Source organism: Rana temporaria, chromosome 10 (genome assembly GCF_905171775.1).
Source record: "Rana temporaria chromosome 10, aRanTem1.1, whole genome shotgun sequence".
Classification (NCBI taxonomy): Eukaryota; Metazoa; Chordata; class Amphibia; order Anura; family Ranidae; genus Rana; species Rana temporaria.
This window is the reverse complement of record NC_053498.1, coordinates 131442897-131514985: the sequence shown is the minus strand read 5'-3', so window position 1 is coordinate 131514985 and position 72089 is coordinate 131442897. Positions and strand designations below refer to the sequence as shown.

General features: G+C 45.2%; 1 protein-coding gene across 1 annotated transcript; it reads left to right on the top strand.

The window, feature by feature from the left end:
- The first annotated feature begins 22753 nt into the window (after positions 1-22753).
- CLDN19 (claudin 19) lies at positions 22754-65182 on the top strand. The gene is made up of 5 exons (XM_040326283.1): positions 22754-23281; positions 46799-46963; positions 53202-53286; positions 55760-55909; positions 64109-65182. Exons 1-5 carry the CDS (start codon positions 23059-23061, stop codon positions 64149-64151), a joined length of 666 nt encoding a protein of 221 aa, XP_040182217.1. The 5' UTR covers positions 22754-23058; the 3' UTR covers positions 64152-65182.
- Positions 65183-72089: the final 6907 nt, after the last annotated feature.

Sequence of the window (72089 nt, the reverse complement as noted above, 5' to 3'; positions counted from 1 at the left end):
TATTTAACCATCGGTTAAAAAAAAGCCAACTTGCTTTAAATTTAAACCGATGGATTACTAACCGATAGGTCAAAACCGATCGTTAGTAGGCACAACCATTGGTTAAAAATACACGCATGCTCAGAATCAAGTCAAATCATGCTTGGAAGCATTGAACTTCGTTTTTTTCAGCACGTCGTTGTGTTTTACGTCACCGCGTTCTGACACGATCGGTTATTTAACCAATGGTGTGTGGGCGCGACGGCCCATCAGTCAGCTTCATTGGTTAACCGATGACAACGGTCCTTCAGACCGCTTTCATCGGATGGACTGATCGTGTGTACGAGGCTTCAGAGGAGAATGAAAACTCCCCCTACAAGATTTAACCAGTGCTTGGCTGGACACTGATAGAAGTCACAAGGCTGCAATATATTGTTGATTAGAAAAGGTATTTAGCAGTTTATATTTACTAAAATCATTGCATTTCCATGTTCTATGTACTGTGGGAGCCCAGATATAGTGAATGCAGAGTCCTGGGTGTAGTAACACTTTAAGGGCCTGTGTCAATGGGCTTCTGTTCACGTCAGAAGAGGTTTTCAATATCATACAAATCTATAGGAAAGTAAAGATAATAAAGTGTAGCGCTGAGTGTTAGAAGAGATGAGAGGACCCCACTCTATAGCATATAAAATGCTAAATTATAAAGCATGAAAACCAAAATGTGTAAATCACTGTACACATAATAAAATATCATGTGTGTGTACGCAACATGAATTCATGTAACACTAATGATCATAGTGGTAAACAACACAAAAAAAGTAAGTGTAGATAACCAAGAGTGACAAAAAAAGACCCACTGAGCCCATCGCTAAATGGAATATATAAACAAAGTCCAAAGTGAATTCCGTGACATCCGTCACCGTGAAATCATCAATAAGTTATTCATTATTTCTTCACACCGATTTGTGACATTTAACCTGGACACTTATTGATGATTTCACGGCGACGGATGTCACGGAATTCACTTTGGACTTTGTTTATATATTCCATTTAGCGATTATTTGATTAATTTCTTTTATTGCAGTGGGTCTTTTTTTGTCACTCTTGGTTATTTACACTTACTTTTTTTGTGTTGTTTACCACTATGATCATTAGTGTTACATGAATTCATGTTGCGTAGACACACACACACACACACACACACATGGGGCCAGATTCAGAGAGAGATACGATGGTGTATCTCCTGATACACCGTCGTATCTCAGAGTTAGGCTGGTCGTATCTATGCGCCTGATTCATAGAATCAGTTACGCATAGATATGCCTAAGATCCGACAGGTGTAACTGTGTTACACCGTCGGATCTTACCTGCAATTTAAAAATGGCGCGAGGGGCGTTCTCGCTGATTTACGTTGAGAAATATGTAAATCAGCGAGATACGCAAATTCACGAACGTACGCGGACCCGACACAGTGTTGTTATGATGTTTCCGTATCGGTTTTCCCGGCGTATACTTACCCCTGCTTCTATGAGGCGCAGCCAATGTTAAGTATAGCCGTCGTTCCCGCGTCGATTTTGAATATTTTTACGTCATTTGCGTACGCCGATTCAGAAACCCGAGCGCCGCAAGTTACGCTCACGCCGAAACCACTGACGTCCTAGCGACGTCAGTGGGAGCAATGCACGCCGGGAAATTTCGCAGACGGCGCATGCTCATTTAAAATCGGCGCGGGGACGCGCCTGATTTAAATAGTATATATATATACTCGCCAGCACACCAGGAATCATAACGTCCAAAGATTTAATGCATATCTATTATGTCAAAAAGAGCAACGTTTCGAGGCCACGCAGGACCTCTTCGTCAGGCAAAAAGATACAAATACAATAAAGCAAACAAATATATAAGAAGCTGTCACCAATGAAAATCTTTGAAAAATAAAACCCACCCACCCCAAACACCTCCTCCCTCTACCCACCCATCCAATCAGGAGTCTACATTAGGTATGTTATGCAAGCACCTATTAGTGATCAGTTAATCACAAACAGGCATGAGCAAAGAGTCACATGGGGTACATACCCCCAGCTGTGTTCACGATCAAAACAGTGATCGCATAGCTGCTCAGTTGTACATTGCCAGAAAAAATGTATAAATCCCCTACCTGCAAAAGGAGCTATCCATGTACCCCTCCGCTGTGTCATCGATCATAATCCCGATCGCACAGCTGATACCACGTGTGTTGTCCTGTGGTATCCCTCAGCCAGTGTCAGTCTGCAAAATTGTGGTCAGCGTCGTTGTGCGGCCGCCGTCGCCATAGAAACAATGACGTAGGCGCGTCATACGTCGGCTCAGCCAAACAGCTTCGACCAATGTGACAGTGAGGCTTGGAAAGCAAGCCTACGTCACATGTTACAAGGGGCCAACGAGAGCGCAGTTTAACAGTTCAGGTCTATGTGACAGCGAGGCTTGAAAAGCAAGTCCCTGTCGCATGGTAGCAGGGGTCAAGGAGAGCGCAGCCTGACAATTCAGGCTAATGTGACAGCGCGACTTGTAAAACAAGCCGCTGTGATATGGTTCAATGGGAGGTACTAGAGAGGAAGCGTGCTATATTCACCCAGGATAAGATAATAAGTGAAGAAAAGAAGAAACTTTTTTAAAAAAAGGTAAAATGACTAATAATAAGCACCAATACAGAACCAAACACCTACATAGATAGACAAAAAAGAAGAAAAAAAAGGAGAAAAAGAATAAAGAAAAAAAGAAAAAAAGTAAAATTAAACAATATTAACCCTTTCACGCCGAGCGTACGCATATATGCGTCCTCGGCTTTCAGGGGTTGTACCGGGATGATGCCTGCAGCCGCAGGCATCATCCCGGTACCGTTGTTTAGAGCGGGCGATCGGCTTTCCAAACATAACAACCGATGCGGCTAAAAGCCGCTCGGTTGTTATGCCGGAGGAGCGGGAGGGGACATCCCCCCCCTCCCGCCGCCTCTCGCCGCTCTGACCGGGCCTCCCGTCCCACCGGGAGACCCGATCCACGATCCGGCGCCTCCAGCGTCTCGGCGCGCTCTGAAACAAAGCCGTAAACGGCTTTGATTCAGTGTGCGCATTGAAACCACGGAAGCGGCGTCATGACGTCACTTCCGGGTTTCTCGGCTGCCAATGGCGCCGGATTTAAAAGAGTACACAGTATTCAGAATCGCCGTTTTCGGCGATCTGAATACTTTGAAGTGCAAAGGAGGGCTCGGAGGTCTTTTAGACCCCGATCCCTCCATAAAGAGTACCTGTCACGACCTATTGCTGTCACAAGGGATGTTTACATTCCTTGTGACAGCAATAAAAGTGATCAAAATGTAAAAAAAAAAAAAAAAAAAATGTAATATTAGAAAAAATAAATAAATAAATAAGAAAACAAAAAAAAAAATGTTTTAAAGCGCCCCCCTCCCCGCGAGCTTGCGCAGCAAAGAAAGCGCATACGGAAGTCGCGCCCGCATATGAAAACGGTGTTCAAATAACACATGTGAGGTATCGCCGCGATCGTAAGAGCGAGAGCAATAATTATAGCACTAGGCCTACTCTGTAACTCTAACCTGGTAACCGTAAAAAAAGTTTAAAGCGTCGCCTATGGAGATTTTTAGTTACCGTAGTTTGTCGCCATTCCACGAGTGCGTGCAATTATAAAGCGTGTCATGCTTGGTATCTATTTACTCGGCATAACATCATCTTTCACATTATGCAAAAAAATTGGGCTAATTTTACTTTTTCATTTTTTTAAAATTCATGAAAGTAAATTTTTCCCAAAAAGTTGTGTTTAAAACACCGCCGCACAAATACCGTATGACATAAAATATTGCAACAATCGCCATTTTATTCTCTAGATTCTCTGCTAAAAATATATATATAATGTTTGGGGGTTCTAAGTAATTTTCTAGCCAAAAATATGGATTTTAACTTGTAAACACCAAATGTCATACATAGGCATAGGCATGAAAGGGATAAACAACTAAAAAAATATAAGAAATGAAGAATATAAATAAAAATAAAAATAGATGTAAATTAACATAAATAAACATAAATAGAAAAAAATAAAAATAAATATAAAAAATGAAAATAAATATAAAAAATAAAAATAAATAAATGCAAATAAAAATAAAAATAAAAATAGAAAGATACAAATAAAAATAAAGATAAATAAAAATAAATATAAAACAAAAATAAAACAAAAATAAAACAAAACAAGGCAGAAATCAAAAAACAAAACAAAGTGAAATTACTGAAACAGAAGAAAAGAAAAGAAAAAGCAAAAGAAAATACCAAAAAACAAAATGGTAAGAAAGCACCAGGGTGAACAGACTATTAAAAAAGTGTAAGATATGACATGTAGACACAATACAGAGGGCTAACGGTCCGGGTGAGAACACCAACAGACAAATGGTCACTCAAAAACGAGCCATATCGATGTACAACCTATATCAAACCTGCCTAAAGGTCTAAGTTGATAGGGTCATCGTCCATACATAGTCAAATGTAAAAATGTCTACAATGTCAACCATGAAAAAAGAAAACAAAATACAGTTAAAAGAAGCCCACGGGGGCTTGAAAAAAACCGATGGTATAAAAAATACCATATGGGATGTCATTTCTAATATACAATGGCAAGATAAGATCAGAGAATAACTTTAAATAAATACGATGGCGCAAGAATAATATGCGATTGAAGAAGAACACTAGATAGATAAGCCCAATCAAAGGCCATAAGGCATTGCATAGGGGAGCTTAATGGAAGTCACAGCGATCAATCAGCGATCATCTATAAAGCACGTCAGTGACAAATTCGCGTTCAACCCACCAGGTTGCACTGTCCCTAATGTGTGTATCCAATAGGCCTCGCGGCAAAGTAGTGCTCGATTCCGATCACCACCCCTATAGGGTGCTTTAACGTGTTCAATAACCATACCCCGGAGTTCGTGGATCTGGTGTTTGACTGTCACGAAATGTAAAGCCACAGGTTTGTTGAAGTCTACCTGTTCCCCCTTGGCGGTCTTAGTTAGGGCTACCCTAATGTCGCTCCTATGTTTTTGGAAACGCTTCTTAAATGGGCCTATAGTCTTTCCAACATATACCAATGTACAGGGACATTTTAGAATATAGACACAGAAGTCGGTGTTGCAGTTTAAATATTCGCGTATAGGATAGCGACCTCCCATATGTGGATGTGAAAAATATTCACCACAAATAAGGGAGTTGCATATATTACAGTTATAGCATCTAAAACATCCGGTTTTGAGGGATATCTTAGTTGCCGTCTTCGCGTACTTGTGTCGTGGGTCAGCCTGTACTAGATGGTCTCGTAGCGTTTTTCCGCGTTTGTACGCCATCATTGGTTTGGTCTTGATTGTAGGACTCAAAGATCTATCTGACTGCAATATTTTCAAATTGCGTTCCGTGGCGCATTTGATTGTGCCTGACTCTTGGTTGTACGTGTGAACTAGCATAGGGCACGAACTAGCCCTAGAACTTTTGCTACTACCAGTTAATGCCTTATCTAGAGCTTGATCCAGAATTGGTCTGGGATAACCACGTTCGAGAAATTTCTGGTACATGATATCAAGTTCTTTCTTTTTATCTTGCTCATCTGAGCAGATCCGTAAGACCCGTACAAACTGTGAGATCGGCAAATTGTGGCGTAAATGCGTTGGATGTGCACTCAGAAACACTCTGCTACACTTTCAGAGTGCACATCCAACGCATTTACGCCACAATTTGCCGATCTCACAGTTTGTACGTGTCTTACGGATCTGCTCAGATGAGCAAGATAAAAAGAAAGAACTTGATATCATGTACCAGAAATTTCTCGAACGTGGTTATCCCAGACCAATTCTGGATCAAGCTCTAGATAAGGCATTAACTGGTAGTAGCAAAAGTTCTAGGGCTAGTTCGTGCCCTATGCTAGTTCACACGTACAACCAAGAGTTAGGCACAATCAAATGCGCCACGGAACGCAATTTGAAAATATTGCAGTCAGATAGATCTTTGAGTCCTACAATCAAGACCAAACCAATGATGGCGTACAAACGCGGAAAAACGCTACGAGACCATCTAGTACAGGCTGACCCACGACACAAGTACGCGAAGACGGCAACTAAGATATCCCTCAAAACCGGATGTTTTAGATGCTATAACTGTAATATATGCAACTCCCTTATTTGTGGTGAATATTTTTCACATCCACATATGGGAGGTCGCTATCCTATACGCGAATATTTAAACTGCAACACCGACTTCTGTGTCTATATTCTAAAATGTCCCTGTACATTGGTATATGTTGGAAAGACTATAGGCCCATTTAAGAAGCGTTTCCAAAAACATAGGAGCGACATTAGGGTAGCCCTAACTAAGACCGCCAAGGGGGAACAGGTAGACTTCAACAAACCTGTGGCTTTACATTTCGTGACAGTCAAACACCAGATCCACGAACTCCGGGGTATGGTTATTGAACACGTTAAAGCACCCTATAGGGGTGGTGATCGGAACCGAGCACTACTTTGCCGCGAGGCCTATTGGATACACACATTAGGGACAGTGCAACCTGGTGGGTTGAACGCGAATTTGTCACTGACGTGCTTTATAGATGATCGCTGATTGATCGCTGTGACTTCCATTAAGCTCCCCTATGCAATGCCTTATGGCCTTTGATTGGGCTTATCTATCTAGTGTTCTTCTTCAATCGCATATTATTCTTGCGCCATCGTATTTATTTAAATTTATTCTCTGATCTTATCTTGCCATTGTATATTAGAAATGACATCCCATATGGTATTTTTTATACCATCGGTTTTTTTCAAGCCCCCGTGGGCTTCTTTTAACTGTATTTTGTTTTCTTTTTTCATGGTTGACATTGTAGACATTTTTACATTTGACTATGTATGGACGATGACCCTATCAACTTAGACCTTTAGGCAGGTTTGATATAGGTTGTACATCGATATGGCTCGTTTTTGAGTGACCATTTGTCTGTTGGTGTTCTCACCCGGACCGTTAGCCCTCTGTATTGTGTCTACATGTCATATCTTACACTTTTTTAATAGTCTGTTCACCCTGGTGCTTTCTTACCTTTTTGTTTTTTGGTATTTTCTTTTGCTTTTTCTTTTCTTCTGTTTCAGTAATTTCACTTTGTTTTGTTTTTTGATTTCTGCCTTGTTTTGTTTTATTTTTGTTTTATATTTATTTTTATTTATCTTTAATTTTATTTGTATCTTTCTATTTTTATTTTTATTTTTATTTGCATTTATTTATTTTTATTTTTTTTATATTTATTTTCATTTTTTATATTTATTTTTATTTTTATTTATATTTATTTATATTTATTTTTATTTTTTTCTATTTATGTTTATTTATGTTAATTTACATCTATTTTTATTTTTATTTATATTCTTTATTTCTTATATTTTTTTAGTTGTTTATTATTGTTTAATTTTACTTTTTTTCTTTATTCTTTTTCTCCTTTTTTTCTTCTTTTTTGTCTATCTATGTAGGTGTTTGGTTCTGTATTGGTGCTTATTATTAGTCATTTTACCTTTTTTTAAAAAAGTTTCTTCTTTTCTTCACTTATTATCTTATCCTGGGTGAATATAGCACGCTTCCTCTCTAGTACCTCCCATTGAACCATATCACAGCGGCTTGTTTTACAAGTCGCGCTGTCACATTAGCCTGAATTGTCAGGCTGCGCTCTCCTTGACCCCTGCTACCATGCGACAGGGACTTGCTTTTCAAGCCTCGCTGTCACATAGACCTGAACTGTTAAACTGCGCTCTCGTTGGCCCCTTGTAACATGTGACGTAGGCTTGCTTTCCAAGCCTCACTGTCACATTGGTCGAAGCTGATTGGCTGAGCCGACGTATGACGCGCCTACGTCATTGTTTCTATGGCGACGGCGGCCGCACAACGACGCTGACCACAATTTTGCAGACGGACACTGGCTGAGGGATACCACAGGACAGCACACGTGGTATCAGCTGTGCGATCGGGATTATGATCGATGACACAGCGGAGGGGTACATGGATAGCTCCTTTTGCAGGTAGGGGATTTATACATTTTTTCTGGCAATGTACAACTGAGCAGCTATGCGATCACTGTTTTGATCGTGAACACAGCTGGGGGTATGTACCCCATGTGACTCTTTGCTCATGCCTGTTTGTGATTAACTGATCACTAATAGGTGCTTGCATAACATACCTAATGTAGACTCCTGATTGGATGGGTGGGTAGAGGGAGGAGGTGTTTGGGGTGGGTGGGTTTTATTTTTCAAAGATTTTCATTGGTGACAGCTTCTTATATATTTGTTTGCTTTATTGTATTTGTATCTTTTTGCCTGACGAAGAGGTCCTGCGTGGCCTCGAAACTTTGCTCTTTTTGACATAATAGATATGCATTAAATCTTTGGACGTTATGATTCCTGGTGTGCTGGCGAGTATATATATATATGATTTGCTTTCCGGTTCCCAGCCGGTGATCGTTTCAGCACCCTTTTACTACTTGGCCATTTTGCCGGAAGGTGTGCAATCGGAATATTTTTGAGATGATTTAAATAGTACACTCCCCCTAGCCGCGGAATTTGAATTCCGCCGGGGGTTTTACGATCCGCCGCCGCAAGTTTGGAGGTAAGTGGTTTGTGAATTACCCACTTGCCTCTCAAACTTGCGGCAGCGGATCTTAAATCACATAGATCACGCGGATCTAAAGATCTGCTGATCTATGTGAATCTAGCCCATGCTATTTTAGTATGTGTACAGTGATTTGCACATATCACAATTGGTTTTCATGCTTTATAATTTAGCATTTTATATGCTATAGAGTGGGGTCATCTCATCTCTTCTAACACTCAGCGCTACACTTTATTATCTTTGCACTGTTACCATTTTTGTCTTATTGTTGTGTTAGCAGCTTTTACAATTACCATTTTTTGGTGCAATATTTTGTATATTTATAGGAAAGTAAAACTCACATTAAGCAGGTCATATGCACCTGTCAGTGAATTCTGAATGATCTCACAAGCTTCCCAAACTGATGACAGCGATACACAAGTCCACAGCCTGACGACATGGGCCCTTTCTTTCTTCATTTAATGAATAAACACAACCATAGCTACCAACTGATTTTGAGGGACTGTCCCTCATTCAGGAAAGAAGTCCCTCTTTCTTCCTCATTTGTCCCTCATTTTGGTCTGATCTATATAGTTGTATATACATTGCACTACTGACCTACCAAAACATGTTTCCCAGAGCTAAACCTTTCGTCCAATTTCTAAATTGCTGCATTTGTACATTTAAAAACGCCAGTATAAATGAATAGAAGTGGTAAAAAAGCACTTGTGGGTTTAAAACTATTTTTTAGTACACTTCTCCTTTAAGGGGCGTGCCAGGGGGCGTGTCCTATGCCTGCATACTTTTGCTAATAGGTGTCCCTCATTCCCATCTCAGAAAGTTGGGAGGTATGCACAACTGCTTTTAATATCAGGTAAATATCAGAGAAACTCAAGTTAATTGGGAACCCCAACAGTAGGGAACCCTCCCAGAACAGTATGGTTTGGAGCCAGAGGAAGATTTACAAAGCTAGTAGGTGATTGAATTCAATAGTACGCAGGAAACACTGGAATTTTTTTTTTTTTTTGGAAGACTTGCCCTTTTAGCTGGGGGAAAAATCAAATTCCCTCTAATGCCATTCGTCACACCTAGTTTCCGTACTAACGAGCCCATTTATAACACCTCTTGCTTTACATTTAAATTGCAAACTCGTTGACCATTTCATTAAGTGCCATGTCACAGGGCAGCTGAAGTCGTTGCATCAGAGTAGCTCTAGGCTGCATTAATACCTGACTAGAAAGTACAATTATACAGTACTGGGAGGTTAAATTGACGGCTACCAACACCTACTCAGAAGAAGGGTTGGAGATGATTCTTCGTTACAGATTTGGGTATTTAAACCGAGGAACAAAAATGTAATATGTTGCAATTTGCAAGTCCTTAGATGTGGTGGCTGCATTTGTTTTGTTTTGAATTTCCGATCGTCTGTACGAGGCATAAGAGTGAAGAGAGTGGAATATGGACACAGGTAGAAAGAACGTTATGGAACGAGGTGGAGGGGACGGAGTATACGGGAAGCGCGGCTCAGGGGATTTCCAGTTAGGGTGATGGGTGTCTCATGGGGCCATTTGGCTCCTGTTGGTTAAGGTCGGATAGTGATATTAAATCTATGGATCCCAGACCTTGCCATGTGTATTTGTGGGAATGCTAGACAATTGCTCGTCGACAAAAAAATGGATGGATGACATATTGGACCTAGAGCAATGGCTAACTATAACGGCTAACTGACACGGCTCTTAAATCTAAATTGTCTAAGGCCCCGTACACACGACCGAGTTTCTCGGCAGAATTCAGCCAGAAACTCGGTCAGAGCTGGATTCTGGCGAGAAACTCGGTCGTGTGTATACTTTTCAGCGAGGAACCCGTCGAGGAACTCGTCGGGCCGAAAAGAGAAAACATGTTCTCTATTTCCTCGTTGTTCAATGAGGAAAGTCGGCCCGCCGAGCTCCTCGGCGGCTTCCACACTGAACTCGACGAGGAACTCGATGTGTTTGGCACGTCAAGTTCCTCGGTCGTGTGTACGGGGCCTAACACTGTTAAAAGGATGAAGTTGATTGTATCCAGATTCCCTCAGAAGGCCTGTGTTGACTTTCCACAACTATAATTGCTGCTGAAATACAAGCACCATAAGGATACTAGGTTATACCTTAGTTTTACATGACTAAGCCCCAGAAAGTTCACCGTATCAAAAAAAAAATATATATTAATTAGGGTTGTCCCGATACTAGTATCGGTATCGGGACCGATACCAAGCATTTGTGCGAGTACTTGTACTCGCACAAATGCTCCCGATACTTGGCCCGATATTTGGTCGGTGGCGAGTGGACTCTGGGCGGAGAGGATGGGCGGCATCAGTAGGCGGATCAGGCCATCTCAGTGGGAGAAGTGGGCAAACGGATTCAGTAGATGGGGAGGGCGGGTCTGGCGTCAGTAGGTGTATCGGGCGGAGTGGGCGGGGGGCCTCAGGGGGCAGAGCGGTCGCCGTCATATTGGCACACCCTGCACTTGGCCACAGTAAGCCAGCAGCTGACATCTTGTTATACCCAGCCCATGTAGTTCGGGCTGGGTGTAACAAGATGTCTGCTGATACTTACTGATGCAGGGTGTACCAAGATGGGCGCTGCAGCATAGCATTTCCGCACCTGTCAGTGCCAGCAGTGCCCATAAGTGTCGTCCATCAGTGCCAGACACCTATCAGTGCCCATAACTGCTGGCCTGTCAGTGCCCATAGGTACCACCTATCAGTGCCCATCAGTCAGTGCCATTTATCAGTCCCCATCAGTCAGTGCCACCTATCAGTGCCCATCAGTCAGTGCCACCTATCAGTGCCCATTAGTCAAACAGTCACATGGCATTAAAAAAAAAAGTATCGGCAATCTGTATCGGTGAGTACATGAAAAAAAGTATTGGTACTTGTACTCAGCCCTAAAAGCGGTATCGGGACAACCCTAATATTATTACTGAGTTTCTGGAGCCAAGGCACGTGGTTTACCTCTTCATTATATCCTCCAGCATGTGTCTATACCCAAAACTCCTAAATATTTGGCACTACGCATTGCCCTGTAGGGGAGAGGTGGAGCAGTGTGAATAGAAAAAAAGCATTCCTTAAACAAACCTGTGCTTTGCCTATATAGGCAAAAGTTCAACTTATTTGCATGCCTTAGTAAAGGGAAACGCCATGCATGGCTTAAAGTCGCTCTACTCAGAGCTTACACAGCATGGGTGCTGACTGTCAGAATACAATAGCTGACATTGCATATTTGTCCATCAACACTGTTTAGCCCGGATATGGAAATTCAGCGATTTCTCTCATTCAATTTACAGGGCGGAACAAGAATAATCTCAATGGTATGAGCTGCTCAAAAGTCAGAATATCAGCAGCTTTCAAAAAAATGAGTGGCCACCATAGCAAACTGCTTGAGATGGGGGCACTCATGCGGGTACCCCTAGCCCAGTTCCCTACTCACAGGCTATGATTGACAACCAATGGCTTCCCACTGCTGTGTCTGAGCTGTTGGAGCAGGGACAGAGTCGAATCTGGAACACCTTTTGGCTGCAGAGTATGATAAGATGGAACCCCTCTTTGTCCTTCGCCTTGATGAGGATGGCGCAAGACCCATAACCCTCCCCAACATCCTTCTTCTCTTTATTCATTCCCCCCTCATTTAATTCTTTCCCACTATCGCTTGGTGCCCTGTTGATCCTTTCTTACTTCTCAGTCATTTCTACTCCACTTTCTGATATGCATATTATGGCTAATACTAGATACAAGGGTTGCACCAATACCGATATTGGTATCAGTGCTGATACTAAGCATTTGAACGAGTATCATTACTTGTGCAAATACATCGATACCTGAAACCAATACTATCAGGCTTGGTTCTTTTAGGCCGCGTACACACGGTCGAACATGTCCGCTGAAACTGGTCCGTGGACCAGTTTCCGTGGACATGTCCGACCGTGTGTACGGCCTAGCGAACAGGTTTCCAGCGGACAAACGTTTCTTAGCAAGCTAAGGAACTTGTCCGCTGGAAACATGTCCGTCGGACATGTCCGATGATTAGTACACCTAAATCGGACATGCCCGCTGGTTATGACGTGTAACCAGCGTCCCGAAATCCCGCGCATGCGTCGAATTGATTCGACGCATGCGTGGAAGCATTGCACTTCCGTGTTTGAGAATGTCGGTGTCTTCTACGTCACCGCGTTCTCTGTCCGCGGGGATTTTGGTATGATGGTGTGTACACACATCAGACCAAAAGCTCCCAGGAGACATGTCCGATGAAAACGGTCCGCGGACCGTTTTCATCTGACATGTCTCCTCGTGTCTACGGGGCCTTAGCTGTCAGCGGGATTCCCCCTCTAACAGCTGAAATGTAAAAAAAAGCCGGAAATTATAGCTTGATAAGAAACGTAGCCGCCTCGTCCTTAACAACCAATGACTCATTCAGCAGTCAGTGGGGTTCCCCTGTTGACAGCTGAAGTGTTAAAGAAGTCCAGCAATTGGAGCTGTAAAACAAAAAAAAAGCAGAGGGCTGAAATCTGCTGTCTGCCAACGTCACAGAGCTGGTCCAGGCTCGGGCAAGATCGAGACAGACAATGAAGTCGGGATCCACATGCCTGAACCATAGCCCTGCTAAGCCTCTCAGCGAGCCAATGAGAGCCTGATCTGGATGCTCCCACCCCCTCCACAGCCCAGCACTCCAGTGAGCGAGGAGGGGGCAGAGCAGAGAGCTGGTCGGAGAGCTGTGAGAACCGAGTGATCTGTGGCGTTGGATCGCTCGGTTCTCAGTTAGAGGCGCTGGGGACAAATGCAACATCGGACCGATGCTACATCCACCTAGGTAAGTATGATCCAAAAAAATAATACTCCCATACAATCCCATACAAGAAGGAGGAGACAAAGGGGAAGCCGCTGTGAAGCACCACACCAGGAGGAGGAGAAGCTGCCCGGAGGAAGCTCTGCCCTTGGACCTAGATAGGGTAAGTGCAGGGCTGGTGATTGACCGACCTGGGGGGCCGCCACTGTAAACAAATAATGTGATCGTTGAGTATCTTTGACTGCTTCATGTTTTTTTTCCTACTGGCTAAAACAACAAATTTAGATTGACCCAAAAGATTTAAAAGTTCCTGTTTTTTTTTATTATTTAGGGATCAATGGCAGAGGAAAATAAAGAAAACGGTCGTGTGTACGAGGCCTGAGCATTTAGTCTAAACAGTCTATTATTTAAAAAAAAAAAAAGAAAAAAAAAAAAGAAAAAAAAAAAAAAACACAATAGACTTATAAGTAGTAGACCCCTTCACATGTTTCCTATTTTGTGTTTTGTATGGTGTTTTTGTTCGACTCCTCATTTCTTTCCTAATTGCATTGACCGGTGACTTTTTGCTTGACTGGTCCTATCTCATAGTAATGAAGTGGAATGTAAACCCTCCCATGATCACCAGTCGGAGTTCAGTAATCCGCGATAGCAAAACCAATGGAGCAAAAAGTGCCTGGACCCCCGCTGACAACATGTGAGAGCTGGAGGATGGGGTTCCCCATGGTGGGATTAATCCAACTTAATGGAAAACGTAATGACAAATATGAAAATATTATATATGATGAGAAACATACTTAAAGCAGATGCCCCCCCACCCACCCAAAAAATAAATAAATAATAATTGTGCAGTTCTGTGTCAAAATCACAATTTTTTATTATAGTTATGCTGGTCACAATTGTGTTAGACATTTTTCAGTTTAGGAAGGTTAATTTTTCTAATAGTTAGTGAGTCAGATCGACATTTGTTTTCGACTACAGTGACAAAAAAATTTGAACAATGGGATGACATTTTTTTAATTTATTTTTTACTAGTTTCTAACAGTGTATGTGATGTTTATTTAGAAAATAATTAATTTTAAAATTGAATGTTTAAAGAAAACAACATTTTGAAATGCTTTTGAATACCATTTTGCAAGTGCAGTTTGCATATTGCGGGTGAATTTTCCGTTTTCCAATAAACGCTTTTAATCCATTGAAGTCTATGGAACCAAAAATATGAAAAAAGTCCCTGGCCCTTTCCATAAAATGCACAGAGGTGAACTACATCCATAGGAAACCACGTTAAATGGACTGTAGTATGTTTAAAGCGGTGGTTCACCCTAATTTACAAGTTCTGCTTGTTAAAAACGTCTGCCATGGTACACAATGTGTTCGTTTATTTAATTTTTTTAATCGGCCTCCTTACCTTAAATGAGGCCCTTTTGTGAGCTGTCACTCACTATTCCCCGCGGGAGTGGGCGTGGTTTTCGAATATCCCCCATCAGCGCTCCCTCCTGGGAGCGTCTCCTGAGAATTCCAGGAGACGCGCTGTGTCGAAATCCCGCGATATCTCGCGGGTCACGTGACGTCTTCCGGGTCATGTGACTTCGCCAGCGTGTCAGGATTCGCCGCATCCCGGAAGAAGAACGAGCAGGGCTTCACAGTGCCCACAGTAAAGATGGTAACGTCCATCTTAGGATTTTATAAAAGATCGTTTTATCGCGATTACCACTGCAGCGGGCTGAAAGACTGGGACAGATGAGCTTTTACCTACACAAGGTAAGAGCGCCAGAAAACTTAAAAAAAAAAAAATTAAACCCGCGGAACCCCCGCTTTAAGCAAAACTGAAAACGCACAAAAAAATGCATACGTGTGAACCATTAGCCTAACATCAATAGTATGTAAGCTCTTGGGAGAGAGCGAGAGAGAGAGAGAGAGAGAATAAGGATCTGGCTGCACTGTCACAAGGGTTGTAGAGCAATGTTTCTCAACTCCAGTCCTCAAGTACCCCCAACAGGTCATGTTTTCAGGCTTTTAAGTTTTTTTGCACAGGTGATTTGATCAGTTTCATTGCCTTAGTAATTACCACAGTCTTTTTATCTGCAGGAAATCCTGCAAACATGACCTGTTGAGTGAACTTGAGGAATAGAGTTGACAAACAATTGGTCTAGAACAGGGGTGTCAAACTCAATTTCATCGTGGGCCGCATCAGCATTATGATCGGTCTCAAAAGGGCTAGTTGTATCTGTAAGATTAGATGTCCAGTGCATCACCTCCCCTTACATTAGATGTCAAGAGCCACCCCACTATCTGAAGTTGAGTCCCCCACTCTCCCTTACATCACAGTGCACCACCCTTACCCTAAAAGGGGTTTTCCAGCCATTCTTTAAGTTTATTAAAAGTCAGCAGCTACAAAAAGTGTAGCTGCTGGCTTTTAATAAACTGACACTTACCTGCTCCGCGCCTCCATTCTTACTGTGGGCACCCGGAAGTGACAGCTTTCGGCTTCACGGCCGGGCACCCGGTGCGCATGCGCGAGCGGCGCGGCGCCGTCCAATTGGACAGGCGCTCGCCTACAGGGAGGGGCTGTGAAAAGGCGATTAAGCTAATCGCCTTTCCAGCCCCTCGGCGGAAGGAGGAAGTGGGACAGGAAGTCCCCTTCTCCTGAAGTCCCCACTCCCCCCCCCCAAAAAATTACATGCCAAATGTGGCATGTAAGGGGGCGAGGAGTGGGTTAAGCGGAGGTCCATTTTTAGGTGGAACTCCTCTTTAAGCTGCTTCTGGGAAGAAACTGGATGCATTGCTTGAAAGCAGAAAGTAAGGGTCTGAAGAAGGACAAGAGGAGGGCGAGGGCCACATGAAATGGCCCGGATTTGGCCCGCGGGCCTTGTGTTTGACATCTGTGGTCTAGAGGTACCTGAACATAAGACTGGCTGGAAAGATTTTCAAGCCCTCTGGTAGGTAAATAATTTACTCTATATGCAATTCAGCACTGCATTCAGTTGATTGTGAACAATTTACTGCCCTATCCAATTTGTCAAATATGAAGAAAGACAGAAAAGTCATTTGAAAGCTTCTAAGTTTTTAAAGCATTGCATAAAGACTGGAAAGAATGCCAGTTGCGCCTTTCCCTGCGACACAATGGCACACACATTACATCCCCGGTTTGGTCACACTTTGTTTCTCCTAAGCACAAGCATGTAATTCTTTTGTTGTGATTTCATTTTGCAAATGCATACACTGTTTAATAAATCAATAATAAATCTTCCTCAATGAGGGCTTTGTTGTGGGTCCCTGACGTGATTGAGCTCAGACCCACACACACACTGTCATGAACCCACTGAGCCGGAGAAAACAAAGGCCGTCTCTACGCTACACAACCAAGGGTCACGCTGGTGGTATAGCAATCATTGCACCCACCGCCGAGACTTATTTATAAGCCCTCCGATTATGCTTAGGCTGTAAAAGAATAAGAGTGCCCATCTAACACGCATTGGGGCCCCAAGGGCTCCTACAGACAAGATCTGGGTGCAGAACAGCTCAGCAGCCCACCTGCACTCCAAACACTGTCCTGCCTACCCAGACCCGTTGTAAGGAGCAACAGCGGGGCCTGATCTGATTGTGTTTTGTTGGACCTGGTCCATAGACTTGCACTAAGAGATAAGAACCCGGTCACGGCACAGCACTACTGAGTAGGTAAAAGTACCTGCATATGTAATGAAACAATATGGCTGCATGTACAGATACACTGAGGCCCAGATTCACGTAGATTGGCGCATCTCTGCATCGGCGTAACGTATCCGATTTACGTTACGCCGCCGCAACTTAGACGGGCAAGTGCTGTATTCTCAAAGCACTTGCTCCGTAAGTTGCGGCGGCGTAACGTAAATCGGCCGGCGTAAGCGCGCCTAATTCAAATTTGGATCAGGGGGGCGTGTTTTATGTAAATGTACTGTGACCCGACGTGATTGACATTTTTCACGAACGGCGCATGCGCCGTCCGTGGAAATCTCCTAGTGTGCATTGCTCCTAATACGCCGCAAGGACGTATTGGTTTTGACGTGGACGTAAATTACTTCCAGCCCCATTCACGGACGAGTTACGCAAACGATGCAAAATTTCCAAATTTCGACACGGGAACGACGGCCATAACATTAACATTGTTACGCCGCACTTACGCCACCATATAGCAGGGGCAACTATACGCCGGGAAAAGCCTAATGTAAACATCGTAACTTTACCGCGTCAGCCGCTCGTACGTTCGGGAATTCGCGTATCTAGCTAATTTGCATACTCAACGCGGAATTCGACAGAAGCGCCACCTAGCGGTCCAAAAAAAATGCAGTTTAGATCCGACGGCGTAAGAGACTTACGCCTGTCGGATCTAATGGATATCTATGCGGAACTGATTCTAAGAATCAGGCGCATAGATACGACGGCGCGACTCAGAGATACGACGGCGTATCTGGAGATACGCCGTCGTATCTCTTTTGAGAATCTGGGCCTGAGAGTCAAGACTTTTCATCCATCATTGACACTTGATTTCCCAAATGCTCTTTTGGCTGAACAGGCACAAATTCTCACAGGCATGCTCCAAAATCTTATGAAAAGCCTTTCCAGAGGAATGGAGGCTGTAGGGGATAGCTCCATATTATAGTGGAACTTTAGGCTAGGAAAAAAAATGAGCGGACAGGCAGGATTTTTAATGCAGAAGAGACATACATAGTCGGATTCAGGTATACTTACGACGGCGTATTAGTAGATACGCAGTCGTAAGTCCGAATCTGCGCCGTCGTATCTTTAAGCGTATTCTCAAACTGAGATACGCCTAACTGTTGCTAAGATACGACCGGCGTAAGGCTCCTATGCCATCGTATCTTAGCTGCATATTTACGCTGGCCGCTAGGGGCGTGTACGTGGATTTACGCCGAGAACATGTAAATGAGCTAGATACGCCTATTCACGAACATACGTACGCCCGTCGCAGTAAGATACGACGTTTACGTAAGGCGTAAAGATAAACCAGCTAAAAGATGGCGCAGCCAATGTTAAGTATGGACGTCGGAACAGCCGTCGAATTTCACGTCGTAGTTTGCGCAAGTCGTACGTGAATGGGGCTGGGCGTAGGTTACGTTCACGTCGAAAGCATTGACTATTTGCGACGTGATTTTGAGCATGCGCACTGGGATACGTCCACGGACGGCGCATGCGCCGTTCGTTAGGCACGTCATTTACGCGGGGGCACGATTCATTACCATACAACACGCCCACTACCAGCCTACTTTGAATTACGCGGGCTTACGCCGGCCCATTTACGCTACGCCGACGTAACTTAGGGAGCAAGTGCTTTGTGAATACAGTACTTGCCTCACTATGTTACGTCGGCGTAGTGCAAATGGGATGCGCTACGCCGAACTAAAGAAGCGCCGCTCTACCTAAATCCGGCTAACTATGTTTTCCAGTATAATCTTGCATTTTACGCCTGATGAGTGGCTGTAAGCCATGAAACACGTAGAGTTTCCAACTTTGGGTGCCAAGACAAATCTGCCCAAATGATGAATTTTCAACCTTGTAAATTATTATGTACTGGCCCTTATATATGATGTATGACCAAGTCTATATATAAATGATGATATGTATTATTGATTCTATATGCTTTTTCTACCAATCATGTTTATTGGATTATCGGTATTAAATGCTTATTATTATAGTTATGTTAATCCCTTATGATTAAATTATATTATTAATACTATTATTATTTTTTTTACCACTTAAGGACCGAGCCTGTTTTTCAGACTCGGTGTTTACACGTTAAAAACATTGTTTTTTGCTAGAAAATTACTTGGAACTCCTAAACATTATAAAAAAAATTTTCTAACACCCTAGAGAATAAAATGGCGGTCATTGCAATACATTTTGTCACACTGTATTTGTGCAGCGGTCTTACAAGCGCACTTTTTTTTGGAAAAAAATCACTTTTTTTTTATAAAAAAATAAGACAACAGTAAAGTTAGCCCAATGTTTTCTATATTGTGAAAGATAATGTTACGCCGGGTAAATTGATACCCAACATGTCACGCTTCAAAATTGCGCCCACTCGTGGAATGGCGTCAAACTTTTACCCTGTAAAATCTCCATAGGCGACGTTTAAAAAATTCTACAGGTTGCATGTTTTCAGTTACAGAGGAGGTCTAGGGCTAGAATTATTGCTCTCGCTCTAAGGATCGCGGTGATACCTCACATGTGTGGTTTGAACACCATTTTCATATGCGGGCGCTGCTCACGTATTCGTTCGCTTCTGCACGTGAGCTCGTCGGGACGGGGCGCTTTAAAAAAAAAAAATATCTTATTTAACTTTATTTTATTGATTTAAAAAAAAATTGGGTCACTTTTATTCCTATTAAAAGGAATGTAAACATCCCTTGTAATACAAAAAAGCATGACAGGTCGTCTTAAATATGACATCTGGGGTTAAAAAGACCTCAGATCTCATATTTGGACTTAAATGCAATAAAAAAAAAAAAATTGTCATTTGAAAAAGAGATGACAAAAAAATAGCCCTTTAAGAGGTATGGGTGGAAGTGAAGTTTTGACGTTGCTTCCACCCTGCTATGGTATGGAGACGAGTGGGGGCCATCTTCCCCTCACTCGTTTCCATAGACAGCAATGTGAAGGACCCCATCGCCTCCGCCGCTATAGACAGCTCCGGTAAGCGGCAGAGGGGTCCCCTCTCCCGCCGCCGATAACGGTGATCTTGAGGCGAATCCGCCGCAGAGACCACCATTATCGGAAACATGACCGCCAACTGAAAAGATGGATACCCCGGGTTGTGGCAGCGGCACAATGCGACCTATATATACAGTGGGCGGTCATGAAGTTTTAATATATTACCTATTGGATTAGCTGTGATTGCAACATCAAAATTATTTTATTAATTACACATATCATTTATAAATCATCATATACAATGACATGCCTCATGTAAAGTCCCATCACCTTTTCTTCTTTTTGTTTCATTACTATAGGGATGGAGGAATGCCATTGCTAATTATGTCAGGTCACATTTGTCGCTAGTTGTATTCTGCATTAAAGCTACTTACCTGTCTGTCCCCACCCCCCCTGTACAGTATTCTACTCAAGCGCAACTCAATGCACAAATTCGGCAATGCTAAATCCGATAGAACTCACATGCATGTGCGGGAGTGATTTCATCCCCGCCCGGCCGATTACAGCTACCAGCCATCGAGACCCAGAGGCCAGCCGCCCAAAACGCGTCAGCAGTCGGGGATGGCGCATCACTTGATTCCTTTGGGAGTATAGTTGTCGTTTTAATGCCCATTGTCTAAGAATGTGATGTCCAACAACCTCATATAGGTGAGATGGTCAGATGTCCACAGTGACTCAGATGGCAGGTGTCCCCGCCAGCTCCGTGCGTTTTTGCCTTATTTCCGGTGCATTTTCTGGTTGCCTGACATCAGCCTGCACCTGTGAAAAAGGACATGCGATTCAAAAAACGCAACTGTGGGTGCATTTTTGATGCGTTTTCAATACATTTCAATGGGGAGATGTGTTTTGGTGAAGTTGTAAACAAGCACTAATGCCGCGTACCCACGACCGTTTTCGGGTTGTAAAAAATTACGTTTTTTTTTATGTCTTGAAAAACGATCGTGTGCGGGCTCCAGAGTATTTTTCACGACGTACAAAATGGGCATTAAAAATTTAGAACATGCTCTAATTTTCACGTTGTTTTTAACGTCGTTAAAAATGGTCGTGTGTGGGCTTTAACGACGTGAAAAAAAAACGCGCATGCTCAGAAGCAAGTTATGAGACGGGAGCGCTCGTTCTGGTAAAACTAGCGTTCGTAATGGAGTAAGCACATTCATCACCCTGTAACAGACAGAAAAGCGTGAATCGTCTTTTACTAACACGGAATCAGCTAAAGCAGCCCAAAGGGTGGCGCCATCCGAATGGAACTTCCCCTTTATAGTGCCGTCGTACGTGTTGTACGTCACCACGCTTTGCTAGAGAATTTTTTTTTCACGATCGTGTGTAGGCAAGGCCGTTTAAACAATAATCGGGTTGAAAAGAACGTCGTTTTTTTCTAGACTATTAAAAATGTTATTTTTTACATCCCGAAAAACGGTTGTGTGTACTTGTTTACACCAGGTGTGCGCTGTGAAGGGTGCAGTGCCAATTGGGTTGATTTACGAAAGGCAATAAGACTGTGCACTTTGCAAATTGGAAATGTAAGAAAACCGCAAGCACCTTGTCTCGGTGGTGCTGCGGGTGCCGGCGGTGGGTGACGAACGGTGCCCTCCATGTCCTTGATGTCTTTTCCCGTCCGCTCCTCCTGCCCTCTCCTATGATTGGACTCCTGATAGGCGTCCAATCACAGTGCCTGTCGATTCAGCCAATCAGGCGATGGGTAGCAGACCCGAGCACCTGATTGGCGGAGAGGCGGTTTATTTGCATTCACTTTTCTAACATAGCTGCTTCAAAAACACCCCCTGACGCTGTAATTCTGGCGCCCGACGCCCAAAAAGTTGGCAACGGCGGCCATAGATAGATTCACGCTATGCATGAATCTATCTATTGGTGATAGAGGGGGTGGCTAGAGAGAGGGGGCGGCGCCCGTACGCCCTTATGAAAGCACCACCACTGCTTGGAAGTGCAGTCGCTGTATATCTGAGGGGAGATCTGAAATGAGAGGGAAGCTCCGCTGTTTTTATCATTATTATTATATTATACATGATTTATATAGCGCCAACAGTTTGCGCAGCGCTTGACAACATCGTCCAATCATGTGCAAGCAAAAATGCTATTTTTTTTTCCTTGCATGTCCCCCTCAGATCTACAGTTCCAAGTGCACTTGTAGTGCAAAGCAGATTTGCCTTTAGTAAATAAACCCCAATGTGTCATAAATGTTTTTTTTTCCCCAACTTTATTGAAATGTCAAAGTTACAGATAAGCCATTTTTATTTACTGCAGTGAGTTGCGATGTAGTGTCGTGTGTTACAAAACGTACAAGATGTCCTACTTTTTTTCAGCGCACATCGATGGCGTAAACTGAGCTGATCGGACGTGGGGCAAACTGTCCTATCTATGAGCTGGTACTGCGTTGGGCAAGGCTACCTAGCCCAGCATATGGTGTGAATGGGCCCTTCAACACTCCATAGAATATTCCTCAAACATCAGAGCCACTTGTGTGATTCGGCTCAGCAGTAGAGACTGAGTTAATTCTGAATTCCATGTGCCTTTTCCTGTGTGGGTGTTCCTCTGAATTTCGTTAATCCCAAGGACCTGCCCCCTGGCATTCTCCAAGCTGCTCGCACATACAGACATTAGTGTGTGTCTTTTTTTCCTTTTATTGCCACTTTGTCCCCTGGGTGTCCTAGAGGCTTAGTGGAGTGTTAAACATGAAGTTCTCGGCACCTCACTGTCCCCTTCACCTCTCTGCCTGGGAGAACATCTTCATGTACTAAGCTGCAGCTCACCCTGGTGTCACCGCCAGCCCATTGGGACAGAACACAGGTGGAGAGGACTGCGTTGACCAACGAAGGACTGGACCGCAAGTTGCAGTTCAACCGGATACTCAAAACTCAAAAAAGACTAAAAACTTTTGTTTAAACTCGGACACTATGGCCAATTCAGGAATTCAGCTCCTTGGCTATTTTCTGGCTTTGGGGGGATGGATAGGGATCATTTCTACCACAACGTTACCTCAATGGAAGCAGTCGTCGTATGCCGGGGATGCCATTATCACAGCGGTGGGACTGTACGAGGGACTGTGGATGTCATGCGCCTCGCAGAGCACGGGGCAGGTGCAGTGTAAAGTCTTCGACTCCCTGCTGTCACTGGAGGGTACGTAGAGAATGGGGGGCAAGCCTGGAATCCTGGGTATGCCAACCCGGTCCTCAGGAACCGCTAACCTTTCAAATTTTTTCAGGTAAAAAAATGGCAGATTTGGGCTCATGCACATGGGCGTAAGAAATGTATTGATATTTACTGGCAGAAGGTAAAGAAACGCATACAATGATCTGTAATGTAATTGTGTATACACAAATATTGACATGTCAGGCCTCGTACACACGACCGAGAAACTCGACAGAATCCATCAAGAAACTTGGTGGCAGAGCTTTTTTGCCGAGGAAAACGGTCGTGTGTACGTTTTTCATCGAGGAACTCAACGAGAAAAAAAGACAAGTTCTCTTTTTCCTTGATGGGAGTCTCAATTTCCTCGTCGGCTGGTTTTCGACGAGAAACGCGAGTGTGTGTATGCTAAGAAACCCGCGCACCTTCGGTAAAAGTAGCGTTTGTAATGGAGATAGCACATTTTTCACACTGTAACAGACTGAAAAGTGCAAATCGTCTCTTACCAAACTTTTACTTAAAGTGGAGGTTCACCCAAAAAGTTAATTTTAACATTAGATTGAGGCTCATTTTGTGAAGGGGAATCGGGTGTTTTTTTTTAAATCGAAGCCGTACTTACCGTTTTAGAGAGCGATCTTCTCCGCCGCTTCCGGGTATGGGCTGCGGGACTGGGCATTCCGATTTGATTGACAGGCTTCCGACGGTCGCATACATCGCGTCACGATTTTCCGAAAGTAGCCAAACGTCAGTGCGCAGGCGCCGTATAGAGCCGCACCGACGTTCGGCTTCTTTCGGCTACTCGTGACGCGATGTATGCGACCGTCGGAAGCCTGTCAATCAAATAGGAACGCCCAGTCCCGAAGTCCATACCCGGAAGCGGCGGAGAAGATCGCTCTCTAAAACGGTAAGTACGGCTTCGATTTAAAAAAAAACACCCGATTCCCCTTCACAAAATGAGCATCAATCTAATGTTAAAAAAAAAGTTTCGGGTGAGCTCCCGCTTTAACTCGCAGTAACATGAGATTAGCAAAAGCAGTCCCAAGGGTTGTGCCAGTGGAATCGAACTTCCCCTGCCATTGTATGTGTTGTAGATCACCGCGTTTGAGAACAAGGAGATTTTGTCTTGAGCGTGTATACGCAAAGCAAGCTTGTCCAGTTCCTCAACAAGCCTAACAAGGAACTCATCGAGGAAAACGATGTGTCTTTTCCGACGAGTTCCTCGGTCGTGTGTACAAGGCCTAAACGTCGTTATGGGTAAAAATCCAATTCTTCAATTAATTTTGTTCAACCGACGATTACATTTACATGAACGTATAGATACATGGACATTATACTGTATATGTGGGGGGTGTATAATAATAAGGGGGCCGTTATTACTATACACCCCCCATATTGCCAAAGTTGTTTTCACACCACTTTAGGGGAGCAGCTTCTTTAATATATTTATATTACCATAGCGCGGAGTTCTCTATTCATGCATTATACTATATATATATATATATATATATATATATATATATATAGAGAGAGAGAGAGAGAGAGAGAGAGAGAGAGAGAGAGAGAGAGAGAGAGAGAGAGAGAGAGAGAGAGAGAGAGAGAGAGAGAGAGAGAGAGAGAGAGAGAGAGAGAGAGAGAGAGAGAGAGAGAGATGATTGCCATTGGCTCATAATATACAGTAAAACCTTTGTTTTGAGAGTAACTTGGTTTGAGAGCGTTTTGATAAATAATACATTTTGCCTTGATATACAAGCGATGTCTTGATATAAGAGTAGCGTCATGTCACAACTGAGTTTAAAAAAGAATAGAGGAGCCTCTAAGTGTAGCAATATGGTTACATTTAATGAAGATACAACATTTAGCAACTTATTGCTACACTCATGCCTCGTACACACGATCGGTCCATCCGATGAGAACGGACCGATGCACAGTTTTCATTGGTTAACCGATGAAGCTGACTGATGGTCCGTCGTGCCTACACACCATCGGTTAGAAAACCGATCGTGTCAGAACGTGGTGACGTAAAACACACAACGTGCTGGAAAAAAACGAAGTTCAATGCTTCCAAGCATGCGTCGACTTGATTCTGAGCATGCGTGGATTTTTAACCGATGGTTGTGCCTACTAACGATCGTTTTTTTTTCTATCGGTTAGGAATCCATCGGTTAAATTTAAAACAAACAAGTTGTCTTTTTTTTAACCGATGGCGCCCACACACGATCGGTTTTGACCAATGAAAACGGTCCATCAGACCATTCTCATCGGTTTAACCAAAAGTTAAAAAGTATTGGGACACTTGCCTTTACACACAAATAAACTTTAGTAGCATCCCAGTCTTAGTCCGTAGGGTTCAATATTGAGTTGGCCCAACCTTTGCAGCTACAACAGCTTCAACTCTTCTGGGAAGGCCGTCCACAAGGTTTAGGAGTGTCTAAGGGAATGTTTCACCATTCTTCCAGAAGCGCATTTGTGAGGTCAGGCACTGATGTTGGACGAGAAGGAATGTCTCACAGGCTCCGCTCTAATTCATCCCAAAGGTGTTCTATCAGGTTGAGGTCAGGACTCTTTGTAGGCCAGTCAAGTTCCTCCACCCCAAACTCACTCATTAATTTCTTTATGGACCTTGCTTTGTGCACTGGTGTGCAGTCAAAACTTGGTGGTTATGACTAAGGCCTTATAGGCTGAAATGCATCAACCTTTCCAGTTTGCGTTTGTCTAGTGTGGCCTGTCAATAAATACGTCAATTGTTTAAGAGCAATGACCGGAGTGCGGATCATCTTTTCCTCGCCATTCCCAAACTGTTCCCACAAAGTTGGGAGCATGAAATTGTGCAAGATGTCTTGGTATGCTGACACCTTAAGAGCAGGGCCGTTTGAAGGAATTTGGGGGCCCCAAGCAAAGCGGGGGCCCCCAAGCACCCCCCCCCCCACCCGCATGCAAAACCTACGTTAACGCTACACTATTTTTTTTTCTATTCTTACCTCCCCTTCTTCCCTGCAGGCTACCGCTGTAGCGTGGCTGAGCTCCTCTTCCCCCTGCCTCTTCCCCAGTCCCCTATCAGATAGTGCCCGGGCCAGGCCCCGGGTATCGTGCGGTACAGGAGATTCAGTTTCCTGTGTTCCCGACCGGACTGAAAGGAAGTGAGCACTCAATGTGCACTTCCTGTCAGTCCGGCCTGTATCATGCGCGAAACCTGACAGGACTCCAGGTGGAAGGAAGAGGAGCTTGGCCATGCTACAGCCTGGGAAGGGGAAGTTGGGGGGCCCCAGGCCAGCTTGGGGCCCCAAGCAATTGTTTGTTATGCCTGTCCTGTAGCGACGGGCCTGCTTAAGAGTTCCATTCACTGGAACCAAGGGGCCAAGCCCATCCCCTGAAAACCAACCCCACACCATAACCCCCCCCCCCCCCACCAAAGGATTTGGACCAGTGCACAAAGCAAGGTCCATAAAGACATGGATAAGCGAGTTTGGGGAACGTTACTGGTCAGTAATATGCTTCCATTTACACACATTTAGGCGCTTAAATGTTAAGAAACTTTCATAACCATACAATTATTTTTAGTTCAGTTTTCAGTCCCAACATGTACATGCATTTAAAAAAAGTAAATTTACCCAAAAATACTGACCGCAGATGCAGAATTTTACATTTTGATTTCACTTATTGCACAAGATCATTGAGCATGCAGCTGTGTGCATTGGCTCATAATATACAATATTTCTGCAATGAAGTTGTATACAGTACAGTAAAATCTGAACAATATTTTTGTGCCCATGTGCATGAGCCCTTAAGAGATCACAGAATTGCCACAATGCAGAGTTTTTGGCCAACTGTAGCCAATATTGACTAATGATAGTGGGTATTTCCAGCATGCTGGAAAATGTATTCAAATGTTGATAAGTGTGTTCTGTGCTTATACATGTTCATTATTGCTCATGAGTGCCCCCTATATGCTACCCAGTTGTAATGCTTGAATCAATTGTTTTTTAGTTATCCATGAATGTTGGTCATATGCAAAGAGCCAATAGTCCAAACCAGCCTAAGAGACATTGGTTACCGCAATCAAACTAGCAAATGGTCATTATAGGTTAGTGTGTTTTGCGATTTACTAAAACTGGAGCAAACAGAATCTGGTGCAGCTCTGCACAGCAACCAAACAGCTTCCAGGTTTTATTGCCAAAGCTTAGTTAAAAAGTTAGAATCCGAATGGCTACCATGCACAGCTGCACCAGATTCTGAGTGCTCCACTTTTAGTAAATCTCCCCCACGGTTACCAATATCTCCATACACAGCAATAAAGAGTCATTCTGCCCATATGCATTGGGATGCCCAGCACAAACCCAATGCAAAAACAAAGCACTTTGCCTTACTGCCTATGGTGATGCATTGTGATGGTGCTCCCTGAAAAAAAGTACTGCATGTGTTACTTTATTTTAGCTCAGCGGGCTGCTGCAGAAACCACCCCATTCAGACATCGCTGCATGATTAGAACTCAGAATATCACTTGGGACTTTTCAATAAAGTTTTAACAAAAAAGGAAAAAAATGGTGCAATGCACTGGGATCGCCATTTTGGTCCTTCCAGCGGTCAGCATGTCTACTGGTGTGAATCAGCCCTAGGCTTCACAGGGGGGATTTGAAAGTGCTGGACTGTGGGCAGGAGGAATTGGTTTGTCTGATATCTTTAAATTGAATTTAAACATTTTATTTCCAGAAGTATTTTTTTTTCCTTTTTATCAAAACACAATCAAACCCCCCCCCCCCGAAAACTTTAACAAGGCCTAATAAAGAGTTTTTGGCTATTACACGTGTCAGGTGCTCTTCCTAACCCACGTTGCCAAGCTCACTAGGAAGTGGCCATCTGTACTGGGCCAATCATTTGTGGCCGAGGCTCTCCCTGCCCTGTATACGCAATCCTAGTATATAGTGCAGGGCAGGCAAGTCCCTGCTGCAGATGACTGGCCCATTATAGGTGACAGCTGTTGGGCTTGGCCAAGCAGGGTCAGAGGAGCACCCAAACCCACTCCAACTCATTCCTAACTGCAACATATTGGCCTTCTGGGGCTCTCCGAGCTCAATGCATTGTTGTGCAAATTTCATAAGAGATGGTGATCATGACGTTATCCATTCCTCCTCTGCGGTCAGAGAAGGCCTTGCATTAAAAAAATAAAAAATTCTCTAAATGGCTGAAGCATTCCAAATAGCATAGATGGCAACTGTTCTGAATTTGCCAGGACAGTCCCACATATATGTGTTCTATCCCAATGTTTCGGGCCGATTCCCTAGATCACCTTTTATTAGGCTACTGATCACGTGCAGCAACTCAAAAAATGGTACTAACTGGAGGGGAGTGTGGCTGCAAGTGGGCCGTTCCCACATATTTAGGGGTGGAGCTGCCCAGAAAGTGGGTGTGATCAAGGTGGGACCCCCTTTCCCAGAAGGTTGGCTTGTTAAGTGTGGGCTGTAGGCGGGGGTGACAGTGCCCTGGGGACTGCACAAATATGTTGCCAAGTATGCTTTAGACTTCTGTTGAATCAAAGGTCCCCAGTATCCGCAGACAGTTCCATAGAAGTCTATGGAAATAGACTGTACGATGGGAGCCAACAGCAGGAGTATATTGGCTCCATGATGTCAACCTAGCAACAGTCTGTGGCTGTAAGATTGATTAAGCCTTTTAGGGGGGTAGATCTAGCAACAATTATGTACAATGAGAACCTGACTATTTCCCCCCCCCCCCTCTCCATTGCCTGTATTTCCAAATCAAATCATGGTGTCACTATGTCTCCATGGGGTGAATAAAAAAAAAAAAGTAATTGAGCAGTACAGCAGTAAAAAAAAAATCGTCATTATTGGGGATGTTGCAGGCAGGCCACTACTAGAAAATCTGGTATACAAGAGAGCCAAAAAGCTGGCAGATACAACACCCTGATACCCATCCCAATCAGATACCAGTACCACTGGTCAGGGCCAATGGTTGGGCAGGTGGGGGGCTTATACTCAAGCAATTGGTAATCTTGTCTAATCACCACAGTGCTCCCTTGATGAACTGGATGGTCTGCAGCTTTGCTTTTATCTTCCCTCTCACTATACCCAATGTGCCCTCCTCTCCCCTCTCACTAGACCCAATGTGCCCTCCTCTCCCCTCTCACTAGACCCAATGTGCCCTCCTCTCCCCTCTCACCAGACCCAATGTGCCCTCCTCTCCCCTCTCACTAGACCCAATGTGCCCTCCTCTCCCCTCTCACTAGACCCAATGTGCCCTCCTCTCCCCTCTCACTAGACCCAATGTGCCCTCCTCTCCCTAGACCCAATGTGCCCTCCTCTCCCCTCTCACTAGACCCAATGTGCCCTCCTCTCCCCTCTCACTAGACCCAATGTGCCCTCCTCTCCCCTCTCACTAGACCCAATGTGCCTTCCTCTCCCCTCTCACTAGACCCAATGTGCCCTCCTCTCCCCTCTCACTAGACCTAATGTGCCCTCCTCTCCCCTCTCACTAGACCCAATGTGCCCTCCTCTCCCCTCTCACTAGACCCAATGTGCCCTCCTCTCCCCTCTCACTAGACCAAATGTGCCTTCCTCTCCCCTCTCACTAGACCCAATGTGCCCTCCTCTCCCCTCTCACTAGACCCAATGTGCCCTCCTCTCCCCTCTCACTAGACCCAATGTGCCCTCCTCTCCCCTCTCACTAGACCCAATGTGCCCTCCTCTCCCCTCTCACTAGACCCAATGTGCCCTCCTCTCCCCTCTCACTAGACCCAATGTGCCCTCCTCTCCCCTCTCACTAGACCCAATGTGCCCTCCCCTCTCACTAGGCCCAATGTGCCCTCCTCTCCCACTAGGCCCAATATGCCCTTCTCTCCCCTTTCACTAGGCCCAATGTGCCCTTCTCTCCCCTCTCACTAGGCCCAATGTGCCCTCTTCTCCCCTCTCACTAGACCTAATGTGCCCTCCTCTGCCCTCTCACTAGACCTAATGTGCCCTCCTCTGCCCTCTCACTAGACCTAATGTGCCCTTCTCTCTAGACCGAATGTGGCTTCCTGTCCCCTTTCAATAGACCTAATGCGGCTTCCTCTCCCCTTTCAATAGACCTAATGCGGCTTCCTCTCCCCTTTCAATAGGCCTAATGCGTCTTCTCCCCTCTCACTAGACCTAATGCGTCTTCCTCTCCCTTCTCACTAGGCCTAATGTGCCTTCCTCCATTCTCTCGCTAGGCCTATATCAACCATTGGTGTTAATGGATATTTTGGCTTCCTGAGTGTGGTCACATGAGGTCTGCACATTGTCCAACATCTGTGGCCTTTGATCCAGTTTATTACATTAAAGTTATTTAAGGGATGGTCCACATGATTAGCACTGGAAGGGAGTCAAGCAAAATGTTGGATCCTATGCCTTCATTTTACTGCACCCACCCTTCTTCACCCTACCTAATCTCTATTACTAAATACAGGCAAAAAAGATTTGTAAGGTTTTGTCTCCTCGCCTTATCTTGAGCGCACAGGGGTTCACTCCATATCAAAACTGTATGATTACAATAATAACATTTAAATTGGCAAACCATTTTAGCATTAATCCAATAATAATTCATTCAGGCGGTTCTTGTACATGAGAAATGTTGAGCATTGTGTAATGTTAGAAAGGAAATGAGCATGAATGCCAAACGGCAGATCGGCCCCCACCTAAATCTGAATGTATGAGGGTCAGTGACACAGCCGCATCAGAAAGTTATTCTCATGAAAATAACTTTTTAAAACAATATGCAGTACGATCATAAATATGTGATAATACTAAGAAAAGCAGATGTGCTAGAAAGGTTTCTATTGTATACTATCCGATGGTTAAGAATGTGTGGTATTTGTTACATTCTCCCCCATTCATTAAAGTGTAAGGCATAACTTTTTCTTTTAATTTTGTGTAGCTCTCGCCCCAAAGCACCCACCCCTCCATACGGGCATGTGGCCTGGTATGGTTCAGGAGGGGGCGCTCGCTTGTCCCCCCTTTCTTTCCTGCTCGGATAAGAGTCTGGTATGGATTTGGGGGGGGGGGGGTTCCCTTTTAAAATCCATACCAGACCCAAAGGGCCTAGTATGGACTGGGGGGACCCCACAGGCAATTTAAATGTGATTCTTTTTCCTTTAGAAATTTCATATTTGCTGCAGCAGGTTCTATACATGGTACAGATGAACCACAATTCAGGCAGACTAAGGGGACCCCCCAGGCACTACATTTAAAGGAATATTTCATGTTTGTCCTTTCACTTTAAGTGGGGTTCCCACACTGTTTATTTTATTTTATTTTTTTACATTTTGCCGTGGAGTTCCACTTAAAATCCATTGGCTTCCCCGCTGACAGCTGATGAGTTATCAGCTGTTAAAGGGGTTGTAAAGGAATTTTTTTTTTTTCATAATAAGCATCCTTTACCTGCAGACATTCCTCTTTTCACTTCCTCATTGTTCGTTTTTGCTCAGAAGTTGCTCTATTTCTTCTCTGTTCTGTTCACTTCCTGCTTGTCTGATTGTTACTCACCACCGTGAAAGGAGGCTTTACTGCAGTGGTCAGTAACGTGCTCGCCTCCTCCTGGGAACTACATCTGTGCGGCAGGACGCTCTCTACGTGTTAGAGACTTCAAGGAGGTGTGAATTACTGGGCGTGCCGCAATGCATACTGGGAAATGTAGTTCTTGCATGAACGAGCGATGCAAACCAGGAAGTGAATGAGAGAACAGAAACTAGAACGCCGGAGGTGTTATAGATGAAGGAATTTAATAGGTATTTACTCGTTTTTTAACAGAATCATTACACTATTCTGTCTGTCTACCTTGCAGACATTAATTTTAGGCAACATTTTTTTTCCTTTACAACTCCTTTAACCACTAGCCGACCAGCCACCGTCATTATACGGCGGCAGGTCGGCTCTCCTGGGCGAGAGCCCGTAGCTATACGTCCGCTCTTCGAGCGGCCACTAGGGGGCGCGTGCGCGCCGCCGGAGGCGCGTGCGCCCCCCCCGCTCGCCCCCGACTCCCGTGCGTGTGCCCGGCGGGCGCAATCGCCGCCGGGCACACGCGATCGCTCGTTACAGAGCAGGGAACGGGAGCTGTGTGTGTAAACACACAGCTCTCGGTCCTGTCAGCGGGGGAAATGCTGATTTTCTGTTCATACAATGTATGAACAGAAGATCAGTGTTTCCCCTAGTGAGGCCACCCCCCCACAGTAAGAACACACAAGGGACATACTTAACCCCTTCCCCGTCCCCTAGTGTTAACCCCTTCACTGCCAGTGTCATTTTTATAGTAATCCAATGCATTTTTATAGCACTGATCGCTATAAAAATGCCAATGGTCCCAAAAATTTGTCAAAAGTGTCCGAAGTGTCCGCCATAATGTCGCAGTAACGAAAAAAAATCGCTGATCACCGCCATTACTAGTAAAAAAAATATATTAATAAAAATGCCATAAAAATACCCCCTATTTTGTAAACGCTATAACTTTTGCGCAAACCAATCAATAAACGCTTATTGCGATTTTTTTTACGAAAAATATGTAGAAGAATACGTATCGGCCTAAACTAAGGAAAACATTTTTTTTTTATATATTTTTGGGGGATATTTATTACAGCAAAATGTAAAAAATATTATTTTTTTTCAAAATTGTCGCTTTATTTTTGTTTATGGCGCAAAAAATAAAAACCGCAGAGGTGATCAAATACCACCAAAAGAAAGCTCTATTTGTGGGAAAAAAAGGACGCCAATTTTGTTTGGGAGCCACGTCGCACGACCGCGCAATTGTCAGTTAAAGCGTCGCAGTCCCGAATCGCAAAAAGTGCTCTGGTCTTTGACCAGCAATATGGTCCGGGGGTTAAGTAGTTAAGGAAGTGGCGGCCATCTTCCCAGCCCACTGCTTAACAATCGGCTATTCTTCACACAGGATTTGAATCAGTCGATAATTTTTTGACCGATCCAAATTCTAATCGTTCAGGCTCCCAATTAAAAAAAATAAATAAAAAATGCATATTATTTTACCTACAAAAAGACATGCATTTATTATTATTATTATTTATTTTTTAAAAGAAAACTTATCCTTTAATTCATTTCATTTGTCAGAATGATGATTAATTCTGGCCATTGAAATCAATGGTCAAGTGTTTATCATCCAAAATTCTTCTGCTCCTGGATGCACTGGCAGTATTTTTTTTCTCCCTCTAAACTCCTCTAAAAGCTTATGGGCCAGATTCTCGTAGATCGGCGTATCTTTGTTCCGGCGTAGCGTATCCTATTTTCGATACGCCTCTCTGCAACTTAGACGGGCAAGTGCTGTATTCTCAAAGCACTTGCTCCGTAAGTTGCGGCGGCATAGCGTAAATAGGCCGGCGTAAGCCCGCCTAATTCAAATGTGGAACAGGGGGGCGTGTTTTATGTACATCTTATGTGACCCAACGTGATTGACGTTTTTCACGAACGGCGCATGTGCCGTCCGTGGAATATCCCAGTGTGCATTGCTCCAAAGTACGCCTCAAGAACGTATTGGTTTAGACGTGAACGTAAATGACGTCCAGCCCCATTCACGGACGACTTACGCAAACGATGTAAAATTTTCAAAATTCGACGCGGGAACGACGTCCATACTTAACATTGGTACACCGCATCTACGCCTCATATAGCAGGGGTAACTTTACGTCGGGAAAAGCCTAACGTAAACGGCGTATCTGTACTACGTCGGCCGGGCGTACGTTTGTGAATTCGCGTATCTAGCCGATTTACATATTTTTAGGCGTAAATCAGCGTACACGCCCCTAGCGGCCAGCGTAAATATGCAGTTAAGATCCGACGGCGTAACAGACTTACGCCGGTCGGATCTAATAGAAATCTATGCGTAACTGATTCTAAGCACTCACCTGTCTCGGAGTGGGTCAACAGCGGTCTCCTGCACGTCCTCCATGTCTTCTTCCGTCCTCTCTCAGGCATCCAATCACAGCACCTGACGTTTCAGCCAATCAGGTGACCAGTAACAGACCCGGCAACCTGACTGGCCGAGAGGCGGATTCAGTGATAGCAAAGAAAATTCCTTTGCTTTGATAACACACAGCTGAGTGAACAGCGAACGCCCAGCATGGCGCTAGCTGTTCACTTTTTTGGGTGCCTATTAGAGCCTTCGGCCTTAATCAGGCGCTTTAAAAAAAACACCCCCAGCAGTGTAATTCAGGTGCCCGAAAAGGGGCTGGACACCTGAATAGGGGGTGTCAGCAGCAACCATAGATAGATGCATGCATCTCTATGGTAATAGAGCGGTGCAATAGAGAGGGGGTGGCCCTTTATGGACGCACCGCCACTGCTGTATGCATGCATGTGAGCGAGGGACCTTATGTTGTAAGCTCCTCAAAGGCAGGGACTGATGTGAATGTACAAGCACTCCATAAATTGCCAGTACTTCATAAATACCTGTAATAGATAAATAAAATTGGACACCCCTGCAACCACAGGTTGTATACTGTATATATTAATAAAAGACATTATTAAGGAGGTTTAGATCTGATTAGAATCTTTAGTGAGCATGGACATTAAAAATGCTACCATTTAGAAGGCATACTGGTAATTTCCCTTCTTTGTTCCCTATTCCCGTCTTAAAAAAAAAAGAAAGGCGCCACGTAAAATCTAATTAACCCACCAACAATCCAACTTCTGTAGACAAATCCTGTAATATTAGCTAATGACTTTCCCATACCGCACAATGCATTTCGGGTCAACCCCCTAGCCCCTGGTGCCAGCGTCCCCCTTTCACCATCAGGTTCACCACGTCTCAGATCCGTTTTGGCATTTACTTTAAAATTAAAATTCCGCTATGAAAGTTCAGGCAGCTCTGAGAGGGAGGAATTAGAAAAACAAAGAGATTATTTTTTACATGTGAGACAGAAGAATGTATTTCTTCCAGAACGGCACAAATAGTTCCAGTATAATACTCGGCTGTGATGTTGACAAGGGGCACATAATTAGCCACAATTTAATTATATCTGCAAAAAAAAAATGGGCAAATTCCTGGAATGTTTTGTAAGGAGGCGATATCGCGTAGAATTCACAGGGCCGGGGTAATAGGAGCATGTGACATCAGATCGAAGGAACCATACTAGAGTTCCTAGGGCTCTTGATGCTTGTTATTACTCTTGTAGCATGAATAGAAGTGTAGCCAAGAACATCAAAGGAGGCCCCGATGGGAAGTTTTTTTTTTAATTGGGCCCCAAATGGCAATCTTGGAACTGACCAGAAAGCTTAGCATTTAGTTATTTATTTTTCAGAATTTACAGAGACCTGCGGATCATTTTGTTGTTTAAAGGAGCTCAGCTGAGCTTATGTAGCGCTACTCCCGCAGGAGCCGCTGAATAGATTCCCAGGGTAACTTTCCCAGTATTTGCCTGCAGCCAGCACCTCCAAAACACTGGGGGCTGGATTCAGAACAGAGATACGACGGCGTTTTCGAGCGGGCAAATGTTTCTAAACTTGCTTAGAAACAGCCCGCTGGAATCCTGTCCGTCGGACATGTTCGGTCGTCTGTACAGACTTACCGTACATGTCGGAGCGGCCGTCATCCCTCGCATGCGCCGAATGACTGACGCATGCGTGGAAGCATTGAACTTCCAGGGCCGAGCGCGGCGTTGGCGCGGCCTCGTCACCGCGTATCGTGTACGCGCGGATTTCTGTATGATGGTGTGTACAGCCATCATACAGAAATCTCCGGGCGGGCATGTCCGCTGAAAACAGTCCGGCGGACAGTTTTCATCGTACATGTTTGCCCGTGTGTACGAGGCATAAGTCGTCCGTGAATAGGGATTTACGTCATTTACGTCCACGTCAAAACCAATAGGACCGTGTGGCGTACTTAGCCGCAATGCACACTGGGATATGTACACGGACGGCGCATGCGCCGTTCCAAAAAAAACGTCAATCACGTCAGGTCCACCTGAATTAACATAAAACACGCCCCCTCAGCTGAATTTGAATTAGGCGCGCTTACGCCCTAGGAGTAGGAGTAGTGCTCTCCCTGGGGGTTTCCTTGCGGGCACGCTCCCGAGTTCAGCATTTGCTTTCAAAGACACAGATTACCGGAGTCAGCCCCGCCCCCCTGGTGCCCACGTCATTGGATTTGATGGCTGTGCTTCTATCAATCTATCCAATCAAGAGCCTAGAACCCTGGGTAGAGCGCGTCTCTACCGTGGGAAGGAACAAGCTCAGGTGAGTAAAACGGGGGGGGGGGGGCATAGGGGATTGCTCAGTGTCCGAGTTTTTTTACCTTATTGCATAGGATGCATTAAAGCGGGGGTTCACCCTAAAAAACAAGTTTCTACCATGAAATTCAGCATACTAGCGTGAGCTACAGTATGCCTTTATTTTATTTTTTGCGCCATACTCACAGTTTAATCCCGTAGTTAAGTTTCAGACTCCCCGCGGGGAATGGGCGTTCCTATGCAGAGGGAACATGATTGACGGCCGGCTATGGCGCGTCACGCTTCCCGAAAATAGCCGGAGTAGGACTCGGCTCTTCACGGCGCTATACGGCGCCTGCGCACAGACTAGGAGCTGACTGCGCAGGCGCCATGAAGAGCCAAGTCCTATTTAGGCTATTTTCGGGAAGCGTGGCGCGCCATAGCCGGCCGTCAATCATGTTTCCTCTGCATAGGAACGCCCATTCCCCGCGGGGAGTCTGAAACTTAACTACGGGATTAAACTGAGTACGGCGACAAAAAATAAAATAAAGGCATACTGTAGCTCGCGCTAGTATGCTGGATGCCATGGTAGAATTTTTTTTTTTTTTTAGGGTGAACCCCCGCTTTAAGGTGAAAAAACAAACCATTACAACCCCTTTAAGAATGTTAATTCATTTGTTTCCAATCATCAGTGGGGTCAAATCGATGTTTGCTTTTGACCGCAGTGACAAGAAAATTTGAAGGAGGCGGATTTAAGATTTTTCTGCAATGAGCAAATTTCTAAAAGTGTGTGCCGTTTTCATTTATTTTAACACCAAATGCTGAAAACAAATTAAATTTTGAAGTACTTTCGAATTTCTGTATGAGTGTTCAGTCAAAAACCTGCTAGTATGTGGCCAACTTAACTCCTTCGGGTATAGCAGGTGGTCAGGAACTCTTTCCTGGCTGAAAACAACTTAGCGATAATAAGGGTGTATACATTTAGCCTAGGTTCACATTGCTTTCTTCACTGGAGTGCAGCCATTTCTTCCGTGGACATGGTGTGTGGGAGTCAGAATGACCCATTCTGTGGGAGAAGGAGCAAGCAGGGCTTGGATAGCGGCGTCATTCTTGTACAAGCAGTGTAATAGGTTTCAGATCAGGTTTCAGCACCTGTACTGTCCAAGTCACATGATTCTTCGAGACTGGGGAGTGCACAGACTCCTGGAAAGTTACACCCACTACATTCCCAGGAGTCTGTGCGGTGTAGGTTAAGCACCTAGGTGCAGGAAGAGGGAAGATTAACTATTCTGCCTAGCAACAACACTTTGAAGGCATCTAAAAAAAAAAAAAAATTCTTAAAGGACTAATGACATTTTTTTAAAACTAATGATGTAATGTTATATTTATGGGTGGAACTCCACTTTAAGTGTCCGATTTGTACCCCGCAATATTGCAGTCCTGCTATAAAGTCGCTGATCGCCGCCATTAATAGCAAAATAATAAAATAAAATAGAAACATCCCATAGATTGTAGATGTTGTAACTTTTATGCCAACCAATCAATATACGCTTATTGGGATTTTTTTTACCAAAAATATGTAGCAGAATACATATTGGCCAAAAGTGATGAGTAAATTAGATTTTTTACAATTTTGTTAAATCGGATATGTTTTATAGCAAGTAGTAAACAAAATTTTTTTTTTTTAAAGTTTCGGTATTTTTGTGTTTATAGCGCAAGAGGTGATCAAATACCACCAAAAGAAAGCTCTATTTGTGGGGACGGGGGACATGCGTTTTATTTGTGTACAGCCTCACACAACTGTGAAATTGTCAGTTAAAGTAATGCAGTGCCGTATTAAAAAAATGGCCTGGTCAGGAGGGGAGGGGGGGGGGAGGGGAAATAAACCTTCCATGGCTGAAGGGGTTAAACAACGTAAGCTGAACTCTGGGCACAAATACATTCACTTAAATACAGTATATCCCTGAATAGCCACAAGGGAGATTATGTATATATATATATTACACACACACACATTTTTAGCTGGATTCAGAGAGAGTTAGGCCGGCGTATCAGTAGATACGCCGACCTAACTCGGAATCTGCGCCGTCCTAAGTTTAAGTGTATGCTCAAACTGAGATACACTTAAACCTAGCTAAGATACGACAGCCTGCGCTGTCGTATCTTAGGGTGCAATATTTAGGCTGGCCGCTAGGTGGCGCTTCTGTTGAGTTTGGCGTAGAATATGTAAATGACTAGATACGCCTATTCACGAATGTACGTGCGCCCGTCGCAGTAAAGATACGCCGTTTACGTAAGGCGTTTTCAGGCGTAAAGTTATTCCATCAAATAGCTGGACTAGTCAATGTTAAGTATGGCCGTCGTTCCCGCGTCGAAATTTGAAAATTTTACGTTGTTTGCGTAAGTCGTCCGTGAATAGGGCTGAACGTAATTTACGTTCACGTCGAAACCAATACGTCCTTGCGGCGTACTTTGGCGCAATGCACACTGGGATATGTACACGGACGGCGCATGCGCCGTTCGTAAAAAAACGTCAATCACGTCAGGTCACCCTCCATTAACATAAACCACGCCCCCTCATCCTAATTTGAATCAGGCGCGCTTACGCCGGCCCTATTTAGGCTACGCCGCCGTAAGTTAGGAGGCAAGTACTTTGTGAATACAGTACTTGCCTCTCTGACTTAAGGCGGCGTAGCGTAGATACGATACGCTACGCCGCATTAAAGTTGCGCCGGCGTCTCTGAATCCAGCTATTTGTGTGCACAAATTGCCTTTACAAGCCCAGATACTCCCTTGAAAAAGTAGCAGTGACATCATTGTTATATCGAGCATTGCCTATGCAGAGAGCAGAGCTGTGGGAGGTGACAAGCAGACCCCACCCACTACAAGCAGCCTACAGAAAACCACAGGAGGGGGCGGGGATGAGACCAGTCACCCTGCACAAGGAGAGAGAGCAGCAGTGAGCGGTCTTTATTACAGGAAGTCTCACTCTGGATTACTGCAAAGATCTGGAAGAAATACACAAAGCACAGCAAGACACAAGGAAGATTTGTTTAACCACTTCCCGACCTCCTCATGTACATTTACGTCAGCAGAATGGCACGGACAGGCACATGTACGTACCTGTACGTCCTCTGCTAGACGTGGGTGGGGGGTCCGATCGGGACCCCCCCCGGTACATGCGGAGGTCGGGTCCGCTCGGGGAGCGATCCGGGACGACGGCGCGGCTATTTGTTTTTAGCCGCTCCGTCGCAATCGCTCCCCGGAGCTGAAGAACGGGGAGAGCCGTGTGTAAACACGGCTTCCTTGTGCTTCACTGTGGCGGTGCATCGATCGGGTGATTCCCTTTATAGGGAAGACCCGATCGATGACGTCATTCCTACAGCCACACCCCCCTACAGTTGTAAACACACACAAAGTGAACACTAAATGTTACAGCGCCCCCTGTGGTTAACTCCCAAACTGCAACTGTCATTTTCACAATAAAGAATGCAATTTAAATGCATTTTTTGCTGTGAAAATGACAATGGTCCCAAAAATGTGTCAAAATTGTCCGAAGTGTCCGCCATAATGTCGCAGTCACGAAAAAAATCGCTGATCGCCGCCATTAGTAGTAAAAAAAAAAGAGATTTTTAATACAGCTTACCTGTAAAATCTTTTTCTTGGAGTACATCACGGGACACAGAGCGGCATTCATTACTATATGGGTTATATGGAGTACCTTCAGGTGTAGACACTGGCAATCTCAAACAGGAAATGCCCCTCCCTATATAACCCCCTCCCATAGGAGGAGTACCTCAGTTTTGTAGCAAGCAGTATGCCTCCCAAAATGGTCCTCAAAAAAGAGGGGTGGGAGCTCTGTGTCCCGTGATGTACTCCAAGAAAAAGATTTTACAGGTAAGCTGTATTAAAAATCTCTTTTTCTTTATCGTACATCACGGGACACAGAGCGGCATTCATTACTATATGGGATGTCCCAAAGCAATGCTTACAATGAGGGGAGGGAGAACATCTCCAAGACAAAAGGATTTAATTTAGAGATATACTCAAATCATAATAAATCCAACTTAGTTGAGAAAAATAATTTTAAATTTTAAATTTAACTCAAAAAAGAGGAGCCCCCGGAATCCGAGGGTCTCAAACTGCAGCCTGCAGCACTGCCTGCCCGAAGGCAGTATCAGTATTCCTTCTTACGTCCAACTTGTAGAATTTTGTAAACGTGTGGACAGAAGACCAGGTTGCCGCCTTGCAAACTTGAGCCATAGAGATCTGGTGGTGTGCTGCCCAGGAGGCGCCCATGGCTCTAGTAGAATGAGCCTTTAATGATACTGGAGGAGGCAACCCTTTCAAGCCGTAGGCCTGAGTGATTAATTGCTTAATCCACCTAGAAATGGTGGACTTTGCAGCTGCCTGCCCCTTCTTGGGCCCATCCGGTAGAATGAACAGCACATCTGTTTTCCGGATCTTCTTTGTAGCTTTAAGATAGGCCTTCATGGCCCTGACAATATCCAAGGTATGCAGCAACCCTTCCTTTCTGGAAGTAGGTTTAGGGAAGAAGGATGGTAATACCAAATCCTGGTTCAAATGAAAACTGGATATGACCTTCGGTAGGAAGGAAGGATGAGGGCGGAGAACGACCCTGTCCTTATGAAAAACAAGATATGGTTCCTTACAGGATAAGGCCGCTAGCTCCGAAACTCTTCTTGCGGAAACTATGGCAACCAAAAATACTAACTTCCTTGTCAGTAGAACCAAAGGAATTTCAGCCAACGGCTCAAACGGTTGTTTCTGTAAACTTGACAGAACAAGATTTAAATCCCACGGACAAAGCGGGGATTTAACTGGAGGTCTAATACGTAAGACCCCTTGAAGGAAGGTCTTAACCAGCGAGTGGGTGGCCAGCGGCCGCTGAAACCACACTGACAGAGCAGAAATCTGTCCTTTGTGCTTAATGCCAATCCTTTATCCACTCCTAGCTGGAGAAAACTTAATACTCGATCGATGGTAAATTTGCGAGAAAGCCATCGCTTGGACTCACACCAGCCTACATAGGCCTTCCAGACCCTGTAATAAATCACCCTAGAGACCGGTTTCCTGGCTCTGATTAGGGTAGAGACTACTTTCTGAGACAGACCTCTACCCCTGAGAATCAGGGATTCAGCTTCCAGGCCGTCAAATTTAGATGCCGTAAGGCAGGGTGGAGGATCGGACCTTGCGATAGCAGGTCTGGCCGTAGAGGAAGAGTCCAAGGGTCTCCCACTACCATCTTTAGGATGAGTGAGTACCATGCCCTTCTGGGCCATGCTGGAGCTACCAGGATGACTGGTATGTGTTCCACCCGGATCCTGCGCAGCAGGCGGGGTAGTAACTGGAGCGGGGGAAACGCATAAAGAAGTTTGAACTGATGCCAAGGGCAAACCAACGCATCGGTTCCGCAGGCCATCGGATCCCTTGAGCGGGATATGAACCTGTCTAGTTTCTTGTTGAGTCTCGATGCCATGATATCCACGTCCGGCACTCCCCATCTTTGGCAGAGTGCTTGAAAGACTTGTGGATGCAGAGACCATTCCCCCGGCCATAGAGTCTGGCGGCTTAAGAAGTCCGCCTGAAAGTTGTCCACTCCTGGAATGAATATTGCCGATATGCAGGGCACATGCGCCTCTGCCCATAGGAGAATCAAGCTCACCTCTCTCTGAGCGGCTTGACTCCTGGTTCCCCCTTGGTGATTTATGTATGCCACGGCCGTGGCATTGTCTGATTGAATTCTCACCGGGAACCCCTGCAATTTTGACGTCCAAGCCCTGAGGGCTAGTCGAGCAGCTCTGAGCTCCAAGATGTTGATGGGCAACTGCTTCTCTGGCTTTGCCCAAGTACCTTGGCGAGTGCAACCATCCAAAATTGCTCCCCAGCCCGTCAGGCTGGCATCTGTGGTCACTATCTTCCAAGCCACTGGGCTGAAAGACTTCCCCTTCAGTAGATTCTGAGGGTCTAACCACCAACATAGACTTTGTCGGACTCTTGATAAGAGCGGCAACGGGATATCCAAGGCCTGTGGCCTTCTGCTCCATGCTGACAGGATGGCTGCCTGTAGGATGCGAGTGCTTAGAACCAGTAGGATTAATTCCTTGATGGCTTTTACCTTCCTCAGAGGTAGGAACACTCCTTGTTGTTCTGTGTCTAATCTCATGCCGAGATATTCCAACTGCCTTGTGGGCTGGAAAGCTGACTTTTCTCGATTTAGGACCCAGCCGAACCTCTCGAGGTATTGGACCGTGAGGGCCACTGCTCGCTCCAAGCCGGGAGACGAGTGGTCTATGACTAGGAGGTCGTCCAGGTATGCTAGGATCGTGACCCCTTGGATCCTTAGCTTGGCTAGGATCGGAGCTAGGACCTTCGTGAACACCCGGGGGGCCGTAGCCAACCCGAAGGGAAGCGCCACGAATTGGAAGTGACGCGAAGCCACCATGAAGCGTAGATATCTTTGATGTGGCTGATAAATTGGAACATGAAGGTAGGCATCCTTTATGTCTATGGACGCCATGAAGTCGTCCTTCTGGAGTGTGGCAGCTGCTGACCGCACGGATTCCATCCGAAATGAGCGGATCTTTAGATATGCATTTACCATCTTTAGGTCCAAAATTGGCCTGACATCTCCATTGGATTTTGGGATGATGAATAGGTTGGAGTAGAAACCCAGCCCCTGTTCCAGGACTGGTACCTCTACTATTACTTCCTGGGAAAGTAGATGATCTAATGCCGATCTTAATGCGGCTCCCTTTTCCGGATCGTTTGGAATCCTCGACTTCTGGAAATGAGGAGGAGGAAACCTTAGGAAATCTAATTTGTAGCCTGTGGCCACGGAAGACCGTACCCACTCGTCGGGAATGCTGGCTTCCCAAATCTCTGAAAAGAGTCGCAGCCTTCCCCCCACCTTCGTGGGTGGGGGCGCCCCTTCATAAGGTTGGCTTGGGGGCTGGTTTTGCTGGTTTGCGAAACCACTGCCTTTTGCCTCTAACAGCCTGTCCTTGTGATTTGCTGTTGAAGCCGAAGTTTGCTTTTGCAGGAGGCCGTCGATACTGCTTGGCATTAGAGGGCCCCTGCCCAGGGGAATACTGTCGTTTAAACGCAGGCCCCTGAACCTTCTTCTTAGTTGGCAAGAGAGTACTCTTGCCGTTTGAAATGGTCTGAATGTATTTATCTAGGTCTTCTCCGAAGAGTCGTCCTCCATGGAAGGGGAACCCTACCAGGAGCTTCTTGCATGGGGGCTCAGCCTCCCAGCTTTTTAACCATAAGAGTCTTCTCATATGGATAAGGGATAACGATAAACGTGACGCTTGCTGGATAGAATCCTTGATTGCGTCTACCGTAAAACATATGGCCTTAGGGACATCCGAAAATTCTTCTGCCTGCTGGGCAGGAATAAGTTTAAGCATCTGCTTAAATTGATCCGATAATGCTTGAGCGACCCCAATCGCAGCCACAGCTGGCTGTACTACTGCCCCTGCAGTAGTGAAGGAGTTCTTAAGTAGTGCTTCCAAGCGCTTATCAACTGGATCCTTGAACACCTGTATGTTTTCTACAGGGCATGTTAACGATTTGTTAACACATGAGATGGCTGCGTCCACTGCAGGAGTAGCCCATCTTTTGGAAAATTTTTCTTCCATAGGATATAGGACAGAGAACTTCTTAGGTGGTAAGAAGATCTTATCTGGCTTGTTCCAATCTTGGAACAAAACTCCCTCTAATAGAGGATGGATCGGAAACACAGCATTGCTTTGAGGCGCCCTCAGTGAGCCCAAAGCTGAAAACCGTCGATACCTGGAGATCTGGTACTGGCAAGTTGAATGCCCTATGGACCAAGTCCGACAATCCTTGAATCCACCAGCTCTCCCTCAGGGAGACTGCCCCAGACTCCTCTGTATCCGGATCCTCGATCCCTGAACCTACTTGGTCCTTGTCCAAGAGGTCGTCCAATTCCCCTGAGGAAAGGACCTCCTCTTCTGAGGGTCCGCGCTCGGGCGACGGAGATCTATTCCGCTTACTGCCCCGCATAGCTGCGGCTATCATTTTACCCATGCTTTTCTGCATCTCTTTTAAAGAGGTGAGTAATACCTCCTCCGTGACCATCTTAGGGTTGGACTGACCCGCGTCAGCTCCAGCCCCAGATCCCGATGGCCCCAAGGCTCCCTGTGGGGAAAGCAGCGGCATAGCTTTGTCCGAGACCTCAGACTCTCTGGGGGAATCCCCACCTCTTGTACCCTTGTTTTTTGATGCCATGGTACAATACCGAGGTACACCTGCTACTTATTGGTACCTGGGACTTATAAATAGTTAAATGCCCAAACACCTGTTTGGGGGATAAAAAAATGCTTCCTCTCCCCTAGATGACACTTTTTTTTTTTTTTCAAAAAAAAATCTTTTTTTTTTTTTTTTTTTTTCAAATCTAGGAAAGAAAAAACATTCTGTCCCCCTAAGTAGTATTGCAAGAAAAACTATGAGATGGAAAAGAAACAGCCTATTCCTAGGCTTGAAAACAGTCTTTCTGAAGACTGCAATATTCTTTCTGGCCACTGTGTGTCCTCGGCGCCCCGTGCTTGCCGTTCTGGTCTTTCCTCCTCAGTTCCAAAGTATTGAATGAGCTATATGGAACAAACAAGGAAGGGCCGCCCCTTCCTTAAGCCACTGACCCGCCCTTCCCCCCCAGCAATCTCAAACAGGAAATGCCCCTCCCGACAGGGGGGGGGTGGGGTTGGGAGGAAGGGACCTCTCTGCTCCAGCAAACTGCAGCCTGCAGCCTGGAACCATGAGGAGGTCAGCGTTTTGCCTGCTTTGCAGGCCGTGAGGAGGAAGACTGAATGGAGCATCGCCTGGAGGCTTGCAGGTAAGCACAGCTCTCTGACACACACATATACTTTTATATCACACAGGCCCCACTCAATGCTTTTCCAACACTACAAGGGAGGTCACATCTTATGGGGAATAATACATATAGAGCCATCCTATCTTTATGATATGTGACTAGTTTGCCAGATGCAGTGCATAACTTTAGGCATGTCCCCTGTGACCCCCCAGAAAAAACCTGCTAAGAACCAAGTTCCGCAAGTTTTCCCCTCACTTACCTGCTCCATGCCGCAGGACTTTGCCAAGCAAGAGGCCCAATCTTCCCCCATCTCGGTGGGGATGTCTAGACCTTCAGGCCCTGGGTTCCTATGAAGGATCCACTGTCCTGGGCCCATATAGCACTCTGGCAACAGAAACATTAGGCACCCAAAGGTTTCTAAGTTCTGGGCCCAGGGTCCAGCTCTCTAAAAAGAAAAGCATTATGGGCTATACCCCAAGGGTTTGGGGTCCGGTTACTGACCACTTTAGCGCTGAGGCTTTTTTGGACAGAACCGGTTAGCTCACCTAATCCCAAGGATGTGGAGGCAAGCTAAACCATGACTAACACCTAAGACACTGGCGGAAAAAAACTGAGGTACTCCTCCTATGGGAGGGGGTTATATAGGGAGGGGCATTTCCTGTTTGAGATTGCCAGTGTCTACACCTGAAGGTACTCCATATAACCCATATAGTAATGAATGCCGCTCTGTGTCCCGTGATGTACGATAAAGAAAATAAAAAAAATAAAACTATCCCCTATTTTGTAAACGCTATAAATTTTGCGCAAACCAACCGATAAACGATTATTGCGATTTTTTTTACCAAAAATAGGTAGAAGAATACGTATCGGCCTAAACTGAGGAAAAAAAAAATTATATATGTTTAAAAAAGTAAAAAATATTGCATTTTTTTCAAAATTGTCGCTCTATTTTTGTTTATAGCGCAAAAAATAAAAACCGCAGAGGTGATCAAATACCACCAAAAGAAAGCTCTATTTGTGGGGATAAAAGGACGCCAATTTTGTTTGGGAGCCACGTCGCACGACCGCGCAATGGTCTGTTAAAGCGACGCAGTCCCGAACTGTAAAAACCCCTTGGGTCTTTAGGCAGCAATATGGTCCGGGGCTTAAGTGGTTAATGACAAATGTATTTAGACAACATTTTTTTTTTTTCTGGAGTTGAACTTTAACTTTTATGTTGGAATGATTGCTTCTTATTTACTTTAGTCACATGGGGGAAAAAAGGCAAAACAAAAAGAAAAGAAAACAGAAAAAAATATTTATTTTAATAAAAAATAAATAAAACACATTGGGGACAGGTGCTCTTTTCACAGGGTGCAGTGGTAGCTTCCTTCCCGTATTCGTACACTATCTGTGGTTCATATAGGAATTCTCCCATGTCTTCCGTCTTACCAATCACTGACTTCAATTTTCCCTCTCCCCTCTGCAGTTCACATCCAGACAATCCGGGCTCTGATGGTGATCGCTATGCTCCTGGGCTTCATCGGAATAATCATCAGCGTTGTGGGAATGAAATGTACCAAAGTGGGTGACAATAATCCCATCGCTAAGGACAGAATTGCTGTATGTGGAGGAGCCCTTTTCATTTTGGCAGGTAATGCATTTAACCACTTAAGACCCGGACCATTATGCAGGTAAAGGACCTGTCCAGTTTTTGCGATTCGGCACTGCGCTGCTTTAACTGACAATTGCGCGGTCGTGCGATGTGGCTCCCAAACAAAATTGGCGTCCTTTTTTTCCCACAAATCGAGCTTTCTTTTGGTGGTATTTGATCACCTCTGCGGTTTTTATTTTTTGCGCTATAAACAAAAATAGAGCGTGAATTTTGGAAAAAAATAATATATTTTTTACTTTTTGCTATAATAAATATCCCCAAAAAAGATATAAAAAAAAACATTTTTTTTCTCAGTTTAGGCCGATACGTATTCTTCTACATATTTTTGGTAAAAAAAATAAATCGCAATAAGCGTTTAACGATTGGTTTGCACAAATTTTATAGCATTTACAAAATAGGGGATAGTTTTATGGCATTTTTATAAAAAAAACATGTTTTACTACTAATGGCGGCGATCAGCAATTTTTTTCGTGACTGCGACATCATATCGGACAATTTTGACACATTTTTGGGACCATTGTCATTTTCACAGCAAACAAATTCTATAAAAATGCATTGTTTACTGTGAAAATGTCAATTGCAGTTTAGGAGTTAACCACTAGGGGGCGCTGTAGGGGTTATGTGTGACCTCCCGCGGTGAGTGAGCACCCGCCCCGGAAGCCTGGTGGAAAATAGCAATAATATAGTATGTACAGCAAAAAAAAAAAACAGCATACTGTAAATGTTGGAAGTATGCAGAATGTAATATTATATACATGTTTTTAGGGTGAACCTCCGCTTTAAGTTCCAGAAGATTGGATTCAAATGTCTCCATCCTCTTTGCTATGCCATCTTCCAGCTTTCAGAAACAACTCCTGACTAAAATCTAGCTGGCACCTGCTTCAGCTTGCACTTTCCCACCTATTTTTTAAACCGATCACTTGGAGGGGTCTGACCATTGCCAAAGTTATCGCAAGCTTGGACCAGTACTTAATTACTGCATGCATTTACTTTTGTGAATGGACTTTAATGCCTTTTTATGCAGTATTTAATGAGTGTTTTTGGTGTTTCCGCTAAATACCGCATATGAGCAATAATACATTTACGGTACATTTTCATTATCGCATGCGTTTGGTGGTCACGTGACTGTCATAGTGCATGCGATAACCTTTAGTGAATTGTGCCCACTGCATTGATTTTTACAGAAAGCACTACAGCTACTGGCTGGGTCATGGGAAGTAAAATGTATTGCCCATCCTGTGCCACTACCTGGGTATTTCATGTTGTTCTACCACAAGAAGAGCCACTTGGTATGATGGGTCGTCTGTTCTCTGCCACGACTCTTTAAACAGCTCGGTCCCCTCTACCACTTTAAAATACCGTGTTTCCCCGAAAATAAGACGTACTCCGAAAATAAGCCGTAGCGGGATTTCGACGCAAGATCGAAATATAAGACATCCCCCCGAAAATAAGACGTAGCGATGGCGTGTCGAATCCCCGAAAATAAGACGTAGCGATGGCGTGTCGTATGCGTAGCGGCGCGGGCGGGAAAACAAGACGTGATAGGCGTACTGTACTGGTGCGGAGCTCAGGAGCTGTAAAGAAGTCGTGCAGCCCTTCTTATCTGCTCCACGGTATCTCTAAGTGACCGGAGAGGTGTCGGCAGCCCCATAAATACGGTAAGGTCGGCTCCATACTGTTGTACCATACTTGCCGGTAAAAAAAATAAGACGTCCCCCGAAAAAAACCCATAGTGTGATTTCTGGAGGAAAAATAAATATAAGACGGTGTCTTATTTTCGGGGAAACACGGTAGTACACAGAAAGTAGGCCACAGGCAATTGATGATAAAGTAAGTATACTGAAGCAAAGTAGAATAAACACAATACACATAATAATAAACAGCTCATGGAATACGTTAGGTTAACTGACAGGAATATTGGCCTCACCTACAGCCATTGACTTATATTACAATAGGGCTAAACCCCATTAGCCTATTATACACAGCATTGATAAGAACAGCATGAATGGCACAAAGAAAAGCCTTGTGGTAACACTTGACGATAAATGTTTAAAAAGTGTCCCCAAGTGCACTGCGCATACACCCCTAGGAGTGGGTTTAAAGAACCTGCGCCTTATTTAGCAGATGTAAGCCAGCTAACATTGGGGCCCTTCTGTATGGTGGTGCATGTAAAGCTGTCCCTTTTAAGACTGTACACAAGGAATGGCTGATGGGTTGTTAAATAAGAGGCAGTCTCCATTGGCATGAACTGTGCACAGTAAGGGTAGCCTGGGTTGTTCCGATCGCCACACCTGGTATGCCACGCATTCGGTTTCACACAGGAAGTGGTTGGTTGTCGCATAAGGCTCAATCCACCTTAACAAGGCCTCACGATCAGGTCCTCACAAGGCTCAGTTCCAGAATTTAGGTTCTCACTGGCTTTTTCAGGGTCAGTCTCTCTAAAGGTGGGCACAGTCAGGTAAGAGCAGTAGGTCTGTGCCCCATAGTCCACATTACCAGAGGCTCTCCATGGATGCAGCACACAGCTCCAGTCTCCACCAGGCTCTTTCCCAAAGCAGACATGCACAGCAGCAGGTCCAAACAGTCTGGTTTCCCTGCACTGTCCACCTCGATCTCTTTAGAATTGCCTGGGAAAACACTGTCTTCTCCTCCTATTTGCAGGGATTCATGGGTGCCGTAGTTCTGCCACCATTAGCCTCTATTCACTTGTATTGTACAGCACCCCTTTTAAGACTACATATCCCATGATCCTCAGGGGCTGCACAGCAAGTCCTATCTTCTGCTGTTAATTGGCTCACATCACTGCCAGAAGGGAAAGGGATTAGGAGCGAGGGGGTTTTACACAGGCAACTGGATTGAGGAGTCCCCTGGTTGTCATGCATAAAAGACAGACAACCAGGGCCGGCCCTACCATGGGACCCGATGGTACCATTGTACCAGGCAGCACTTTCAGGGGGGCAGCAAATTGCCACCCGCACGCCATCCCATTCCGCCAGCTCCGCTCCGCACTCCACTGTGGGGCTAATTGCCACCCGACCGCTCCTCCCGTTCCGCTCTCAACTCCACTGTGGGGTTAATTGCATGAATAGAGCCATAACAGGTCCTTTTTATACTCCTTTATACATGTATAGAGCCATGATAGGTCCACTTTAGTTATCATGATATAAAATAATGGATGTGGGGGCATTTTGGTGGGCGTAATTTTTTTGGGGGGGGGGGGGGGGCAGCATTTCATTCTTGGTACCAGGCAGCACAATGTCTTGGGCCGGGAATGCAGACAACCCACACATAATGAAAATGTGGGTGGTGCAAACACTGAGTGATAGAACACAATTGCTGTTAGTTAGCGGAGGTTGTGTTGGGCCTGGCTGATACAAATCATGCTGCAATTTTGGTTAATATTGCACATCATTTGAAGAAGTTCTTCCTGACCTGCTGCTGTAATAAAAGATCAGAACTAAAATTCTCTTTGCAGGTGTTCTCCTGAGGGTTGGGCATCTGTATTAAAAAAAAAAAAAAAAAAAAAAAAAAAATGCACCCACAGCCACCTCCCACCGGTCGGGCAGGTTACCCGCACCCCAGTGGGTCGGTCGGGTACCACACACACACAAACATTGGTCACTCGATAAGGCCCGCACTTACCCGCAGGCATTGCTTCCCTCCGGAGCCTTTGGCTCTAATCACGTGCTTTAAACCCCCCAATTGGAATCCATGCATCACACCCCATTGGATGGGGAGGCGGCACCCGTGCACCCCTGATGGACGGGCCGCCACTGGTTTCTACTGTGACTCATTTATTGACATTAAAAAATATTTTTGTAAAAAATATATACAGCCACTATACAGTACACAGTGAGTGTGAGTGAGTGAAAAACGTATATAGCGCTGCACATGCGAACTAAATCGCCTCTGGGCGCTCGTTTGTCCATTTCTCCTTTGAACTCAAAAGAAATGGGTTTTGATCTTTCTCCTAAAGGTCAAGTGATTCCTCCAACCGAATGCTGGTTGGTAAAGTGTTCCATAGTCTGGGGCCTTGGAGCGCAAATCTTCGTTCCCCCTTGGACTTGTATCTGGCTTTGGGTATTTGGAGTAGATTTTGATTGGTGGATCGCAGAACGCGATTGGAGTTGTGAGCTTTTAGTTTTTCGCATAGATATTGGGGGGCATTTCCCCGAATGCACTTATGCGTCAGACAGAGTGCTTTAAAAGTAATTCTGTCTTTTACTGGTAACCAATGAAGGGATCTCAGTGAAGGTGAGATTGATTCCCATGTTTTTTTCCCAGTCACCAGTCTTGCAGACGAGTGATTTGGTACTTTGGGAGTCCAAGGTAGAGGGCATTTGCATAGTCCAGTCTGAAGTTGACAATTGTGTCCTGGGAGTGGCCATGGAGCACCAGGTAAAATTCTTATCAGGTAAGCCATCAGTATAAAGTTAATCTGTTCTCCTGTTTGGTGGATTTCCTTATTGTGTTTTGGTATTTTCCCAAAACCACAATACTAGTAGTTAACTGTCTTCTGGCCAACAGGCTTTAGTGTGAAGTACCTATTGGTCAAATACCATATAACTGCCATAATCAAGGTAATGATGGTGTAGGGCAGCCAGCATTACATGGCGGACCGCGGTCCGAACAGGGACTAACCGATGCTCTTGTCCGGACCATCAGCCTAACGTGGCAGATCCCCGTCGCTCAGCAGTCTTTGGTTGCTGGGATGCCCACGGTCACTTTGGTAGGGGCACCTGATATAAGGGGGAACACCAATAGGGACATTTACATTTAAGGCCCGGTTCACACTGCTGCATCCTCAAAATCGTGCGATTTTACCGCGATTTTGCGGCCACGATTTCAGGGAATGCCAGTCTATAGAGCTGAATTCGCATCGCACACGGATCAAACTCGCACTGGACCCTTTTTTAACGCAGCTTAGATTCACAACGCATTGATGTGAACGGCACTCATGGAAAACCATGTTAGTAAAATGACTTGCGAATTTGAGTAATCGCAACGGATCAAATTCGCAATAGATTTCGCAGCAGTGTGAACCTAGCCTAAAGTGTATTACCAGAGTGTGTGGAGAAAACAGTAACAAAAGCGACAAAGAGTGTGGCTTGCACCAAAAAGAAGGAAAGTAGATGCATACAATCTTTCATAGCACAGACTTGAAATTCGGACCTCGGCCGTAATTTTTTTTTAGTGACTGGACCTTCCTAAATTTTAATTCAATACTCCTGGTGTAGGGCGTGAATACCAATTCCTGAAAAAAATCTAGCTAAAATTATAAAAAAAAAAAAAAAAAAGATGGGGCCAGATTCTCGTAGATCGGCGTATCTTTGTTCCGGCGTAGCGTATCCTATTTACGCTACGCCTCCGCAACTTAGATGGGCAAGTGCTGTATTCCCAAAGCACTTGCTCCGTAAGTTGCTGAGGCGTAGCGTAAATAGGCCGGCGTAAGCCCGCCTAATTCAAATTTGGAACAGGGGGGCGTGTTTTATGTAAATAACTTGTGACCCGACGTGATTGAGGTCTTTCACGAACGGCGCATGCGCCGTCCGTGGAATATCCCTGTGTGCATTGCTCCAAAGTACGCCCCAAGGACGTATTGGTTTCGACGTGAACGTAAATGACGTCCAGCCCCATTCACGGGCGACTTACGCAAACGACTTAAAATATTCAAAATTCGACGTGGAAACGACGTCCATACTTAACATTGGTACACCGCATGTACGCCGCAATATAGCAGGGGTAACTTTACACCGGGAAAAGCCTAACGTAAACGGCGTATCTGTACTGCGTCGGCCGGGCGTACGTTCGTGAATTTGTGTATCTAGCTGATTTACATATTTCTAGGCATGAATCAGCGTACACGCCCCTAGCGGCCAGCGTAAATATGCAGTTACGATCCGACGGCGTAAGAGACTTACGCCGATCGGATCTAATAGAAATCTATGCGTAACTGATTCTAAGAATCAGGCGCTTAGATAAGACCGCCCAGACTCAGATATACGACGGCGTATCTGGAGATACGCCGTCGTATCTCCTTTGTGAATCTGGGCCATGGTCTCCAGCCTAAGATTCCGATACCGTATGCCTCAATCACAGATCAGATCCTTCCACCAATCAAACTTCAAATCTCTCTCAATAACTTCCCTTTGGGATCAATAAAGTATTCTGAATCTGAAATCTGATGTGTGCACCCTTCTTTTATTCTCTCCTTTAGGTCTCTGCACATTAATTGCAGTTTCGTGGTACGCCACGCAAGTTTCTCATGACTTTTTCAACCCAAATACACCAATCAATGCCCGGTAAGTGAAAATTCATTTATTGCTTTAAACTGTCCATCCAAAAAGTGATATTTTAGATAGAGAAGGAGCCTAGATGGCAGAGTCAGCCCTATTTACAGGTCTTGGATACTCCAGCAGTAAGATCTCCCTGCCATAAACTTAAGCCCTGTACACACGGCACAGAATCTCGTCAGGAAAAAAAACGTGTTTTTCATGACAAGATTCTTGGCAAGATTCTCTTGCCGGCTGAGTGTACACACACTCCATTCAAAAGAACCGCCGTTCTTTTGAATGGCACGAACGCGGTGACGTCTTGCTACACCCTACCCATGCCCTGGAAGCTACCGCGCATGCGTCAAAGTCATTTCGAGCATGCGCGGGTTTCCACGGCGACAGGTAAGTATACAGATGCTCAGGATTCTCGGCAGACAATCACGACGAGAAAAATAGAGGAGTAGGTTCTCTTTTTTCCCCGTCGAGATTCTGGGCAGATTTCCAGACGGGAAACCTCGAAGCCTCGTACACACGCATAGTTTTCTCGGCAAGAACCAGCAAGAAAACTGCTGGCAGAGCTTTCTTGCCGAGAAAACCGTGCGTGTGTACGAGGCTTCACACTCTGTATTTGTCAACCTGGAAGAGTTCTGTTTGAATGAATGTATAAATGTGACTTCACCAAAAGATATAAGAAAGTGTTGGTTGCCCCAGCACCTACCACCATAATGCTTCGTTCACACGTGTGGCTAGTAGACGTTCAAAGCAGAAGCAGTTTTACCACCAACCTGTTCATGCAGCCACTCAAAGCTGTATACATGCTGCAATCGGTAGGCATTACCGCTGCTGAGTGCAACCAATGCAAGTCAATGGGGCAATACACACGATTGTGGCACAGTAGTGCGGCATTTACAGGGTGGGCAGGTGACAATGTCCAATGTGGATCACTCTTTAGAGGGTACTGCATGCGTGAACAAGCCCACAAGTGTAAACAAGATCTGGTCATAACACATGTGCAGCATCGTGGCAGTTGTAGATTAAACAGAGGCAAAGATGGCAGCTTCCTTGGCAAAAAACGATAGGGGGGATTTACTTACACTTTAAAACATATGTCAGATTTTTATTGCTGTCTGTGTCCCCCTTAGGGAGATTCACCCGTCTCTATTTGTCCTGTTTACCATTATCAATGAAACATGAAAGTAAAAGAAAATCCCAAGTTTTGGGTTGTCCCCATAATGGTAAAAGAGGGGAAATCTTCCAATGGGGACACTAGTTCTGGTGAGTTGGGGAAGGGGGCAATCCCAGCAACGGATGCCCTAAATTTGCAGGGAGTTCTTCTCACTTCCTGTTGTGGCTATGGGACAGGAAGTGAAGGTAAATCTTCCCTTTTTTTTTTACCATCTGGGACCCCCCTCCCACTTACTCAAAATGGAAAAGGAAACATTTTGCCTTTAGTTCCACTTTAAGTGCAGTAGAGAAAAATCACGTCTGCCCTGTTTAGACAGCTGTGCAAAGCTCAGGACTGGGTGGAAAGAAATACAAATACAGTAAAACCTTGGTTTGAGAGCGTTTTGCAAGACAAGCAACATTTTTTAATACATTTTGACTTGATATACAAGCGATGTCTTTTATATAAGAGTAGTGTCATGTAACAGCCGAGTATAAAAGAGAATAGAGGAGCCTCTAAGTGTAGCAATCTGGTTACATTTAATGAAGATACAACATTAAGCAACAGATTGCTACACTTAGAGGCTCCTCTCTTCTCTTTTATACTCTGTAGCTCCTGCTGGATTTTGCTTCTAATCCCCTTGTGGATGGACATTTTTTGGTTATACAACCTATTACATTGCTACAATCTTTATTTATTTTTATAATAAATAAATGATATATATATATATATATATATATATATATATATATATATATATATATATATATATATATATATATATATACACACACACACACATACATATACACCATAGGTGTGCGCAGCCTATTGCATTAGGGTGTGCACTCCAAAGCCCAAACACACACTACTGATCACTCACGGTGTTCATTCATAAAGGGAAGGGGCCAGTAAATTACCTATTTACTGGCCCCTTCCCCAATCCTAAAACATCCCAGCAGCAACTGCCAATAGGAGAGGAGGGAAGCTGGCAGCGCTGCGGGGGGAAAGATGGGAGCCAGGGCAGTAGGAGAATCTGTGCTGCACGGGGTGATTAGGGTGTGCCTGGGCACACCTGGCACACCCTGTGCGCACACGCCTATGATACACACACATATACAAACACACAAAAATTATTTGAGCATTTGGTCATTTGCAATATTCTCATTGGTACATTATATCACCACTGTTTCTCTGCATGTATTTTAACTGCACACGTTTAAATAATAAAAAGAATAAAAAAGGGGGGGGGGGGTGTAAAAAAGATTTCTTAGTGAATATTCCTGTCTGTGTACTGATCTTATTAAGTTAAATTTGGCTTTTCCTGTGTTCTAGGTATGAGTTTGGATCGGCGTTATTCGTCGGTTGGGCAGCTTCCAGCCTCACCATGCTTGGAGGATCCTTCCTGTGCTGTTCATGTCCCAACTTAGATAGCAGAGGACAGCAATACTACCGACAATCCCAGCCGTCGGCTACTACCAGAGAGTACGTCTAAATCCCAGCCCATCCCAACCCTCCTAACCAGCTACATCCCCGGGTGTCCTCATTTATGTCTGTTCCCCTAATACCGTGTATCCTTTTTTACTTTTCTATGATTTTATAAATAAATACCAAGAGAATAACAAATTACATTCTTATTACTTCAAGTCAATGCAGAAAAACACTTTGCTATTAATGTGGGTGGAAATACGTTGTGTAACGTGGTGCAAAGTGTTTTATGGTTACATGTTGAAACAAACAATAGGGCTGTGGCTTTTCCCTGCATCCAATTCGCATTGACTGTCTCTCTAGGGATCCGGTTCACACATCTCTGGAGCGACTATGGTGCAACTTGCACTGGAGTCCTGTGTGTCTTTTGGTCCGTTTCAGGTTCGAATTCAGCCAAAAATTCGGACTGAAATCGGACCTAAAACGAGATTGGGATGCCCCGGACCCCTGCTGTGAGCCTCTCTGTGAGGCGGTGTAAACCCAGCCTCAATGTGTATAAAAGGGGCCCTCAGGAATTTTGGGGCCCCTTACACAGTACACAGGCATGGGCCCCCTGAAGCAGAGAACCGGGGGACCTCCAAATATAATACATCTACCCAGTGTTTAATTAAAAGCATAAAAGTGTAATAAACTGATGTCTTTCAGACAAAAAAAAACAGCTCTAAGGGATCATGCACACTGCTGCTTTGACAGGCATTTGAGCTTTTATTTCACTTCCTAAAAGCTTGAAGAAGCTTTGTGCTCTTTCACGTGTTTTTATTGAGCTTTTGTGAACATTAGGTTTTTTTTTCCCACAAACCCTCCCTTGGCTCATTTTATATTTTTTGTGCATTTTTGAGCTTTTTCATGAGTTTTTGGGCACTTAAGGCTCATGCACACTGCATCTTAAAGAAGTGGTTCCTACAGGTTTTTGCACTTTTTTTTCTGCCTGGAAACTCCCCTATTTGCTCAAAGAAGCTTGAAAATTGGGATGGTTTGTGAAAAAAAAAAAGGCAAGTGCGTAAGCCCGCCTAATTCAAATGTGGAAGATGTGGGTGTGTATTATGTAACCCCACGTAAATGACGCTTTCTCCGAACGGCGCATGCGCCGTCCGTGAAAGTATCCCAGTGCGCATGCTCCAAATTAACCCGCAAAAAGCCAATGCTTTCGACGTGAACGTAAATGACGCCCAGCCCTATTTGCGAACGACTTACTCAAACGACGTAAAACGTGAAAAATTCGACGCTGTTCCGACGTCCATACCTAACATTGGTACGCCTCATCTAGGCCTCATAGAGCAGGGGCAACTTTACGCCGGAAAAAGCCTTACGTAAACGGCGTATCTGTACTGCGTCGACCGGGCGTACGTTCGTGAATAGGCGTATCTAGCTGATTTACATATTTCTAGGCGTAAATCAGCGTACACGCCCCTAGTGGCCAGCGTAAATATGCAGTTAAGATACGACGGCGTAGGAGACTTACGCTGGTCGTATCTTAGAGAAATTTTGGCGTATCTGATTCCTTGAATCAGGTGCCAAGATGCGACGCCTCAGACTCAGAGATACGACGGCGTATCTGGAGATACGTCGTCGTATCTCCTACGTGAATCCGGGCCATTGTGTGTATGGACACATTGGATAACATGGAGGGGAGTTTCCAAGCAGAAATAAAAATGAGAGCTCAAAAGCCTGTAGGAGCCACTTCTTTGAGATGCACTGTGCATGAGCCCTAAGGCTGCATTCACACCTTGGCGTACCTAATCGCGGCGTTTTGTCCTGCGAATTGCGGCGACAAATTGCGGCGTTTTGTACCGCGATTTGCGGCGACAAAACCCCCGCGATTGTGAATGCAGCCTTACCCCCAGGTCCACATCTCCTATGCCGAACTGCCGAAGCCCCCTGAAAAAAAGGGTCCGGGACTTGTTTTGAGCTTCAGGCGTACGGCGTTTTCGTCGTTCGGCGTGGAGATGTGAACCATCTCCATAGAGGGCAATGTAAAATCATCCCTCCAGCGTATTAGGGGCTGCTGCGGCGTCGCGCTTCAGGCGTATATACGCCTAGGTGTGAATGGAGCCTAAATCTCTCTATGTATGGAGCCTTTGTTTAAAGGGCTACTACACCCCAAACTAAATAAATTACATTTTATACAACATAACCACAACAGAAAGCTAGGCTTTTTAGGATGAGACATTGACAGGGGCACCCTACTGTTACTTCCAAGACAGTTTTTATTGACAAGATAGGATTGAGGTCCACTGATATGAGATCTCAAAACAGTCTTGAGCACAGAAACCCAGCTATAGCCTTTACATTAAATGTACCCCGAAACCCAGCTATAGCCTTTACATTAAATGTACCCCTATGCACACACCACTGAACCCCCCTATATATATACACACACATTGTAAAGACATGCACCTGCCCTCCAGTGCACCAGAACACACTGATATACAATTGTGTGTGTTGAGGCTCGTTAAGGACCCATTCAAAGTGAATAGGCACAACTAGTTACACAACCTTCACGTGGTCCGAAAAAGGATCACCGTCCTTATTTGAGCCCAAAAATGTGGAGTATTGCAGCTTGGCTGGATTTCAATCAGTTTAACTCCATTCAGGGAAAATAGGATTAGTAGTTTATATAATGCATCATCATTTTGGGTGGTAAACACCATTTTTCTTAGTTTATATAAGAAAGATTGTTTTGCATGCTGTTCAACTCACGAGGACATCACATTTCTAACAGGATCAACATTTTTTGCTGAAAAAAGTTCTTAGCTTTGAAAAAGGAAAACCAAGGAAGCCACCACATTGAATTACATTTTTGTTCTTGGGGTTGAATTATGCATTAGCTATATAATAATTAGAGGCAGAGGTTATAACTTTCTGCCCACCCCTTGCCCATTGTATGAGGGGGTGGCTGGTAACATTTACCACTGTGCATGAGAATCTTCCACTATCAGAAGTTTACATATTTTAACATTACAGCGAACTATACCCAGCACTGCAGGCAGTCTGAGCTCAATATCAGTAAATAAATCACTAGATATAAAAATATATTATAAGTGGAGAGTTACTTTAACCTCCACCCAAACATGTTACAACAATACTACCCCACAGGATAATAGGGCATAAAAAACAAAGTTGCAAATAAGTTGTCAGTGGACATTTAATATACACTTACATTTGTGGCGTTGGAGTTGATCAGGTCCAATCAGATGTGTACTTGGCTCAGGTGTTGTGTGAGGTCTGGGCCCCCGCCGGCCCTTCCAGAAGACTTCCTCTACAAATGTTAACTCATCCACTTCCAATACTGGGGGCAATATGGATTCTACCATTGATGTCCTCCTTCTAAAAATGACAGTTCACTGGTTGTTCCTGCCTTCATTATTTTATCAATCACTGACCCAGAACAAGCATGCAGCTAGTAAAGTCAGAACTCTTGACTTGCATACTTCCTTCCTTCTATCAAAAACGCATGGAAAGTAGGTTATATGGTTCCCGAGGGCTCTCCAGTTCCAGAAAAAAAGTAGAACATGCTGCATTTTTATAGACCCCTCAACCCTCAGTGCAGACACCCCCCTTCCCCAGTGCAGACCCCCCAGTGCAGTGTTGCCAACCGTCCGTATTTTTACAGACAGTTCGTAAAAACGGGCACTTTTTTCCCCCGTTCGTAAATGTCCGTGGTTGCGGAAATGTGCCAGTAAAAATAGCCGAGATCGGTTCTGCGCATGGAGATTGGAGGCAGGGGGTGATTGGAGGCAGGGAGTGATGGTGGCTGCGGTGGCACCGCAGAGAGGGATGGAGGCAGGGAGCAATGGAGGCAGGGGGTGTTAGTGGCAGGGGGTGTTGGTGGCACCGCAGAGGGGGATGGTGGCACCGCAGAGGGTGGGGGATGGGGACAGGGGTTGTTGGTGGTACCGCAGAGGGGGATGGAGGCAGGGAGCAATGGAGGCAGGGGAGATTGGAGGCAGGGGGTGTTGGTGGCACCGCAGAGGGGGATGGTGGCACCGCAGAGGGTGGGGGATGGGGACAGGGGTTGTTGGTGGTACCGCAGGGGACGATGGAGGCAGGGGGTGATTGGAGGCAGGGGACCTGGGTTAGATTGAAGGCAGGGGGTGTTGGTGGCACTGCAGAGGGGGATGGTGGCATCACAGAGGGTGGGGATGGAGACAGAGGTTGTTGGTGGCACCGCAGAGGGGGATGGAGGCAGGGGGTGATTGGAGGCAGGGGGGGATTGGAGGCAGGGGGAGATTGTGGCACCGCAGAGAGGGGTGAAGTCAGGGGGTGTTGGTGGCAGAGGGGATGGAGGCAGGGGGTGATGTGACTAAATAATTTGCCCTAATTAAATCGAAAATAACAAAAATATTTTTTTTACCTTAATATCTACCTTAAATCACATTGCTATTTGCCTAGCGTACTTGTTTGTAGCCTAAATACTGAAATTTGCACCTACAAATTTAATTTTAGTAACTTTTGTGAAATGCCAGTAAAAACGTGGCTGCGCCAGTAAATTTTGGGTGTCGTGCCAGTAAATTTCAATCTGATAGGTTGGCAACACTGCCTCAGTGCAGACCCCCCTCAGTGCAGACACCCCCTTGCCCAGTGCAGACCCCCCTCAGTGCAGACACCCCCCTTCCCCAGTGCAGACCCCCCCCTCAGTGCAGACACCCCCCTTCCCCAGTGCAGAACCCCCTCAGTACCTGTACTAGCAGACCCTCCTCCCATAGTGCACACCCTGCACATGCCCATCAACATTACAATACAGTGTACAGACCTCAGACAGCGTGGCACATACACAGAGGTGTGTCCCTTCTCGGACTCCCTCGTGTGTAGATGTAACCAGGGTAGGGTTGCCACCTCATCCCTTTAAACCCGAACACATATGAATTACACAGGTTCTGTGGCTAATTTAATGCAGATAAGGCACCAAGTGAGTTTAATTACCACCTTAATCAGCCACAGAACCTGTGTAATTAATATGTGTTCCGGTTTAAAGGGATGAGGTGGCAACTCTAAACCAGGGGGAGGCGGCTTATTTTCGAGCTGCGGTGAGAGCAGGTCAGTGTAGGGGGTATGCGCCTTTGCGGTGTTAGTGCTGCGCTGTCCACAGGTGTCACCCCTCAGGCACTGAATAAGCACTGAAGCACAGTGCGAAACGCGTTAGTCTTTTCCTGATTGTTTGCTGTGGCGTGTGATGTTCTGTGACCAGTTTTAATAAAAAGGAACGTTTTGGGAGTGCGGCTGTCCCAGCTTCTTCTCTTCAATTTTCCCCTTTATAGTGCCGTTGTACGTGTTGTACGTCACCACGCTTTGACGAGCATTTTTTTTTTCCACGATCGTGTGTATGCAAGGCAGGCTTGACAAGAATCACATCGAAAAAAACGTAGTTTTTTCTAGGACATTAAAAATGGTCGTGTATACGCGGCTTAAGGGAAAAAGGGAAATAGGAAATGAGACAGTGTTCATTTGCCAACATATAAAGTGTATGTAAAGGCAAACGTTTTTAGGTTTTGGATAGAGTGGCATATATTTGTCATATTTTGATTGTGTATCTTTGATTGGAGATTCACCCCTCTATTTACACTTACCATTGTCACCGAGACTAAAAGTGAGGAAAACAAGAAGTATGCAAAAATCTTCCCATTGGGACAAATGTTCCACTGACAACTGTCTAATGCCCTGTACGCACAAGCGGAATTTCCGTCGGAAAAAAGTTGGATGGTTTTTCCGACGGAATTCCGCTCAAGCTTGGCTTGCATACACACGGTCACACAAAAGTTCTCGGAACTTTCGAGCGTTAAGAACGCGGTGACGTACAACACGACGACGAGGCGAGAAAAAGAAAACCTGCTCTAAAGCCTCGTACACACGATCAGTCCATCCGATGAGAACGGGCTGAAGGACCGTTGTCCTAGGTTAACCGATGAAGCTGTCTAATGGTCCGTCGTGCGTACACACCATCGGTTAAAAAAACGATCGTGTCAGAACGCGGTGACGTAAAACACAACGACGTCCTGAAAAAAACAAAGTTCAATGCTTCCAAGCATGCGTCAACTTGATTCTGAGCATGCGCGGATTTTTAACAGATGGTTGTGCCTACTAACGATCGTTTTTTTCCCATCAGTTAGGAATCCATCGGTTAAATTTAAAGCAAGTTGGCTTTTTTTTTTTACCTATGGTTAAATAACCTATGGGGCCCACACACGATCGGTTTGGACCGATGAAAACGGACCGTTGTCCTCTGGTTAACCTATCGTGTGTACGAGGCCTTAAACTTTTGCTGGCGGAAATTCCGACAGCAAAAGTCTGATGGAGCCTACACACGGTCGGAATTTCCAATGAAAAGCTCACATCAGACTTTTGCTGGCAGAAATTCCGCTCGTGTGTACAGGGCATTAGTGGAAATTTCCTTCACTTTGGGGGATTTTCTCTAAATTTCTGTTGTGTTTCTAGAGCTGGAAGTAAAGAAAAAATATCCCCAACGGTACACAGACATAAAAAAAATAACCAAATGATGGTTTTAATGCTCCTAAATGAAACAATCTGTTTTGGATATACATACCCTTTAAAGGGGAACATGCACTATAAAGGTGGACCCTTGCCATAGAGTCAAAGTATGTGTGGCACACTTTCCTACTAGAGTGCCCTTCTTCATCACGTATAAATCCAGGCTCTTTTTCACGGCTTCCATTTTTTCACTGCTTTATCTGGGACCTTCATCCCTCCTCTTCAACCATTAGGCCACCAATGATGTACCGTATTTATCTTCGTATAGTGCGCCCCGGCGTATAGCGTGCACCCCCAACCTGGAAGGGAAATTTCCTGAAAAAAAGAAAATACTTACAGTTTGAATGCCCCTCGTCTGTGTCTTGCCCGGCGTCCATCGGCGGCCTTGTCCGGTCCGGCGTCCGTCTGCGGCCCTGGTGGTGTCCTCCCTGCTTCTCCCGCGCTGATTCTGAGTCGATCCCCGCTTCCTGTGCTGTGTTTGAACGCCGCTGCCGACATATACCGAGCGCAGTACACTCGGGCACACTCGGCCACACTCGGCTCCTCTCGCATAAAGGCTAGGAGGCGGCACAGGGCGTGACCGCGAGGGGAGCCGAGCCTGGCCGAGTGTACCCGAGTGTACTGCGCTCGGTATATGTCGGCGGCGGCGTTCAAACACAGCGCGAGAAGCAGGGATCGGCGTATATGGCACCCCCACGATTTTGCCCTTATTTTAAGGGAAAAAAAGTGCGCGGCATACGCCGATAAATATGGTAATTCATTAACATGCCAGGAGTGCACACTATGGGCCAGATTCTCGTACATCCGCGTAAAATTGTGCGGGCGTAATGTATCTGATTTACGTTACGCCTCCGCAACTTACACGGGCAAGTGCTGTATTCTCAAAGCACTTGCTCCGTAAGTTGCGGCGGCGTAGCGTAAATCGGCCGGCGTAAGCCCGCCTAATTCAAATTTGGATCAGGGGGGCGTGTTTTATGTAAATGTACTGTGACCCGACGTGATTGATGTTTTTCCCGAACGGCGCATGCGCCGTCCGTGGAATTTCCCAGTGTGCATTGCTCCAAAGTACGCCGCAAGGACGTCATTGGTTTCAACGTGAACGTAAATGACGTCCAGCCCCATTCACGGACGACTTACGCAAAAGACGTAACTTTTTCAAAATTTCGACGCAGGAACGACGGCCATATTTAACATTGTTATGCCGCACTTATTCCACCATATAGCAGGGGCAACTATACACCGGGAAAAGCCTAACGTAAACCGCGTAACTTTACTGCGTCGGCCGGGCGTACGTTCGGGAATTCGCGTATCTATCTAATTTGCATACTCGACGCAGAATTCAACGGAAGCGCCACCTAGCGGCCAGCGTAAATATGCATTTACGATACGACGGTGTAACACAGTTACGCCTGTCGGATCTAATGGAAATCTATGCGTAACTGATTCTAAGAATCAGGCGCTTAGATACGACCGCGCAACTTAGAGATACGACGGCGTATCTGGAGATACGCCGTCGTATCTCGTTTAAGAATCTGGGCCTTTATCTTTTTTTTATGAATAAGCAGTTCTCATGACATCACCATTTTCACTCTGAGTTTTTGAGTCCTCCGGACAAGGAATTCTATATCTGTAACAGTATAAAATATGACTACACAGAAACACTGTGAGACATAATCCAGAGTTGTGTTTTGTAATCCTTGTTTTCTCTAGAACCACAAAAATACCTATAAAGAAGAAGGAAGAGACAAGTTAATATCAGAAGTCATCAAGTGATACGTTACTGGTGACTAAGACTCTGGGAAGAATTCTGGAGTATCGAGAAAGAGACATTTTTGAGGAACGTTGTGATGGACCTGATTAGTCTCCAGGATGTAACAATAAGGAACTGATTCTTTCTTGGACTGAAGGACCCAGATGATGTCCAACTGGCCAGCTGTGAACTTCACAAGGACTGGTGTATAAACCCTGCTAAACAGGAAAATGTAGGTGTTGTCTATAGCAACCAATCAGATGCTTGTTCTCATAAAGAAGCCAACTCTGCCGCAAGCTGACATTTCATGTATGGTAAGGCTTCTAGTGCTGGATTCCTTTTCGACAATTACTAGAAATAGTTTTGTCAAGAGATCATAATGAAGCCCTCAAGGAATCCACCAAGAAATGCAACGCTATCCTTTGGCTTTGTGATAGGTATGACAGATAGAAGGAGTGTTTCTATGCAGTGGCGTAGCGTGGGGGGTGCAAGGGGGGCCACCGCCCCGGGTCGCTGTCACAAGTGTGGAGAGGAGGGAGTGCCAATAACAGATGAGACATAGTAACATATGGATGATGTCACCACTCCAGGCTTTACCAGTCATTATCAAGCACGCTCTCCTCTTCCCTACAGCCACCGCTGTCTCACATAGTGGATCATGTAACCAGACTGGTGCTAGCTGAAAATAGGCAACTCCATGGGTCAGGGGGGCGCAAATTACTTGCCTCGCCCCAGGCGCTGACAACCCACGCTACGCCACTGTTTCTACGAGAAACTCTTATTACAGTAGATGTAAACCCAATCAGTAAATTCTCAAATAATCTATAACATGTTGAAATAACTTCAAAAAACCTTCTTATCTGCAGTTTTTGGTAAAATAATACCTGGTGATACTGGCATAAAGGTCCAAGTTCAGGAACTTCCTGTTATGGGCTGACAACTGTCTCAGAATTTTCCTCCTGCATTGTCACCCTGTCACAAGCACTCCTAGTGGAGGCTTTAAAGGGGTTGTAAAGGTTAATTCTTTATTTTCTAAATAGGTTCCTTTAAGCTAGTGCATTGTTGGTTCACTTACCTTTTCCTTCGATTTCCCTTCTAAATTTTTTTTTCTTAGTCTGAATTTCTGACTTCCTGTTCCTCCTCAGTAAGCTTGCCCCTATCATCTGAGCCGGTCTGGCTGGGGGTTAGTCAGCGTGCTCGCCCCCTCCCTTGGGACTACATCCCTGCGGGGAGTTCCCCACAGGGATGTAGTCTCAAGGGAGGGGGCGAGCACCAGGGCTGAACTGGGACAAAAATTTGGCCCTGGACTTCATCCAGACTGGCCCACTTTGACAGGTCTCTCCCATGGCGGCCGGACAACTCCCACACCCCCCCCAGGCCACCCAAGCCCCCTCTCCCCCTTCACTAGCCACTAGCCGTTCTACTTTATTAGAGTAGAAGGGCTGGTAGTGGTACTCTTATAGGCAGTACCAGTGGGGAAGCTAGACATTATTTCACCCGGGGCAAAGAATCAGTTTGGTGCCCCCCCCCCCCCCATGGGACAAGATTAGGCAGAAGTAGGGGTGCAACGGATCACAGTTGATCCGTGATCCGAACGGGTCACCCCCTTCGGATCGGAACACACTGTGATCCGCGGATTGCCACGGCTCCAGAGCTAGGCCGAAGCCACGGCCTTTCCTAATGTTACGGCGGCGGCTCCGGAGCTAGGCCGAAGCCGCAGCCTTTCCTAATGTTATGGCCGCGGCTTCGGCCTACCTCTGGAGCCGCGTCCATAACGCTAGGAAAGGCCGCGGCTTCGGCCTAGCTCCGGAGCCGCGGCCATCTTGGTACACCCGGCGGCGGCCCCCCTCTGTTTACACCCACAGAGGAGGAGCCCGCACTCGTGGGACACGCCGCTCGTCTGTCGGTACTAGCTGGGGGGGGTCACTGTACTGAGAAGGGGGTCACTGTCCTGAGAAGGGGGGGTCACTGTACTGAGAAGGGGGTCACTGTACTGAGAAGGGGGTCACTGTACTGAGGGGGGGACACTGTACTGAGAAGGGGGGTCACTGTACTGAGAGGAGGGGGGGTCTCTGTACTAAGAGGAGGGGGGGTGTCTGCACCGAGGGGGTACTATAGTTGGTGGGGGGGAGAGGAGATGTGGATATTACAGTGGGGGAGATTATTTTTTTTTGCCGATCCGAAAAATTATCCGATCCGTGACTCCTGATCCGAGGAACGATCCGAACCGTGAGTTTTTTGATCCGTTGCACCCCTAGTCAGAAGTGAGAAACTTCCAGGCCATAGCTGTTGAGTAAGCTGTCTGTCCCCTCCCCCATGCTCCTCTGTCGTCCCCCCTGCTCCTCTGGTCCTCCCCCTGATTCTCTGTTCCCCCCCAGGTAAGCGCTGTGGGGAGGGAGAGGAGGTGAGCTCTGCGGGGAGAAAGAGACAGAGGAGCGGAGGGGGGCGGCGGTCCGCTGTCACTGAAGCCAGCCCACTGAGCCATCGGCCCACTGGGAAACTCCCTGTAGTCCCAATGGCCAGTCCATCCCTGGCGAGCACGCTGACTAACCTCCAGCCAGAACGGCTCGGATGATGGGGGCAAGCTTACTGAGGAGGAACAGGGAGTGAGAAATTCAAAGAAAGAAAACATTTTAGAAGGGAAATGGAAGGAAAAGGTAAGTGAACCAACAATGCACTAGCTCAAAGGAACCTATTTAGAAAATAAAAAACAAACCTTTACAACCCCCGACATACATTGCATAGCCATGGTCTACCAACACCTCTGTTCCAGAGTGAATAGACATCTATCACCTTATAAACAACCATGCAAATCAGAAATATCACTTGGGTTGGAGTTGGACTATAAGCTTGAATATTGTTGATCCCTGGTTAGTTGCTACACACAACATCTGCATTTTCCTACACACCAATTGTCATCATTCATTCCCATTGTCTCTAAGGACCATTTCCATTTCATTGTTATTTTCTTGCTGTATAAAATTTAAGGTCATTTTTTGTCTAACAAATGTTTTAATTCAACCAATAATTACACTTTAATAGCTGCCACCATTTTACAACTAAAAGCAATAATCCACCCAGTGCTTTATTCTTAACCACTTAAGCCCCGGACCTTTAGGCAGCTAAATGCCCAGGCCAGGTTTTGCGATTCGGCACTGCGTCGCTTTAACAGACAATTGCGCGGTCGTGCGACGTGGCTCCCAAACAAAATTGACGTCCTTTTTTTCCCCACAAATAGAGCTTTCTTCTGGTGGTATTTGATCACCTCTGCGGTTTTTAGTTTTTGCGCTATAAACAAAAATAGAGCGACAATTTTGAAAAAAAACAATATTTTTTACTTTTTGCTGTAATAAATATCCCCCAAAAACATATATAAAAATATTTATTTTCCTCAGTTTAGGCCGATACGTATTCTTCTACCTATTTTTGGTAAAAAAAATCGCAATAATCGCTTATCGGTTGGTTTGCGCAACATTTATAGCGTTTACAAAATAGGGGATAGTTTTATTGCATTTTTATTTTTTTTACTACTAATGGCGGCGATCAGCGATTTTTTTCGTGACTGCGACATTATGGCGGACACTTCGGACAATTTTGACACATTTTTGGGACCATTGTCATTTTCACAGCAAAAAATGCATTTAAATTGCATTGTTTATTGTGAAAATGACAGTTGCAGTTTGGGAGTTAACCACAGGGGGCGCTGTAGGAGTTAGGGTTCACCTAGTGTGTGTTTACAACTGATGGGGGGTGTGGCTGTAGGACTGATGTCATCGATCGAGTCTCCCTATAAAAGGGATCACTCGATCGATGCAGCCGCCACAGTGAAGCACGGGGAAGCCGTGTTTACATACGGCTCTCCCCGTTCTTCAGCTCCGGGGAGCGATCGCGAGGGGGCGGCTATAAACGAATAGCCGCGCCGTCGTCCCGGATCGCTCCACCGGGGGTTACCGACCGCCGCATGGACCGGGGGGGGGGGGGTCCTGACTGGACCCCCGACCCGCGGAAAGGCGGGGACGTATATGTACGCCCATATGCCTGTACGTGCCATTCTGCTGACGTACATGTACATGCGGCGGGCGTTAACCGGTTAATAGGTGTTAATTGTAACAATCATTAACACCCAAATGTTAAAGCTTATGCTGCGTACACACGATCGGAAATTCTGACAAGAAAACCATGGATTTTTTCCCGATGGAATTTCGGCTTCAACTTGTCTTGCATACACACGGTCACACCAAATTCTGACCGTCAAGAACGTGGTGACGTACAACACTACGACGAGCCGAGAAAAATTAAGTTCAATGCTTCTGAGCATGCGTCGACTTGATCCCGAACATGCGTAGGATTTTTCTCCGTCGGAATTGCATACAGACGATCGGAATTTCCGACAAGAACGCCCACTCCCGCTGGAGCCACTACCTGGAAGCCGGGGGGGGAAATAGCTATACGGCGGTATGTATAGCAAAAAAAAAAAGCATACTGTACATGTCGGCAGTATGCTGGATGGAATGGTATATACATGTTTTTAGGGTGAACCTCCGCTTTAAGGGGGATTTTTGACTTTAAATATTGGTTAACCTTTGAATCAGACCAAACTATGCAGATCAGACCTTGATGATCCCCCCATTAACCATCCTGATCCATAATTTCCACCCGGAGACTTTTGTCCTGATGTTGTTTACACTTTCTCAGGCATAGGGTGGTCATAGACTTTTATATTTTTCTTTGTGCATTGGTGGTTTATACTCAATTCACATTTATGCTAGGGATGAATGACTGTAGCATATGATCTTGGCCTATAAACATCATAGAAGAATCAACACAGGGTATGTGCTTGACAATTTTGGACATATACAGTGGAACCTCGGATTACGAGCATAATCCGTTCCAGGAGAACGCTCGTAATCCAAAGTGCTCGCATATCAAAGCGCGTTTCCCCATATGCCCTGTACACACGATCGGTCTGATGGATTTTTCCATCGGTTATCCGATGAAGCTGACTGATGGTCCGTCGCGCCTACACACCATCAGTTAAAAAAACGATCGTGTCAGAACGCTGTGACGTAAAACACAACGACGTGCTGAAAAAAATGAAGTTCAATACTTCCAAGCATGCGTCGAATTGATTCTGAGCATGCGTGGATTTTTAACCGATGGACGTGCCTACAGACGATGGGCTAGATTCAGATAGCCCTGCGGAATGTTGTGCGGGCGTAACGTATCTCCGATACGTTAAGCCGCAGTAAATTAGGGCGCAAGTTCCGTATTCAGAAAGAACTTGTGCCCTAAGTTACGGCGGCGTAACGTATGTGCTCCGACGTAAGCCCGCCTAATTCAAATTTGGATGATGTGGGCGTGTTTTATTAAAATTTAGTGTGACCCCACGTATTTGACGTTTTTTATGAACGGCGCCGTTCGTAAAAGAATCCCAGTGTGCATGCTCAAAATTCCGCCGCAAATCGTCAATGCTTTAGACGTGAACGTAACTTACGTACAGCCCTATTCGCGAACGACTTACGCAAACAACGTAAAAATTTCAAAATTCGACGCGGGAACGATGTCTTTGCGTCTGCCTCATATAGCAAGAGCAACCTTACGCCGGAAAAAGCCTAACGTAAACGACGTAAAAAAATGCGCCGGGCGTACGTACGTTTGTGAATCGGCGTATCTACCTAATTAGCATATTCCTTGCGTAAATCAACGGAAGCGCCACCTAGCGGCCAGCGTAAAATTGCAACTAAGATACGACGGCGTAAGAGACTTACGCCGGTCGGATCTTAGTCAAATCTATGCGTAACTGATACTAAGAATCAGGCGCATAGATACGACGCCGCAACTCAGAGATACGACGGCGTATCTGGAGATACGCCGTCGTATCTCGTACATGAATCTAGCCAGATCGTTTTTTATCTATCGGTTAGGTATCCATCAGATAATTTTAAAGCAAGTTCCATTTTTTTTAACCGATGGATACATAACCGATGAGACCCACACACGATCGGTTTTGGTCTGATGAACACGGTCCATCAGACCGTTCTCACCAGACAAACCGATCGTGTGTACGCGGCATTAGAAGTCAATGGAAACGAAAATAATTTGTTCCGCATTGACTTCCATGGCATGCAATACCGCATGTGGCCAGAGGTGGGGGGTGCCGGAGAGCCTCGGAAATACTTGGAAAGGACTAGTTGCGCAGAGCGGAAGAAGTCTGCAGCAGCGAGAAATAAGGTACGTAAAATGGTCCCTAAACAAAAATGAGCATTCAATCCATGCAATCCCGGCGAGCCGCACTACAGTTTTAGATTTTCTGTGTACTTCAGTTTTAAAGAAAAGAAAAAGTTAAACAAACTTAAAGGAAATAGCGTTATATGGGGAGTGTCTTTTTTAAATTATTGTTTAGATTTTTTTTCCATGCTGAAACTTCAGAGCTTTGTGCCGAAACCAAGGGTTCCTGCGAGTGACGTCATCGCGGCTCCAGCCAATCACACAGTTGGAGCATGCGAACCCCCCGAAGAAAGACTGGGGAAGATGTCAGCCCTCACACCATAGGAGGGCTTTGTTCTAAGGCAAGTATTCCATAATGTGCTAGTATGTGATGTATACTAGCACATTATACAATTGCCCTACAGGTGTTTTTTTTTTTTTTTAGCTGTAGTTTACAACCACTTTAATAAAGCAGTTGAAAGAGCAATGAAAGTACAGAACCTGTAACAACCAATTAGAATGTTCAATAATATTACTACAATAAACAAGTTACTGGATTTGCAGTATTAGGCTCCCACTTTTCATTCAAACCATATATTGTATAAGCCATATATTTAGCCAATTTAGTCATTTTATTAAATAGACATTTGTCTGTGAATAATATAACCTTATTTTTTAACATACTAAGTACAATTCACAGTCCCTTATTCTTAATTTAGTTGGATAACCAGACTTTTTGGGGGATCAGTTTCTCCAACAAACATTTAGAAATTAATGGTCTAACCTTAAAGCAAAGCTATTAAAAACCCTGGATATTTAACCTGAGCACATGATAAAAAATACATAGATGGTGGTTATCTTCAGTGAAATCTGCAGTTGTCAAAACTATTAGGGCCAGATTCTCAGTCAGCGGCGTAATTTTGTGCGGGCGTAACGTATCCGCTTTACGTTACGCCTCCGCAACTTAGACGGGCAAGTGCTGCATTCTCAAAGCACTTGCTCTGTAAGTTGCGGCGGCGTAGCGTAAATCGGCCGGCGTTAGCCCGCCTAATTCAAATTTGGATCAGGGGGGCGTGTTTTATGCAAAACTACTGTGACCGGACGTGATTGACGTTTTTTGCGGAACGGCGCATGCGCCGTCCGTGGAATTTCCCAGCGTGCATTGCTCCAAAGTACGCCGCAAGGACGTCATTGGTTTCGACGTGAACGTAAATGACGTCCAGCCCCATTCACGGATGACTTACGCAAACGACGTAACTTTTTCAAATTTCGACGCGGGAATGACGGCCATACTTAACATTGCTACGTTGCACTTATGCCTCATATAGCAGGGGCAAGTATACGCCGGGAAAAGCCTAACGTAAACGTCGTAACTTTACTGCGTCGGCCGCGCGTACGTTCGGGAATTCGCGTATCTAGCTAATTTGCATACTCAACGCAGAATGCGACGGAAGCGCCACCTAGCGGTAAAAAAAAAATGCAGTTAAGATCTGACGGCGTAAGAGACTTACGCCTGTCGGATCTAATAGATATCTATGCGTAACTGATTCTAAGAATCAGGCGCATAGATACGACTGGTCGGATTAGGACTTACGACGGCGTACATGGCGCTGCGCCGTCGTAAGCCCTTTCAGAATCTGTCCCTCAATGTATCCAGAAAAACAGGCAGCAGAAGTTATGTGCAGATCTTATAACAGCTGAGCTTGGCCCATCCCCTCCTGCCTTCTAAAACTC

Bases quoted from the DNA above. Each gene is read 5' to 3' on its own strand.
- CLDN19 (XM_040326283.1), top strand. From the start codon at position 23,059: ATGGCCAATTCAGGAATTCAGCTCCTTGGCTATTTTCTGGCTTTGGGG. The intron at 53,287-55,759 runs GTAAGTGAAAAT...CCTGTGTTCTAG, and splicing joins AATACACCAATCAATGCCCG to GTATGAGTTTGGATCGGCGT. The intron at 55,910-64,108 runs GTACGTCTAAAT...TGTTTTCTCTAG, and splicing joins CCGTCGGCTACTACCAGAGA to AACCACAAAAATACCTATAA.